Below are 72,089 nucleotides of genomic sequence, written 5' to 3'. Positions count from 1 at the left end.
GAAATAGATTCAGTGATTTTGGCAACTGGGTATTGCAGCAATGTTCCTTAATGGTTAAAGGTAACGGCTTTTTTCAAGAAATCTTGAGTGTGAAATACCATTTATACCCATGACCTAATGAGATGAATTTCACAGGAAAATGACTTGTTTTCGAAAGAAGGGATACGGATGACACCATTTCCATAGGGGTGGAAAGGGAAAGCGGGTGTGTATGCAGTTGGCTTTACAGGACGAGGTCTGTTGGGTGCATCTCTTGATGCCATAAGAGTTGCACAAGACATTGGCAAGACTTGGAATCAAGAAACCAAGCACCCCAATCATTATGTTACAATGTCTTGTGAACGAAGATGCAAGTATGCAACAAATAGAAAACATATAATAATATTATTGTCCTTTAAATTTTGTATTGTTTTTGCCTTCTTAAGTTTTGTAAGTTGACAGATAAAAAGATAGAACAAAAAAAGTACAAAAAAAAAGGTAGCCCTCTCCGGATTCAGTCTAGGCTACGACGTTGTGTACAAAACGGAAAGACGAGGCTTTTTCCTTTTTATGTATTTTTTTCTATTTTATTTTATTTCCCTTTTGGTAATATATGTTGTTACATAAATATTTACTCAGTTACACTTGTTTTCGCCTTGTTATAATGACTATTGTTTTATGGTACTATTTTCTTTTATAGAAACGGTTTCTACTTGTTTTTTTTTATTTCTGACATTTCCAATATAGAGGTTTATTTATTATCAAAGAAAATGAAGATATGGATGCTAGTAATGTTTATTTTAGCCGGTTCCAAAATCGAAAAACCGGTAAAAACCGGACCCGGAACCGGAACCGGTAGAACCGCCGGGCCGGTTCGGTTCTTCATTTTGGCCGAAGCCGGTTCCCCGGTCCGGTTCGGTTCGGGCCGGTTCCGACCGGTTCGGTTCTTTTGCTCATCCCTAAGATATCATATGGACTGAGAAATGGATTATAATCATTCTCTCTGTCCATTCGTTGTTTTCCGATTTCCGATTCAAGACAACCGACTAATTGAACAAATCAAATCAGTCCAGGCTTGGCCAAGCACTTCGGGGTGTCATCACTAAATCATCGAGGGGCCCACAGATATCGCTTTTATCCCTTCAAGGGTAAAGGGAATAGATAAACTTCGACTCATATGCTTGTCCTACTACTTGTTGAATCATACACAAAGGCATGGTTTATAACATCGAGTTACCAATGCGTTTTCATGAAATCAATGTATAACCAACTCATAGTTAACAACTCATATCTCTAGGTTTGAAGAATATAAGATATTATCGTCTCATGATCACTCGTGATAAAATCCATGAAGTGATTCAAATGAGTGTGGGTTTAATCCAATACTCAGAACTTATGAGCACTAATGAATGTTGTAGCAACTCTTGCTGTGTCCAACAACTTAGACATCTACAAACCAACTTCATGACAGTCTTGCCTTAATACCTACTTCCAACGTATTATCGACTGTGGATGGTTTGAATAACTTTGTCATTCAGGAAGAATGACCTAGTTATTCTGGAAGTCAACATGCAAAGTGAAACACAATAATAATCGAATCCAATATGGTCTCAGAACTTATGAATATAAATAGAACACCTTTTATTTATCACCATATTGATTACACATTATTCATTATATAATGTTTCAAAATTATCAACTTAATACTTGAATTAAAACAATAGTTATCCCATGCTCCAAGCATGTACACTATGTTTTTCTAAACACTAGCCATGCCATACACCAAGTATGCACACTATATTTGTCTATGATCTTTACTTTGTGAAATAGATCGATTGAACATAATTCCAATGATTCTCATTTCACAATCCCAAATCTTTATCGTAAATGTAAGAATTCCAAATTCCTACCATTTACCGAAATCTGTTAGATTTTAAACTTATATGCACTGATCCTCTTTTAATGATTATGCACAAAGTCACAAAGACTTGTCAACAATCATTATAGAGTATTCCAATGGAGATCAACTCTATGGAAATGAAGTCTACTTTGAATATCCTTCTTGCATTAAGTTTTCTAATCCTACACAGATTGAATAACTTCCACCTATGGAGACATCTCCATATTCCCATTTTGACTATCACTTCTAAACAAGAGTTTCCTCTTTTTCAAAATAGGTCAATATGGTCCTTCAAAAGTTAACACTATACTTCCAACTATCCCTATGCAACCAATCTTTGGTAAACCTTAGATTGTCCTCGATAATTGCTTAATCATTTTAGTCATATCCAATTCTAGACCTTTTCCCCTCTCAACGCCCCAAGGCATTTGGAAAATTTAGAAAGGATAAATATTATAGCACATGCAATCGATTCTATACCCGAAGCACATGGTACACGATTCATGATCTATCACATAAAGACATGATTCTAGACCAGTCTTTTGCTACAATATTTTTATTTGCCATGTTTTCATAATTTGACTATGAAGAGGGATTCCGTAATCATAATCGAATTTTGAGAACGCAATATATATAGAATTTCCTTAAGTTGAGTCATTCCAACATAATATATATATATATATATATATATATATATATATATCCTTGACTAAAGATGATTAAAATCTCAATCTAAGCTTTTCAGAATTGAAATGAAGTTCAATTTCCTCTCCCTTATATATAGCAAAACAACTTTTCCCAATTGAAACTTTTGTTTTCTATAATTAACATTGTTAAATTGTAACATTTATCATAATTATCATGCTCCCTCTAACATGATGATTATTAGCATAACACTTATGCTCCCAGTAGCTTTGACATGTATCCAGAAATCAGCCGAACTTCTAGAAATCAATATTTTATTGACTTTCTTACCAAAGTTCAGATTCCTGATACGAGATGCTTTGATAAAACTTTATAAAAATCATACACCTTTCTTTAGATAGCTCACATGTGTGTCTAAACAATTTTAGAACTATGAAAAGGGGTGATGTAATCATAGTCTCAATTTTTTAGACCTTTGTCATTCCTCACAAGTCCATGTTAGGGGCTGTTTGGCAGGATCTGAACTTTTAAGCTCTGAATTTTTAAGAGGTTTGAATTTCTAAGAGGGTCTGAATTTTTAAGATCTGAATTTTTAATAAGTTGTTTGGTTGGAACCTCTGAATTGCTATGCTGAATTACAAAAATGAACATTTTACCCTTTGTATTTTTTTGTTGAATTTAATGTTTATGTTTATAAAATACAACTCTTTAATAGGAAAAGGTGAAATTAATAATTCTATAATAGAGAAATCAATAAAAAAACATTTTTATTTCTTATATTTAACACCATACAAAATCCAAATTAAACATAAATCCAAAATACAACATAAATTCTTTCAAATCCATGAAAACATACAAAATACCTTGGTGTGATCAGCAAATCTATTAGAAAAAGAAAAGTGATTATGAAAAACAACAAATGTTCAAGCTAAACAAAATTATTCATACTCTTTCTCCATCATTACATGAAACATGCCCTTTGATAGCCTCTCAATTTTCTTTCCAACATTTCAACCTGCAACTGATAATTCAACAACAAAACAAATAAGCTCAATGGAAATATATACAATCATTAATGGAAGTATTTTCATCGACTTCAAAACTGAATTGATCATTATAAAACAAAAGGGATTAGAAAAAGAAATCCCTGAACTTTGTATAAGTCCAGTTAATTCACATTCCAAAAGTGACACCAACATCTTTACAATTGAAGTACATAAATGAAACACCCACATTCAAAACCTATGCACAACTCCAGAAAAAACCCCTCTAAACTCGATCAATCAACCAAAAACCCGGAGAAATCTAAAGGAAGAACACAACTTCAGAAAAAATATCTCCAGATTTAAAAATCGAGTTTTAGGGCTTCTGATTTCAGGAAAAAAAACTAAATAACAACCATCTATGAATAGATAATCGATTTTTAGGGCAAGAAAGAAAAAACCTTACCTAGAACCGGTGGGAGGGTGAAGGGGCGGTGGTATCGGAGTCGTTGTCGGGGTTGTCAACGTCAACGTCGGCGCCGACGTCGCTGGCGGGGCTGGTGTCGGCGGTGGAGGGAGACCGGCGAAGGTTGAAAATTGGAGATGGAGCGGAAGGGAGAAGGGTGGTGTCGTTGATGGAGTAGAGAGAAATGAAGATGGTTCCTGAAATGTTATAAGGGGCAAAAGGGAATACGCGTCGTTTTTTTTTAACTCAGACATGGTTTCACATCTGAAAAATTAAGAGGAATTTTATAAATTAAGAGGGTTTTATTCAGATGCTACCAAACACACTGAATCTGAAAAATTAAGAGATTGCCTCTTAATTTTCCAATTAAGAGGCAAACAAACAACCCCTTAGTGTGCCGGTTAAACACACACGCTCCACTAACGACTTTGACAATGCAATTATCACAATTACTATCTACTTAAAATCTACTTAGTGAAAGCGTTTCCTCACAATCATTTTCATGAATCGGAGAGAGACCTTATGACGCTTAGATTTTATGGTGTATATCTTCTTATCCATGTGAATTTGACAAATCCAAACTCATATGAACCGAACTTGTGCAACCCTAACTTTTTGCCACATGGTAGCATAAAGGCCTGCCATTGCTTCCAAGTAGTTATGCAAACAACTGAGAACTTTCAGAACTCATATGCAAAGCCAAATTTAATTGGAATGGGCACTGAAATAGGAATATGTCAACACGATAGGTTATAAACCTCAAGTCGTGAGCTAGTGATAAACTATAGGTTTTATTCTTGATTAGATCTTGAAATTCTTTCAGGATCTTTTAGACTCCCACTGTCCTCTTGACATATAAGACTCCAAATATTCAATAGATAGTGCGGATTCTTATCAAGACAAACACTTCACACAATTGGCCTTAGTTGGTCTTTGTTTTATCCAAAACATCACAGCTTACCAATTTCAAATGTACAAGAGTATAAAGCATTTTACTCTTACATTTGACAAGTGTTATAAACCTTCTTTAAGATGTGTCATGCAAGTTACAATCTTGGAGTATTACTCTAAGACTTGTTTTGGAACGAAGTATGAATCATCTTCTTGATTTAACTACTTCAACAATTCATGGCTCCTCTTCTTAGCCATAAGACTGCACTAAGATGTCCTTAGAGGATGAATTGTCATATGGTCTCACAATCATTAAGATGATCATAAAACATGATACTAAAGTACTCTCCCATCTTTTCAGATTTGAGAAACTTTTTATCTTTCTGCCAAATTTGATTCTTCTCATTCTCTTTTCCATACATCATAACTTTTCCAATGCTTCAGAGTTATACTTAAACTTGTAAGTATAACCATATTTACTAAACTTTAGTAAATCATGACGAATAGTCTTATCAATCTTTTGTGGTGGACTTGACCAGTGCACAAGAATGTGTACTCGATCCCTTAGTCCTTCACTTGACGCACATATACATGTAAACAAGGAATTAGTCTTAATTTTCCAAAAATTCTCATTCATCATATTATACAACTGGCATGATTCTAAGTTTCGGTCCAATTGAAACTTGGGTGATGAGAATCTTCCTTATTTTGGTAAATTTATACGCTACCACAGATGAAAGAATCAAATTCAATTCTAGTATTGCCAGAAACATACAAACATCAATTTTCCATAAATGTCATTGCAATGAGATATAAAATAAAACAGAATTTTATTTATTTATTAAAAATGCGGAAAAACTTTTTCCTTACAATGAAACTTTAAATGAAAAACTATGCTATTACATATTTCCTAGAAATCTATAATAACTCCTAAGTAGTAGCTCAAGAATCCGATCTTCGAACCATGCAATTGAAATTCATCTTCGCGATCAGATTCAACATACTCTTCTTTTAAGCTTCCTTCCCCTTGTTTGATCGTGCCACACAAAATGCAAAGTAGTCACATTATGTATTAAGAATCATCAATTAGGAACTTAACAGAGTTAGATAGGGGACTTACCTGAAGCGGAGTCAAACTTTTTGATTCTTCCTTCTCTCAGATCCTTCAGGTAGTTAGGGAACCTTCGCTTCCAATGTCCCTTCTCTCGACAATAAAGACATAAAGACTTATCCTTTCTCTTTACCTTTTGGTCAAGCGGGTTGACCAAGGTCGGTCCCTTTCCATTGGGAAGAGAAAGCTTTTCTGGACTTTCATTGTTACCATTTTCAATTTCCATGGAAGTTTGAGAAATAGATCTTCCACCAACATTTGCTTGACCAGTCCGCCAAATCATTTTTGATTCAGCAGCAACAAGCAAATATGTAAGTTTCATAAGGTTAATGTCGTGATCTGTCACATAGTAGTTCTTAATGAACTCACTATACGACTCCGAAAGTGAGTGAAGCACACAGTCAATAGCCAACTTCCTTGGAACGACACCCAACATTCTCAACCTGTCAATGTGTGACTTCATTCCCAAAATATGAGTTCACATAGGTCTTTTATCTTTATGTCTCATTGTAAGCAGGGCTTGAGTGAGCTTGAACTTTTCAAGTCTTCGAGCTTGTGGGCCAGGGAGAATAATTGGAGGAGGTGGAGGAACAGATGTATGATTTCCATGAACCAATCGTGAGAAATCATCTTCATTAGGTAAGCTTGTTCCAAGAGATTGGGAAGATCATTGTTTTCTGAACCAGACATCTACAATGGGAGAAATTCAAGTTAGTTGATTTAAATCCTTAAAAGAACACCCAATATGAAATATTAAGGCTAGGACCCAACACAATATTTTATAACTTGGAAGAGGGATGCCGTAATCCAAGCTATAAAATATTTGAAGGTAGGCGAATGACGATTCACCAATTTCCACCATGAAAAACGAAATAAAATATTAGGTTTTAATTGGAATTAAACTCCTACATCTTTTGAGATTTATTGAACTTTTCAATGGCATGTTTCAATCTCGATTGTGCCCTCTCAAGTTTGTGACTGGGATTCCGAGGATCACAAACAAGGTGTGAATAACCATGCAAATATAGTTGGTACCCTTAATAATTATCACTTAATCGACGTGCCGGTTAACCACACGCACTCCACCGATCCTATGATAAACATTAAGCCACCCTTTACATGCCTTGTTAAATCAAGTTAATGTGCCGGTTAACCACACGCACTCCACTAATCAACTTAAGCAAAGTGAAAAGTGTAATTTCATGGGTTAGCACCAAATTCACATTTTCCTAAGTAACTAAGATTGGGAATTCATAAGTGTTTAGTTACTTAGTATTTATCATTAATACTTTTAATGAAGGGAGAATTATAGTCATGTCAAACCCGTTCGGCTAACGACCCTCCACCAGTCAAGGAAGCGGTGAGTGAGAGTGGACACTCATTAAGCTGCCATTTTATAGGCAGCAACCTTATACCCCCATTATCGACCAGCTTCATGAATGAGGCCTACTAACGGTAAGACTGACTTTCTTATACATATATATATATATATATATATATATATATATATATATATATATATATATATATATATATATATATATATATATATTAATTTATAATACTATAAAGTATAAGGGTTGAATTTTAACTTTTAAAACTCTAGGGTGTGGAATTAAAGTGTATGTGAGACTTTACAAATTTCAAAACTTGAGGCCAAGTTTTGAACTATTCAAAACCTTTTCAATTCCATAATTTATGAGTTTAAAGTAGTTTTAATTAAAAAACACTTCAAGTTCCATAACTTGAGGACAAGTTATGGAAGACTTTAAAGCATTTAAATGAGACTCTTCATTTTTATAACTTATGGAATGAATTCAAAAAACCTTTGGATTTTCATAACTTATGAGTTCAATTAAGGTTTTAAAAGCTTTAATGAAGAGACTTTTGAACATCCATAACTTGAAGACAAGTTATGGAGTCCATAAAACTATTTTATGAGAAAGACTCTTCGACTTTGTAACTTATGCATTTTAATGGATTTTTAAAAGAAATGACTTTTGGTAATCCATAACTTGAGGACAAATTATGGACTCCATTAAAACACATTTATATCAAGAATTAACTAACAACAATTTGCAAATAATTCCTATGATCTACCAAAACTCATAAGTGTATGAACAATCATATCAACAATTTCAAGAATTACATAAACACACATAAAACTTGAAATTTTGATAATAACTTTAAAATTGGTTTACCATAATCATTACCGCATAAAAAAAAACAAGTTTTATAAGTTCAAAACAGTTTAAGGTAATGACTCTAGACCAATTCCAGCCATAAAACTCGAAGATATGCTGTCAGGGGGTCCAACTCGACGAGTGCAAGAACCAACTCGACGAGTTGGATGAATTTAGGCATGGACTCGTCGAGTCCCTTACTGGACTCATCAAGTCAACTGTGCAGACAACATACAAACTTCAATTTTCAGCCACTTGCATCAAGTACAAATGAAAACAAGCCTAGGCTCTGATACCACTGATGGGTTTTGAGCATTCTAACACTCCTATGGTGTACATGCAACCCTATATACCTTGGATCTATGTTTTCTCTATTATACATGCAAATATTCAATATTCCAAGGTTTCATCCTAACTAGCATACTATGAAGCAACTATACTACAAGAATCTAGTAAAATGGCATACCTTTTGATGGAGCTTGAAGTCTTGAACCTTTAAGAGCTTAGCCCCAATAGTGTGGAAGCCTCAAGTGGAATCAAAAATCACCAAAACCACCTCGGAAACTTCAGAGAATAGTAAGCACACTAGAAATGACCCAATCTTGATTACACACACACACACTCTAGTGCAATTCATGTGCCAAGGACTCCTTTATATAGTGTGGTGGATTAGGGTTATATTCATGTAAACCCTAATACCCATGACCTTTCATTTCCATAGGATCCATGGGTTAAAAACTCCATGGACTATCCATGCAAGCTTAGCCCAACCTAAATGAACTTGGCCCACTCTATATAAATATAAGAGTCCATATTTAATTAGTTACATTTTGATCACTAAATTAATTCTAAACTAATTCTTGACCAATACTAATTAAATAATATGATTCCATATTAATATATTAGAACTTATAATATATTAATATAAATCATAAACATACTATTCTCAAAAAACTATCCATATAAATTGTTCCGGTGAAGTGCAACCCAAATGGACCACGCCAAGTCAGGTCGTATACATACCAATAATAATTATGGACTTAGACATCTAATCCAATATCTAGACCATAACAACATAGCAACATCCTATCTATCAGGATACCGATCTCACATATCATAACAACATAGCAACATCCTATCTACCAGGATACCGATCTAACATATCATAACAACATAGCAACATCCTATCTACCAGGATACCGATCTAACAAATCATAACAGCATAGCAACATCCTATCTACTAGGATATCGATCTAACAGATCATAATAGCATAGCAAGATCCTATCAACCAGGATATCAATCAAACAGATCATAACAATACAATAGCATGCATAACAGGATATCAATCCAATGGGCCAGCATTGGTGCCTTCGAACCACAAGTACATTGTGGACAACTCACCTCGAATGCAAAAACTCCCCGAAAGAAATCCCTAGTTGTTGCCTTGTCGGCTTCCTGAGCTATCAAAACCAATAATACACCCAATTAGCAATTGGGTTCCACGCTATAATCCATAATCCTTACTTGGGTAAAATGACCATTTTACCCCTGACCGAACATGAACCAAAATTGAGGCCCAAAACCAAAAGCGCGACAAAAGCCCACTATATGGGTCTTATCCTAAGCCTATAAATTTCCTTATTACAATTCAGATTACCTTCTAGTACCCCTTGGGATAAACTTGTTCAAAGACATAAATCGAAGGTTAAAGTTAATGGTCCAAGTTGACCCAACTCGCCGAGTTGTCCTTCAACTCGTCGTGTTTCTCCATCAACTGCACAGATCAGGGAAAACCAAGCTAACTTGCCGAGTTTACCAACAAACTCTCCGAGTTCCTCTATTAATATGAAAATATCAGGGAAAACCGAGCCAACTCGACGAGTTTATCCAACAAACTCGCCAAGTTCTCCAGAAACCCACCTTTTAATACATTAAGCACTTAATCCATAAGGAGATGACTCCAAAACATAGATCTGACTTCCTTGAGCTGGAAAACCATGTAAAGTTTCAAACTTTACATTCATGAATGTCTAAATGAAGCTCTTAAGCTTGGAATGGACTTAATAATTGACTTAATGCATGCATGACTCCAAAACCCTCATAAAGTTTGCACCTTTAAGCTCAAGGGTACCAAAACCGACTCATATATGAAAGAACAACCCCTAAAATGACTTTACTCCATCATCATCCCCCAAAAGAGGCCAAAACACAACAAAACCCAAAATAAGAATATCAAATCATCTATAAGTCAAGGTATGAACTTGATAACTTAAAATAACTGCAAGAAATGGAGTGCTTCTGGATCCAAGACTTCCTTCTCCAAGCTAGAAACTTCAAGATCTTCTAATTCCTTCACAATGCACAAAATGAACACCGAACTTCCTTCTAAGGCTCTAAAAACTTGAAAATGGAGGCTACAACTTGTTTTAGGGTTTGGACAACAATGTAGGCTGATAAGGAGGCTAGAAAAAGGACTTAAGGACTTTAAATAGTGTGCAAGACCCTAAAAATTAGGGTTTCCTTCTTAGCTACCAATTCGTCGAGTTGAGGCTCCCCAACTCATCGAGCTGGTTCATTAAACCTTCACGATCCATCCATCTTCAACACGATGATTTGGTCCCTCCAACTCGTCGAGTTGACCTAGAAATAGGGTTATTCTCAATAATTTCTCTTCAAGAATTCGGATGTTACAACTCTCTCCCAATTGAATTAGATTTCGTCTTCGAAATCGCTCCTTACTAACACTCATAACCAAAAAAATCACTTGAGGAACACACCCAAAAATTTTGCACATAAACGACTTTCTCAAAAACAATCAATCCCAAATAGAAATTGCCCACCTGAAGAAGAACAACCCATAATCCTATGCACAGACCCAACCTTATATATCCGAACTTGGGCATCGACTTAGTCTGACTCCCTGACAAACCTCCCAAACTGAACCAATTGCTAAAACCATGACACTTATCCATCGAACAATCTATTCATCCTTTGATGATAACAATTCCATAAACACACAAGAGATACAAATTATAGAATTCCTCGACTGTTGGGCCGATACACTACTGCTAAGAGCCTGAAACCTCATCATATGCCCTTCATTCACAAGATGAAGTCATCCTGGACTGCAGACACATAAGCTAAATCCTGAATCCTCCAACTGATGCCTTTGATATACAGAATTTTTAACCCCCTCTACACTGTATACAGACCTTGCACGGACCGACTCGCGATTTCCAACATGAGTTCCCACCGAAAACCTACTCGAGAATGGCTACCCATGATACCTCCTCATGGAAAATTCCCTTAAACTGATGAATATCCTTTTAAATCTACCCCCAATCCCTAACTATGGCATTACCAAAACCATGAAGAATGATCCTCGAAACACACCGACTATGCACTTAACCCAAAACCGAACCATATGATGAACCCAAAATCTTAACAATCCTTGACTCTTTGCTATGCCATTAACTACCACTGATTTGACGAGCAACGACGGTCAAACCTTGAACTTTAGCAATACATCCAACCCTTACTGGTTCCGATGCATCCCCCCATTTGGGCATCCACTCTATACCAACACCAATAACTTTATGACTTATGATTGCATAAGAAATTTCCAACTTGAGAATCACAATCTAGCAACAGCTTGTGAACAACTGGAATTATAATGCATAGAACCTACCAAGACTTTTTATTACCTGAATGATACTTTCCTTAATCCTTACTGCTTCCCTTATCCAACCAACTGATTTACGACTTGCCTGACCCCTATCAACACGTCTACACCAGAAGCACTACAAGTAGAAGAAATGAACCATTAAGATCACTAGGCCCAATGCCAATGGCTGGAATGCTCCCGATAACCAACCGACATTGTCGTCATCGCATCATTAGCCCAAAACTTCGGGCCTGAAGATACCCACTTCATTCCATTACCTTGAAAGGACCTAAACAGCTCCCTTACAAAGCCAACTAAGCACCATAAAGCTGCTACCAATCAGAACCTTATGAAAAAAAAAAGTGACATACGATTCGCGGATAGGATAACGGTTTCACTCTTGATCCAAATTAGAAGCTGAAACCCAAGAGAACCATGCACATAATTTGAACCAAGAGCCCTAATGCCCTCTAGCCCAGATCACAAGGAGCACACCCATACACATACTTAAGAACCCATAATCTCATACGAAAAGAAAAGAAACACTAGAGATAATCAAAAGGGCAGTTAATCAAAATAGAAAACATCCTCATGATCAGTCAAACAAGACCCCATACTTGATGGAGGCTGAACGGATTCCATCACTACACCACTAGCTTGAGAAGACCTCCAAGATAATCTTATAAGTTACCAAAACATGAGTTTGCTACGAATTTAGAATTCCACTTCACCATTGAGGATAAACATACCAGGGACCAAGAGAACATAAACACAATGCACAGGATCGTAGGTGACACATTCCTTGCTCTAAAATGTCACCACTTGAATCCTTTAGAGAATTCCCACTGAAAGACGAACTCAAAAATCAATGGTTGTTGGAACCTGAAAGTGAACCTCTAGCAATCCTATGTCCAAATTCCGAAGTACTTGCATTCAGGAGTAAATGTTCTGGAGTAAATAATGGAGAAGTGGTCTGGAACCTGCCCTGACCAGGAAAGAAATCAAAACGAAGATGAAGGAATTCTAGAATAACTCTCATGTCCAGAATGGATGCTGATCCAGAACAACTTAATTTTGTCTTATTGCATTTATTGTATTTGTCTTTGTATTGATGTAATGTTTTATATGACTTAGTCTGTTGTTGTATTTGGACAATTAGAATGTCAAAATCACCTCTATTCTCTATTCCTATGTAAACACTCTAGTTAATTCGGTGTATCCTTCGCTCCTATTTAAAGGAGCATTCAATACAAGTCAAAAACAAATCATTCACTCTACTTTTGGCCTTTACTAAGTTGTTTTAAAACTTCTTTCAAACATTCTTCTTGTTCTTTATTTATTAGCTTTACTTTGATCATTTATTCTCATTCTTCATTTAATGACTTGATCATTTCCTGAACACATTATCTAAGACTTGACTGGTCTTTCCAGGCTTGACTTGAACATTTATTAGCAAGCAGACATTGATCTTAAGCATTCACTCAAGGTTTGAATTCTCAAACATTGACCCTGGGCATTAGATCGTTCTTGTTCTCTCAATTGGTATCAGAGCTTGAGTGTTGTCCTTTGAATCCATAAGATCAAACTATCATTGATTTGAAATTACCTTGGTATGTCAATCATTTCTGTGTTCAGGATAAAAGTTATTCTATATACCACTTTTGCTCAAGATATGTTAACTTCAATGGCTGCTTCTAATCCTCAGCAAATGATTTCCATGCAAATTGCAAATAGTGTGGGTGACCCTACATGTTCCCCATTACTAGTTGTGGAAGAATATGAGCATTGGAAAGTTAGAATGGAAAGATTTCTATTGGCCAAAGATAAAGGTGAAGAAATCTGGAGATCTGTCAAAGAAGGTGCTCATGTTCTTGTAAGAACCACTATAAGAGATGATGCTGCTCAGCTTATGGGTCAAGATGAAATTCGTCCAGCTCCTCTAACTGCAGATAATATTGAGAAGTTGCATGCTGATCGAGTTGCTTTCTCATAAATGGTGTTTGGTGTTCCTCCTTCACTATTTGAGCACATTAAGCTATGCAAATTAGCCAAAGAGATTTGGGACACTCTTCAGGACCTAATTGAAGGCTCGGAAAATATGAAATATAATCGCCTTACCTCAGTCGTTAATGACTTTGACACCTTTGCAACCACTCCTGGCAAATCAGTGGCCTCAGCATCTAACTGTTACCGAATCGTGGTCAACAACATGACTGCTCATGGGATTGTCAGAACTCCATTGGAGTACAGTCTCAAATTTATAAACAGACTGGTAAAGGATGGGGAAATTTGAAATCTTGTCTACAAAGAAATGGTTCCTTAAAGAAGTTGAAACTATATCAACTATTTGATGAACTTCAAGGGCATGAATCTAATGTTGCTCAAACCATAAGGGAACTCTCCAGAGGTCCTCTTTCCCTTGTCAGTTCTTTTGAATCAATCATTCCGAACTCATCTACTTCGGATCCTTTCAAACCCACTATTCAGTCAGTTCAAACATCTACATCTACCATACCCGCACAAATCTATCCTATTGATGATTACGAAGCCATGGACTCTAAACTCCATTTCCAACAGGTATTTTCTCTACTCTCAATGAAGTACAAACACCCTTTCAATTCCTCTTACAAACCATACCAAAACCGATTCCATGCTCCTCACTAGAATAACCCTCAACCATACTCAGCTCCAGAACCTAAACCCTCTTCTGAAAATCCTCCTGCATACAAACCAAACCTTTCTAAGACAAACTCTACTTCTGAACCCTCTCAGAGTTCCAAATCAGACAAACCAAAAATTTTGTGTCATGAGTGTGGACATGCAAACCATTTTGCTATAGATTGTCTGGCTGATGCTCCGCAACAACCAAAAATTAAGGATTCTACCTACTACGTCTGAAAGACACAAGAGATGGTTGAAAGTGAAAATGCTTTTGTAACAACGGTTTCAAGAGATGTTGAGTTATATTGGTCTTCCGGAGATGATGATGACATGGTAACTGGAAGAAATATGCGGTTGATGGCAAGACAAACGGTTGAATGTGATGAAGGGTATTAGTCTTCAGGGTCAGAAGATGAAGATGATGTTGCTGAACCTCACTATTGCTACATGGCAACCAACGATCCACCAGGTCGAAGCATCATTCAGCAGGTAAAATCTATGATCTCTGATAATAATTTTGATTTGTCTGTTTGTGAACCATATATAACTCAGATCCACTCGGACATGAACATCATTTTCAAAGCCTATGAGTCAGCCATAGAAGCCAGTGAGAAGAAGGAAATCGAGTTAAATAGTCTTAGGTTACATTTCATGGATAAAAAGTTGTAAATCGAGTCTTTAGAGCATGAACTTGTAATGTCAAACGATGAATGTATCATTTTGAAAGATAAATGTGAAATCACCAATTCCGAACGAAATGTTTTGATCTATGATAGCAAATGTCTTAATGCTAAGATAGATTCATTACATAATTCCTTACACATGCTTGAAGCAGATATTCGGATGACTCATAATTTTCGTCATCCATGGTCTAAAGCACCTGGTCTCGGAAGCGAGTTTACAAAACCAATTACTAGTCCCCTGAAGGAATTGCAAAATTTGACATTCATGGGATAGGTTTCGAACATTAAACATTCGGATACCCCTATTTCTCCCTTGTCACCACTTCCGGAGACAATAGACCATTTTGAGTCCTTAATTCTTGAGTTCAAACAAATTGTTGTCAAGTGTCCTAATTCCACACCACTTCCGCCTCTGACAAACCTAGACCTAAATCGGACCACGGAATTTCATCAAAGTCTTTCAAATTGTGCATATTATGTTCCAAGACATAATCCTCCTCACAACTGTATTGTTGATGAAATCATTCCGATGACAACTAAAACTGCTACCTCTAAGGTTATATGGGTATCCTTAGATGATAAAACTGAAACTTCAAGTTATGTCTCATCTGATTCTTGTGAATCAGAATCCTTAGTTTCTTCAAAAACAAAGTTGGTTCCCATTGATTCGAAGTTTAGTAATCCATCTATAGGACAAACCTCAAAATCTACATTTCAACCCAAGAAAAAACCAATGCTCAATAGGAAGGATATAGTAGAATCCAAAGTGGAAGCTCGAAATGCTTACAAAACAGAGGTTAAGTCTAGACAAAATGCTAGGTTCCTTGATAACTCCAAAAAGAGTGAACCTCGGAATTCTCAATCCTCAGTCCGTAGTCAAAACCACTTCACTCCCACTAAGATCCTCAAGTGACCTTCCACTGGTCCTATAGAACTAAAGGATGTAGTCAATTCCACCAAGTTAAAAAATCGTTTGGACACCACTTCGGTCCAAAAGGTCTCTCCTCAGACCATCTCATCTGTGTTCATTGCTAAATATGATAGCACAATTTTCAAACCAAAGTCTTCAAAAACCTCTGTGTCATCAAGAAAACAAAAAGAATCACAAAAAAACATTTTCTTCAAAATCCTCAAAGCAAAATCTTGTGCGGAAGATTAAAAATCATGTTGATAAATCTGTAGCTTCAAAAGTGACAGTTGAAGAATCCACTCTGGAAGTTCATGATCCGAAGCAAACCACCATTCCGAAAATAAGAGTTATTAAGTATGATTACTAGATAGATGAAAGAACCCTATCATTCTGTTTGTTTCCCAAGGAATCTCATAATAAGCCTTTAAAACCCTTAGTTGCTCATAAGTCACCTCACAAGCCCAAGACTCGTAACCCTGTCCCTAAATCTAACTCGGGGCCTAAAAACTCAACTATTCACTAATTTTGCAGGCACTCTGTGCTTCGGAGCAAGATATAATATGGTATATTGATAGTGCTTGCTCCATGCACATGACTGGGCAGAAGGACTTTCTACGTGATCTAAAACTTGCACCAAAAGCTAGATATGTAACTTATGGAAACGACTCCAATTCCCAAATCCAAGGTTATGGCATTCTTACAAATGGAAATTTATCGATTTCAAACATGGCATCTGTAGCTGATCTGAAACATAAGTTGATAAGTGTTGCTCAACTCACTGATGCAAATCATCGAGTTGAATTCTGCAAAAAAAAAAAAAAAAAAAAAAAAAAAAAAAAAAAAAACATAGCTACATCATGACTGAAGATAGAAAAGAATGCTTGATCAAGTCCAACCGCAACAAAAACATTTATCATCTTGATATCAACATGATTATTATGGCAAACCACAACTCTGCTTTCTGTAACGCCCAAAATACGACCCAAAAATTTTGTTTTAATATTACTAAAAATCACAACATCTACTATTATATCATAAAACCATGAATCGTATGTCTCAAAATGCCATAGTAAATGTATCAATTCAAAACTGAAGTTAATATCATATCAAAATATCTAAATAAAACTCCCAGGAATAAACTGCAACTGTGGTGTGTGCCATGCCATCAACCCGAGTTCTTCCCCTTGCTAGCGGAAGTACCTGAAACCAAAACTGAAACTGTAAGCACAAAGCTTAGTGAGCTACCCCAAACTACCATATACCATACAATAACATATAAACAACTATTGGGCCTTTCCCACTACATCGGACCGAAGTCCGGAAACCGCATCGGACCGAACTCCGGAAGTAACCAGGGCCTTGCCCTCTGCATCATACCGAAGTCTGGAAACTGCATCGGACCGAAGTCCGGAACTAACCAGGGCCTTGCCATCTGCATCTGACCAAAGTCCGGAAACTACATCGGACCGAAGTCCGGAACTGACTGGGACCTTGTCCCTTGCATCGGACCGAAGTCCGTAAACTGACTGAAAATAGCATAGCATAAACATATCAACTAGCACGAACACATATATTGCATACTACATTGGACCAGAGTCTGGAACACATAACACAAAACATGCTTGAATCACAAAGACATCAAGCACTATAACTACTGCATTGGACCGAGGTCCGAAACTACTGCTAACTAAACGGGTCGGCATTGTTGTCGTAGACCCGTTCCTACTGGAAGGAAAAACTCACCTCGTAATGCTGCATGCTGAGATACTAACTCTAAAACAGGCTGACTACTACTACGAAACTCTCCGGCTACAAATTCCAAAAACACTAGTTCAGGTACTGATAAATGCCCTCAGGATAAAATAACAATTTTACCCCTGGTCAAAATCAAGTTTCAGTTGACCGGACTCGCCAAGTCAGGGCGTAGACTCGCCGAGTCCCTCCATCATTAGATCTGAACTCTAACTCACCGAGTCCATTCCCACTCACTGATTCACCCTAAACTCTCAAATCGGGGAAAACGGGATGTCGCGACTCGACTCGTCGAGTCTGAAGAACAACTCGCCGAGCCCCAAGCATGCAGATTCCATACAGTCAATTTTAATCCACTTCAGTGCATCTAACCCGTAGATCTAAGCTCCTAGGACTATCTGAACACGTAAAGTTGCTAACTTTACGTGTAACCAAGATGTAATGAAGCAAAAACACTCCAATATTACAATTATGGGGTTGATAAGCCAAAACAAAGCCATGGCTGCCAAAAAGGTGATCTCCATAAGCTTCTGGAGCTCAAGAGAGGCTAGATCTGAGGTATGACTCGGTCATAAGGCTTTATCACAAAGGATTTGGGGTTTTTGAGCTTAAAACCAACAATTTGGGGAGAAACTAGATCTATTAGCACAATAAGCAAGATGGAAACTTTATTACCAGAAAAGATGACCAAAAAGGAGTGTATTCTGGATCTACTTCTTCTTCCTTGAGCTCTTCAACCTTCTCCTTCTTCTTCTTGCTCCAAAATGCACCAAAACTTCCTTCACAAGGCAAAAAATCACTCACACACACTTCAAGGAGGCTAGGGTTTGATAAGGAACACTCTGAGGGTGATGGAGGCTGGGTTGGGGCGAAAAAGTAGTTTAAATAGGGTGCAAACCCTTGAAATTAGGGTTTCATCTAGACAGGCAGACTCGCCGAGTAGCAACATAAATCGTGTGAACATCCCGTATGTACTCGACGAGTCGGGCTACTGACTCGTCGAGTACCCCTTAAGAAATGAAAAATACTTTATTTAAATCACATACCAGAAATTGGGCGTTACAACTCACCCCCACTTATCTTAGACTTCGTCCTCAAAGTCTGCTGCTGCTGAATTTGAAAATAACTCTGGATAATGCTCCCTCATCTCCCCCTTGGTCTACCACGTCCACTCTGAACCCTTTCGGTGCTGCCACTGCACCTTCACTAACTGAACCACCTTGTTCCTCAAGGTCTGCGTCTTCCGATCTAAGATCGCAACTGGTCTCTCGATATAATTCAGGTTGCTATCAACCTGAATATCCTCCAAGGGTACAACTGCTGACTCTTCCACCAAACACTTCCTCAATTGAGAAACATGGAAAGTGTTGTGAATCTGGCTAAGCTCTGCTGGGAGATCCAATCGGTAAGCAACCCGACCCACCCGGGCCAAAACCCTAAAGGGACCAATAAACCTGGGGCCCAGCTTGCCCCGCTTCCGGAACCTAATAACACCCTTCCATTGTGATACCTTCAGGAGAACCATGTCGCCCACCTAAAATTCCAAGTCTGAACGCCTTCTATCGGATTAACTCTGTTGTCGACTCTGTGCAGTCTGTAGTCTGCTACGGACCTGCTGGATCAACTATGTGGTCTTGAGCACCACCTCAGTGCTCCCTATGACTCGCTGACCGACCTCGCCCCAACAAATCAGGGTCCTACACTTCCTCCCGTAGAGCATCTCGAAAGGAGGGCGGGCAGTACTAGCGTGCTAACCGTTGTTATACGAAAACTCCGCCAATGGAAGATACGTATCCCAACAGCCACCGAAATCTAGGACACATTCCCGAAGCATGTCCTCGAGAGTCTGAATTGTCCTCTTGCTCTGCCCATCTGTATGAGGGTGGAAAGCGGTGCTAAAATGAAGACGAGTCCCCATCTCATCATGAAACCGCTTCCAAAACCTGGAAGTGAACCAGACGTCTCGATCAGATACTACTAATATAGGCACTCCATGTCGTGCTACTATCTCGCACACATAAATATCGGCTAGCTTCTCAGCCGATATACTCTCCTGGATCGGTATGAAAGGTGCACTCTTGGTCAGCCGATCCACCAAAACCCAAATCAAATCGACTCCACGTGCGGTCCTGGGAAGCTTAGTGATGAAGTCCATAGTGATATCCTCCCATTTCCACACGGGGATGTCTAATGGCTGGATCTTGCCGTGCGGCCTCTGGTGCTCCGCCTTGACCTTCCTGCAGGTCAGGCATCTCTCCACATACCAGGCTACATCCCGCTTCTTGCAGGGCCACCAATAATCAGGTCGAAGATCTCTATACATCTTCTTCATCCCTGGGTGGATGGAGAAACGAGACTTATGAGCCTCATCCATCAACACCTGCCATACTCCGCCCCAGTATGGTACCCATACTCTCCCATGAAGGGTCAACAATCCTCGACAGTCATAGTCGAAAGAAGCTACTCGGCTCACAATTCTCTCACATGTCTGCCTCTCCTCCTTCAGGCCCTCAACCTGAGTCTCTCTAATTTTCTCCAACAAGGGAGTAATCACCGTCATCCTTAAACAAATATCTATAATTGGGGCTGCAACCGCCTTGTGGCTCAGGGCATCGGCCACTACATTGGCCTTACTTGGATGATAAAGGATCTCACAATCATAATCCTTTACCACATCTAACCATCTGCGCTGCTTCATGTTCAAATTTGGCTGATCCATGAGGTACCTCAAACTTTTGTGATCCATGTAAATGGTACAACAGACCCCATAGAGGTAATGACTCCAAATCTTGAGGGCAAACACCACCGCCCCCCAGCTCTAAATCGTGCGTCGGATAGTTCGCCTCGTGAGGCTTCAACTGTCTGGAGACATACGATATCACATGCCCTCTTCACATCAACACTGCTCCCATCCCTGTGATAGAAGCGTCACAATAGACTACAAAGTCATCCACTCCCTCTGGAAGGGTAAGAATCGGTGTCTCACACAATCGCTTTCTGAGGGTCTCAAATGTTGCCTACTTCTCAGGCCCCCAGCGAAACACTACCGACTTCCTAGTCAGTCGGGGGAGCGGAATTGTTATCTTGGAGAAATCCTGAATGAATCTCCGGTAGTACCCTGCCAAACCTAGGAAGCTCCGAATCTCAGATGGAGACCTCGGGACCTCCCACTGCATCACTGCCTCTATCTTGGCCGGATCTACTAGTATACCCTTCTGGTTGACGAGGTGCCCAAGAAACTGCACTTCGCGCAACCAAAAACTCACACTTGGAGAACTTCGTGAAAGTCTCTCCCTCCTCAAGGTCTCTAGCACCTCCCTCAAGTGCTCCTCGTGCTGCTCCTGAGTCTTGGAATAGACCAAGATGTCGTCGATAAACACTATCACAGACCGATCCATCATCGGCCTGCACACGCGGTTCATGAGATCCATGAATGCGGCTGGGGCGTTGGTGAGCCCAAACAACATTACCACAAACTCATAATGACCATAGCGGGTCCTAAAAGCAGAATTATGCACATCTTTACCTCTGACCCGCATCTGATGATACCTGGAGCACAAATCAATCTTTGAGAACCAAGATGCTCCCTGAAGCTGATCAAATAAGTTGTCTATCCTCGGAAGTGGGTAACGATTCTTCACCGTCACCATATTCAACTCCCAGTAATCTATGCACATACGGTGCGACCCATCCTTCTTCTTCACAAACAGGATCGGGGCCCCCCAAGGTGAACTGCTTGGCCTGATAAAACCCTTGTCTAGCAGATCCTGCAGCTGCATAGACAACTCCTACATCTCTGGAAGAGCTAACTGATATGGTGCCTTGTCTATCGGAGCCGCACCAGGAACCAGGTCAATCCTGAACTCAACCTGTCTCTCCGGAGGTATCCCAGGCAAATCCTCCAGGAATACGTCTGGGTAGTCTCGCACTACCGGCACATCTTTGACTGTCTCCTTGACCTTCTCCCAGGCATCTAAAACATAGGCGACGACCCCGCGCAACCTTGCTGAAAGTAGCGTCTCGCTCTCGCTGCTGAACAAAGAATCGGTCCGCGCTGTGGCCTCTCGGCCTGAATCACTAACTCTCCCCCACTTGGAGTGAAAACCCTCACTAACTTCAGTTCACAATCAATCACTGCCCATTGGGGTTCATCCAATCCATGCCTACTATAACCTTGTTCCCTCACAGAGGAATAGGAACTAGGTCTACCGAAAAACTGCTCATCAAATAACCGAAGCGAACACCCTTTATGCATTCTCGTGACCCTGATGGTCTTGTTATCAGCTATCTCGACCTTAAGTGGACAATCCAGCTCCCCCGGAGCTCTGCTAAACCTCTTGCTAAGCGCAAGCGAAACAAATGATCGGGTAGCCCCTGAATCAAACAAGACTGTAGCTGAAATAGCATTCACTAAGAACGACCCCGTCACCACATTAGGATTTGCTCGCGCCTCCTCTGTCGTCATCTGAAATGCCCTACTCTTTGCCACTGGCACCTCACCCCAGCCCTGACGGTCGTCTGTAATTCTCAATGTTGCAGGGGCAGGTGCTACCACCTTCCTTGCTGCTTTCAAACTCGGACACTGGGACTTTTTATGTCCCCTCTGATTGCAATGGAAGCAAATTAGATCATATGTTGTGGTGGTGGTGGTGGTAGCTGTACAATCTCTGCTCATATGCCCGATCCGGCCACACTTGTAGCAACCGAGACTCCCTGCCTTGCACGCCCCATCGTACAATCTCCCACACATGCCACACCGACTGTGACCCTGCTGTCCTCTAGATCTGTGATCTGATACCTTGGGATTTTTTCCCAAACTCCCAGTGCCAGATGCCGCCCCTGGCTTCCTCTTCTTCTCTATCTCTAAATCAATCTCTCTCTCACGAGCCCTAGCAATCATGTCATCCAGCGTTTTACAGCTGGAACGGCTCACAAACTGGCGGATGTCACTTCGCAACATCTCATGGTAACGAGCCTTCTTCATTTCCTCATCTGTTGCGTATTGAGAAACAAGAAGAGCCCTCTCCCTAAACTTGGCGGTAATCTCCGCCACTGTCTCTGTAGTCTGAGTAAGGTCCTGAAACTCCCTGGCTAACTGTTGCACCTCAATAACCGGTGCAAACTCAGCTCTGAACCTGGTAGTAAAATCAGCCCAAGTCATCGCATCAAGTGCTACATCATCCCCGATGACATGCCCAATCTCCTCCCACCAATCGCGTGCCCTGTCCTTTAGAAGACAGGATGCTAGTCTAACCTTGTCCCCCTCAGGACATTTGCTAGTGCAGAATGCATTGGCGACATCTACCAACTATCTAGTACTCGCAATGGGATCTCGCGCCCCATGGTAGTCAAGAGCTCCACAAGCTCTGAACTCCCTTAAAGTGAGGGTGTGCGACCCCATCATGGTCGCCACCTCAGCACGAAATGTGCTCAACCTCTCATCCACCAGCTCCAAAATACCCTCCTTGATCGAACCAAAGATCACAAGAGTCTGCTCAAGTATGATACGAGTAATCTCTGAAGAGAAAAACTCCCTCGTCAACTCATCCAAATGCTCGGCCCCCGAGCTTGATCATGATCCCTCACCGGAACCTGAACTGCTGCCTGCTAGTCTAGGGCATAAAACCACCATTCTGAAAACACACCATATCAAACGTCAGAAACACTGATATATCACGAGGGATCGCTACTACTACAGATTTCCTGGTCTCGCCTCGGCCTTCCTTGTTCAAGTACGGATCATCTGCTTTCAGTAGTACGGGCCCATACTACCTTCAACATTTATCTGTAGTTTCCTCAAGAACTGCCTCGACTCCACCACGTCACTACTACTGCTACTGATCTCTGCTACTCTCGTCCTAGGCTTACCCTAGGGGAAATCTCCGACTCAACCCAGTCCTTAGCTGTTGAAGACCTCCTTGTAATGCCAATTAGCCATCACCTGAATACCATCACATGTGATGAGGCTCAGATAATCCTTCGAGTAAAAGACTCGTCCCCACAATGGTTAGACTCAGACAATAGCTGCGCAATAGGGCCAAATCCAGAACTGTGAGATTATTTAACCCTGATCACATGTGACGTGACGTATTCACCTAATGGCTAACTCCCATCACTCAGAGTACCACAAAGCACAAAGCAAGAAGCATTCGAACACAGGAACTACTCAGCAAATCTATTCTCATAACCAGAAACTGTACTAGCATATAATGCTAAGCTCATACTATCAGGCATAACCTAAACAGGCTATCCTACTACTGTCTACTCAATACTAGCATGCAATTTTCATAAAGCTGAAACACATGAAGCAGGCACATAAGGCATCATCCTAGATCCTTAGTCCTATTCTAGCATGCTGTTCTACTGAAACCGAAACTGATAATCATAACATAAAAGTGCATGGGTAATTTGGAAGTACTTACTTGAGCTCGGCTGATCGCATGCACCACACCCTTTTTTCTTTTTAAGAAAACTCTTTTTCTTTCTAAATTCTTTTTAAAATTCTTTTCAAAAATGTTCCTCTTTTGAAAATCTTTTACCATTTCCTCAGTTTGAGTTCAGACACACTCAAAAGCGTGCCCAAATCCCTCAAACCACGGCTCTGATACCAACTTGTAACGACCCAAAATACGACCCAAAAATTTTGTTTTAATATTACTAAAAATCACAACATCTACTATTATATAATAAAACCATGAATCGTATGTCTCAAAATGCCATAGTAAATGTATTGATTCAAAACTGAAGTTAATATCATATCAAAATATCTAAATAAAACTCCAAGGAATAAACTACAACTGTGGTGTGTGCCATGCCATCAACCCGAGCTCTTCCCCTTGCTAGCGGAAGTACCTGAAACCAAAACTGAAACTGTAAGCACAAAGCTTAGTGAGCTCCCCCAAACTACCACATACCATACAATAACATATAAACAACTATTGGGCCTTACCCAATGCATCAGAACGAAGTCCAGAAACTGCATCTGACAGAAGTCCGAAACTAACCAGGGCCTTGCCCTCTGCATCGGACCGAAGTCCGGAACTGACTGGGACCTTGTCCCCTGCATCGGACCGAAGTCCGGAAACTAACTGCACATAGCATAGCATAAACATATAAACTAGCATGAACACATATACTGCATACTGCATTGGACCAGAGTCTGGAACACATAACACAAAACATGCTTGAATCACAAACACATCAAGCACTCTAAATACTGCATCGGACTGAGGTTCGGAACTACTGCTAACTAAACGTGTCGGCATTGTGTCCGTAGACCCATTCCTACTAGAAGGAAAAACTCACCTCGTAATGTTGGTTGCTGAGATACTAACTCTAAAACTGGCTGACTGCTACTCTGGAACTCTCCAGGTACAAATTCCAAAAACACTAGATCAGGTACTGATAAATGCCCTCAGGATAAAATAACGATTTTACCCCTGGTCAAAATCAAGTTTCAGTTGACCGGACTCGCCAAGTCAGGGCATAGACTCGCCGAGTCCCTCCATCACTAGATCTGAACTCTAACTCACCGAGTCCATTCCCACTCACTGATTCACCCTAAACTCTCAAATCGGGGAAAAACGGGGACTCCCGACTCAACTCGTCGAGTCTGAAGAACAACTCGTCGAGTCCCAAGCATGCAGATTCCATATAGTCGATTTTAATCCACTTCAGTGCATCTAACCCGTAGATCTAAGCTCCTGGGACTATCTGAACACGTAAAGTTGCTAACTTTACGTGTAACCAAGATGTAATGAAGCAAAAACACTCCAACATTACAATTATGGGGTTGATAAGCCAAAACAAAGCCATGGCTGCCAAAAAGGTGATCTCCATAAGCTTCTGGAGCTCAAGAGAGGCTAGATCTGAGGTATGACTCGGTCATAAGGCTTTATCACAAAGGATTTGGGGGTTTTGAGCTTAAAACCAACAATTTGGGGAGAAACTAGATCTATTAGCACAATAAGCAAGATGGAAACTTTATTACCAGAAAAGATGACCAAAAAGGAGTGTATTCTGGATCTACTTCTTCTTCCTTGAGCTCTTCAACCTTCTCCTTCTTCTTCTTGCTCCAAAATGCACCAAAACTTCCTTCACAAGGCAAAAAATCACTCACACACACTTCAAGGAGGCTAGGGTTTGATAAGGAACACTCTGAGGGTGATGGAGGCTGGGTTGGGGCGAAAAAGTAGTTTAAATAGGGTGCAAACCCTTGAAATTAGGGTTTCATCCAGACAGGCAGACTCGCCGAGTCCCAGCATGTGGACTCGTCGAGAAGCCAACTTAAATCGCGTGAACATCCCGTCTCTACTTGACGAGTCGGGCTACTGACTCGTCGAGTACCCCTTAAGAAATGAAAAATACGTTATTTAAATCACATACCAGAAATGGGGCGTTACACTTTCTCACCAAATCTGTTCTTGACGTCAGTTGGTTATGGCACCGAAGGCTCGCTCATCTAATTATCGGTACATGAATGATCTCGTATCTGGTGAAATGGTGAGAGGTTTACCTCTCCTCAAATTCGAAAATGAGCATTTGTGTGCTGCTTGTGAGTATGGTAAGCAATCGAAGAAGGGTCATCATGTTATTATCAAAAAAATCCATTTCTGAACCATTGGAGCATCTACACATCGATCTTTGTGGACCATCCATGGTAGAAAGTCTTCATCATAAGAAATACATTCTTGTGATTGTTGATAACTTTACACGGTTCACTTGGGTCTTCTTACTAAGGCTGAAATCCAAAACAGCCTCTGAAATCATCAATTTTATCAAAGGAATAGAAGTTCTTATCAAACTCCCAGTTAGGAGAATCCAAAGTGATAATGGTTCGGAATTCACCAACTCCACCATTGAGAACTTTCTTATTGAGAAAGGAATTGACCACAACTTTTCTGCTCCTTACACTCCTCAACAGAATGGTGTAGTTGAACAGAGGAACATAACTTTAGTTGAACCAGCTCGATCAATGCTCAATTTTGCAAATCTTCCACTCTATTTTTAGGTTGAAGCCGTTTCTAGTGCACGCTTCACTCAGAATAGGAGTATCATCAATCAACGCCTCAACAAAACTCCGTACGAAGCCATGAATGGACGAAAGCCAACAATCTCCTTTCTTCATGTGTTCGGATGCAGATGCTTCATCAAAAATAAGTGCGATCAGCTTACCAAGTTCCAACCCAATGCCGACGAAGCTATTTTCCTTGGTTATTCCTCAAAATCAAAGGCTTATCGAGTCCTCAATCGACGTACTCGAGCTATTGAAGAAAGTTTTGATGTTACCTTTGATGACAACCTTGTTCAAAGTTCCGGTCCCACTCACATCACCACCCACATCTTGGAATCTGGTGCTCCTCCTCTGGAATGTCCAAACATTCAAGTAATTCATGAAGTAGACTTTGAAACTCTCTTTGGTCCTTCCGAAACTGCCCTTGATTCGGAATCTCGAACGAGGCCTACTCCAATTACAAATTCTCCTTCGGAAGCTCCTGTCTCGCACAACATCTCTGGTCCAATTCCGAGTCTCCCTCCATTTGATTCTGAACCATTTCAACCTTCTCAGGTTGAGGGGGAGAATCATCCCTCTCTTGAATCAAATGTGGACGGCTTCCAAGATGCAGTTGCTGATTTTGATGACTCAAATCCGATCAACATCAATGACAATGAAAATTTCTTTAAGTTCCCTTCTAATGATGATGCTAACCTCTCCGGTTCAGAAGTTCAGGGGGAGCATCATCCTCAAATTCAAACCATTCAGGGGGAGCAACTCAATCCTATTGCTGATATCGGATCGCCTGCTGTTCAAGAACTTCCAAGATTGCATGTCACCAAGTGATTGGAAACCTCAATGACGGTGTACAAACTCGTTCTGCTGCAAGTATCCAAAATGAATGTCATTTCTCAGCATTCATATCCATGGTTGCACCCAAATCCATCAAGGAAGCATTAGAGCATGTTGATTGGATTACAACCATGCAAGAAGAACTGGCAAAATTTAACCAAAATGAAGTATGGACTCTTGTACCTCCTCCTCCAAACCATCCCATTGTTGGTACAAGATGGGTGTTTCGCAACAAGCTAGATGATGCAGGAGTCATTATCCGAAATAAAGCAAGACTGGTAGCCAAAGGTTTTACTTAGATTTAAGGGCTCGACTACGATGAGACCTTTGCTCCTATTGCAAGACTTGAAGCTATCAGAATCTTCCTTGCTTATGCTGCTCATAAAGGCTTCAAATTTTACCAAATGGACGTCAATAGTGCTTTTCTAAATGTTGAACTTGACACTGAAGTATACCTTCAACAACCACCCGGTTTTGTGAATCTCTCATTTCCTAATTACTGTTACAAACTTCGGAAGGCTGTCTACGGACTCAAATAGGCTCCTCGCACATGGTACAGGACCCTCACAGATTTTCTCAAGCGCTTCGGTTTCCAAAGAGGAATTCTAGATCCTACTCTGTTTCGAAGATCAAATGGAAAACATCTCATGCTGGTAAAAATTTATGTGGATGACATTATTTTTGGATTTACGGATTCATCTATGGTTGCTGACTTCACTAAACTGATGATCAATAGATTCCAAATGAGCATGAATCGGGAGTTAAGCTTCTTTCTTGGCCTTTAAGTCAAACAGACTAACAGAGGAATCTTCATTCACCAAGAGAAGTACATTTCGGAACTCCTCAAGAAATACTCAATGGACACCTGCGCCTCAGCCAAGGTACCAATGGGATTCGGACACAAGATCTTTGCCGACTCTTCAGGTGTTTCAGTTGACGAAAATAAATATCACGGAATGATTGGATCCCTACTCTATCTCACAGCAAGTCGTCCGGATATCATGTTCTCAACATGTTTATGTGCCAGATTTCAAGTCAATCCAAAAATGTCTCATCTCTTGGTTGTAAAACTAGTCTTCAGATATCTTAAAGGCACAAAGAGTCTCGGAATCTAGTATCCAGCAAATGAAAGCTTCCTTCTTCAAGCATATTCAGATTCGAACTTCGGTGGTCTTCAACTTGATAGAAAAAGCACTTTAGGTGGCTGTCAATTCTTAGGTGGTCGTTTGGTCAGTTGGTCATACAAGAAACAGAACTGCATTGCACTCTCTACAGCCGAAGCCGAATACATTGTTGCTGCCAGCTGTACATCTCAGGTTCGGTAGATGAAATCTCAACTCTTGGATTATGGTTACCGCTTTCAACGGATTCCTATCTATTGTGATTCTCAAAGTGCCATTGTGATTTCCCACAATCCAATTCAACACTCAATGACTAAGCACATTGATATAAGGTATCATTTCATAAAAGAACATGTACTTAATGGTAACATTGAACTCATTTTTGTTCCATCTGACGATGAGATTGCTAATGTCTTTACCAAGACATTAGACGAAACCAAATTCAATGGTTTTCTAAACAAGATAGGTATGATGATTCAAGATCCTCAGTTCTTTCAAGAGACTTGTTCTCTTTGATAGACGTATTTGAAAGAAACTTAGTTTCGATCTCAAAATCTTTTCATCTTGGAACTACTTTCTTTCAAAATACATGGGATCAATTTACTTGTCTTTATTTCTAAGAATGTTCATTTTGGAATTATATTATTAGTTACTAAAAAGGTTTTTGTTTTCTTTTAATGGTGAATGACTTATATTAACTTAATTTTCTTGGAGTTCAAGGTATTGTATATTTGTATTTGTGTCTACTAGCAACTCGAATAATTACTTGTTGAATGTTAATGTACTTCTAATTTGGTAAGCTGTGGTTTTTGTTGATCTTATCTACTCTCATGTTTTAAGGTATGGTTCATGGTTGGACTTGATTTGGTTATATGGTGACGTAACTTTGTCTTAATAATATGTCTTAACATATTATATGACGTAAGTTATCATTATGCAATCTACCATCACTTAAATTTTAACAATTGTATACTTCAGTAAGTTATAACTTACTATTCTGTACTTTAAGACACAATAAGAAAATCACGATTTTAATTATACTAAGGTTTTCGTGAATAAACGCTACTTCCAATTTTCATAAACAATCTAGATAATTACACCACCATTCCTATCCCAAAACAACTCCAAAAGACACCCAAAAGAACCCCAAAACAAATACAACCTAAACCATGAACACCACTAAACAGATAAAAGATGAAAAACGGCCAACTAACATCAAACATGATTTTGTATTCTCTTTACTTGAGTTCAGCTTTGTTCTTAGCCCTCAACAACCCATGACTAATGTTTAGGAGTCAAAGATGAAGACGAAAGTTTAAGTGGACAAAAAATGTAGATATATGCATACCTCAAAGATCATTCATGTAATTTACTCTACAATTAATGATTTTAAGAATCTAAGATCGAACATTTGTTTTTTGTGCATGAGACTTGACAAGTAACATAACTCTTAACAGTTATTAGCAAATAATGTGTGTGCTCATTTAGGACGGACATCTATGTCTTTGTTGTTCATAATATAATTTCGTACAACTTTTTTCTATCTTAACGAAAGCAACATTTGCAGTTTATAAAATTAAGAAGAAGACATCATACCAACAATTCGACATCAAGAATTAGATTAAATGTTACCTCTTGGGAGACATTTGGATTATGGCTCTTGAGATATTTCTTCTTTTTTCGTTCATACTTAAGATTCCTTGACTTTTTGTTAGAGTGCCCAACTTGGACAAGTCAGTGGTGTGACTTGATGTTCGATACTCACCCACCTATATTTACTTTTATAACGAATTAGTTATTGTGTTTCTATTTTTGTTTTCTTAGCTACACCTTATGTTATTATGTTTCCATTTTTGTTTTCGTAGTTGCACTTCACAAATTATGTTTACACTTAAATGTGTGTATATGATATCGTTATTATATTTCTTTGTAGATATTAACAAACGAATCTCCTGCACTTTTAATAATTTATTAAGTTGCTATCTTACTAGATAGTTGTCACGAATTGCTATTTGGCAGATTTGACCTTTTAAAATCTTAAGTTTTAAATGGTCCGACTTTTTAATAGCTCTAAATTTTTAAAAGGTTAGAACAAATACAACGCATTCTTTTAAAAATTGAAAGTTTGTTGAAAAACCATCAAACACAATCATCCATTAATTGAAACCCGATAATTAAAACTCTACCTCTTAAGTGAAAAATTAATAGGCTACCAAAAAGACCTAAGATAAACAAATTCTCCCTAAATAATATGCGAATTTGGAGTCATCAAAATCATCCATTAAGGCATTAACAACAATCACATCCATATCATATCATCTTTCTAACATGATTCTTTCAACTCGTATTAACAAAGTCCAATACAAGGGCAAATCACAACACGTTACAACCCAAACACAACATAAAGAAATATGTACAACAAAACAAACTCTACCTAAATTAAAAGAGTCTCCAACTCTCAACAAAGAGCAACAACTTCTCTTGCTCTCAACTTTACAACTAAAAACAGCAACCAAACATAACCATATCATCTATTTTTACATGTAAACCAACCCTCAATCACCCATCACTCAAAAGCAAGAACATTAACGGATTGTTCAGAAACCGAAGCCAATCCCTTCATCAATCTAGCAATCTCAACAGTGTCATCAAGATAATACTTAGCTTTACTCGGTTTATTCCCAACTGTGCATGCAAATACTTCTGCCTTTGAAGATATCAATTCACCAGAAGCCACAGAACTTGTAATCACTTCAAACATATCTTCATCCGATCGATCATCTCCTATGCACACCACAAAATCCGGTGTCATTCCCCTCTCTTGCATTGTTGTAAGCATCCGTTTCGCCACCAATCCTTTACTTACACCCTACACAATTAACACAATTTTAAATTCAAAAAATACTTGCTTTATTTTACCAAAAATTTGGTAATTTTTGTGATTATGGAAATAATTTACCTGTGGTTTGACCTCGACACTACTCTGGCCTCTTTTGACTGTAACAGGTTCGTTAGCAAGCACGCTTTCAAGATGATCTAAAAGCTCTTTAGCTTGACAAGATCCAAAATCAGGATCCGCATCTTCATAAGACCACACTAAAGCTGTTTCTTTATCTTCAATTGTTGATCCATCCGTTGTTTCTGTATAAAGCATCATAACTGGTTCAGCATTTTGCTTCCACCCACATTCTTCAAATTGTACACATGTTTCCCATTCCTCATCTCTCTTCGACCTATACATAAACACTCACTTATGGATTCTAAATTTAATCACAAAAATGATAAAATAAAATGTTATATTATTATATGTACCTCAAAAAACAACCATGTTCGGCTGCAAGCCCGAGTTTCTCACAATCCGCAAACCATTCCTCAAGTGTATTTCTACTTTTAGCACTTACAACAAAAACCATATTATTCTTATCTCTACACAAAGTATTAAGCATTTCGATGGTTTTTAAACTCGGACTCTTGTCAATCGAAGATTGTGGCATCAAAGTCCCATCATAATCCAACAAAATCGCGCGTGTTGTAGTCCGTTTATAAGCCGAAACAATATGTTCCATTGAAAGCTTCCGAAATTCCAAATCCAAAGCAACAACCCGAAAACTCAACCCGAATCCAATCCCCCAACACCTCCTCCTCACATGATCTTTACATGTCCTTTCCAAATCTTGATAAAAAGATCGTGCCCAATATCCAACATCATGACTACTCACATACTTATAATGTTTCTCATGTCTCATTTGTTTTTCACCTTCGCTTAACTCCAATGCACAATCCATTGCATCGGAAACCGCGTCTATGTTCCACGGGTTGACCCGAACCGCTCCACTTAAAGAAGGCGAACACCCGATGAATTCAGACACAACTAACATCGATTTCTTCGGGGTTGACGGCTCTAAACCTAGGACTTTATCGAGGTTGTTCGTTCCTTGACGGCTGATGATGTATTCGTAAGGGATTAGATTCATTCCGTCGCGTACAGCTGTCACTAAACAGCATTCGGCGGTTACATAGTACGCGATCCGTTCGTAGAATTTTAACGGTTCGTCGATTAAGATAACCGGGTCGTAACCGGGTCGCCCGAATGACTCGTTGATTCGTTTTACGGTTGAGTAAGTTTCGGTTTTTACTTCTTTTACGTCTTTTCCTGTTCCTCTTGCGGGATTTGCTATTTGGACTAAAACGACTTTTCCTTGCCATTCTGGGTGTTGGATTAGGAGTTGTTCCATTGCTAATAGTTTTAAGGAAATGCCTTTGAATATGTCGAGATCATCGACTCCTAGTAACATTGTTTTCCCTTGTTGTTGGAACTGTTTAATGAGGGAGGAAACTTTGGATTCGGTTTCCGGAAGGTTTAATACGGATTGAAGTTGTTTCATGTGGATTCCAACTGGGAGGATTTTGATGCTGACTGTACGTCCGTAGTATTCTAAACTTATGTAACCTCGTTTTGATTCGTATGAAATTCCGAGTAATCGACTGCAACATGAGAGAAAATGTCGGGCGTAGTCAAAAGTATGGAATCCGATTAGATCTGAATTTAAAAGGGCGCGAAGAAGTTCTTCGCGAACTGGTAATGTTTTGTAGATTTCAGAAGAAGGGAAGGGGCTGTGTAGGAAAAACCCGAGTTTGACCCGGTTGAATCGTTTTCTCAAGAACGTTGGTAAGACCATGAGATGATAATCATGGATCCAGACGAAATCGTCTTCTGGGTTTATTACCTCCATGATTCTATCGGCGAAGATCTTGTTGACAGAGACGTAAGCTTGCCATAAAGAACGATTGAATCTACCTCCAAGATCAGGGGATAATGGTAGCATGTAATGGAACAACGGCCATAGTTGTTGCTTACAGAATCCATGGTAGAATCGAGTGAAGAGTTCCAGTGGTATAAAAGTCGGGACGCATTTGAATGTTTCTAAGAGGGTTTGAGAAACTTCGTCTTGTTCGTTTGGGTGGATTTCTTCTTTGAGACAACCGACGTAGATGACATCGATTTCATCGTCTCCGAGGCCATCTTTTAGTTGAAGAAGAAGGGAATTTTCATCCCAACTGAAAGTCCAACCTCTTGAACCATCGGTTTTCCGGTGAGCTTTAATGGGAAGCTGATTAGCTACTATGATTAAACGATCATGCTGGACTGATGAAGATGATATATCGGAGCATACACTTTCTGAAGGGTCGTCGTCTAGATCGGAAATTATGCCGGCGACCGTCATAATACGGGGCATTTGCCGTGACATACGAGTAAAAGACGGCGAGGGAAGCTCACCGGAGGCGAGATCTAACAAGTTTGAGTATGATCTTGACACCATTTTCAGCTACACACAACACTGAGAAACAAAATCAAAAATTATGATAAAATAAGTTCTTATCAGCTCAATTACATCAAGAAATCGATATTCCCTACCTAAAATCATCACTAGAAAAAAGCATGAAAAGGGGGGAAACAGAAACACAAAACTACAGTTAATAAAGTAAAAGGGGATTCAAGAAATTACCTCGAGGAGAGCATAAACAGCAGCAAACTTCAAAAATATAATTATGAAAGATAGTTGATTATCTATGGAACAGTTAGGTAAAAGTGAAGTTCAACTGGGAATATCTGATACGTAATGAAAATGAAAGAAACCCTAGACGGATTTGTAGATCAGAAAAACCGAACTAACCTACCCACATGGTAAAGATGGGAGGAAGGGTAATAATATCTCTAGAAGGAATCATTAATTACACCAAATAAAAACAAAACACAGATGAGGAATTTTCTTGAAAAATCAGAAGAAATTTTACCAGTTCTCTTTTGACCTTTCTCTATCCCGGAGAAGTGAAAGACGAGAGTGTTCTTTTTAGTGAGCTTTATCATATAATACAATTTCTTTTTGCATAGTGGAATCAGGAAACTTAGGGTTAATCTTAATCATATGAAAATATAATAAATTTTTTATTTTAATATTTTAATCAATTTAAAGACAATGCTTAAGGTGACACTTGTTATGATTTGTATTAAAATAACCGATAACCTGTTATCAGATGATTGGCAGAATTTCACTGACTTTCTTTCAAAATAATTTGAGTCAAAATAGGAAAAAGTATAAGGAAAAAAAAATTTGTTTTCTTAGAGAAAAAAAACATATAAGTTGAATAAGAAGTTATCAAAGTTTACTTTTTTTTGTAATTTGACTTTATATGTAGATAATTAATTAAAAAAAATGAAAGCTGATTAAATTAGAAGAAAAACAATTAAAGTGCTTTACTCTTTTTTAATGTAATTTGACTTTATACTAAAATAGTTACGAGTGTAACCAAATGTTCCTCCAATATTCATAATCTACACTCTAGTCTCTAGGTCATTCAATTCGAGTTTCAATATTTGTTTGTTTTTTTTGGAAAAAAAATTGAGCATTTATATACACGGGTAGAAAGACATTCTTGCAAATTGATTGTTATTTTAGAAGGGCTAAAACCATCTACTCATTCTCTCATCCTCCTCCTCCCAAAAAAAAAAAAAAAAAAAAAAAAACATGGATTAAAATATACAAACGAAAATACATTTTTTCACAGACATCTTACAGGCAAAAGAATAATAATATACTTGTATTACTTAAAACAAACACATATACACAAATAAACATATGTTTTTTTCGGTTTCTTTTTCACAAACACATACACTTCCTTTTTCTTTTTTCTTTTTCTTATTAATTTAATATATTAAAATAATAATTAACTTTATTTATTTAGCATCATAAAACCGAGGTTTTAATATTATCTAAATCATTTAAATAATCAGCTAATTTACTTAAAGCTTAAATGTTGAATTTTTGATAGACAAAATTGCAAAAATGGTCTCTGTGGTGTGCATTTTTTTGGGGTTTTAATCCAAACTCCGACTTTTTTGGATTAGTGGTCCTTTTGAGCTAGTTTCCTTGCGTTTTTTGTCCCTCTAAATAGTGAAATGATTGTAATACCCTTGGGGTATTTAATTTCCATTTTTCTTTCAATTCTTTTTAAATCTAATAATAATATATTTATGTTAATAATTAAAAAAATAAGAAAGGGCCCACATTCTCTCTCTCTCCCCACTACTCTTCACTGTTTAGGTTCATAGCAGCTTCTTCCTCTTTCAACTTCTTCTTTTTCTGAATCCAAATGGGGTTTTCTTCGATGCATATGGTGTACAAAACCGATGGAATCCCAAAATCTCTCAGGGAACAAAACTCGATGTCGGTGTCCCTTCCCCCATTTGATTTTCAGGAACGCCATTTGCAATCCTGAATACAGAAAAAAAAAATACAGAGTATAAATGAAACGAGGATATCATAAAGTAGATTCAATGTGATACATACGTGAAGTTAGCAACGGGAAATCCAGCGAAGAACGCATTGCCTCTCAACTCGTTTCGATTTCCATTAGTCTCCGTGGATGTCAATTCATTGCCTCTCAACTCGGTCCGATTTCCATTAAACCTCAATCACCCATAAATATACTCTGATTCAATCTCCTTGCTTTTAAACCACACTTTTGCTTATCCTATAGGGTTTTGAGGAAGCAGGAAAAGCATGAGGCGAGGTGTTGTTAGGAAGAACGCTGCATAAATCTTGCCCGCCAACTGTTCGACCAAATGTATGTGTTTCTGATTGAGTTATGATCGACCAAAGGGAAGGGGCTGTGAAGATCGACCGAAGGAGATAGAGAGGTCTTTTGGTGGTTACTTCCTTGTCTGATTAGAAGAAAACACAAAGGGAGGGAGAGGGTGGAGCAAATCGGAGGCAACACAGCAGGTAGTGGATGGAGACAATGGGGCTACTACCTTCGATCCATAGTGATAGCGGGGGGCATGGCGTTGATTGGGGTGGTTTTGTGCGGCCGATCGTGAAGAAATAGGAGGGGTCCGTCGAGACCGGTGCTCCTTTGTTGGTCGAATCTCGTCACTGGCTCTCACGAATATACTGGAGCAAAGCAGCTGCAATGGGTGGTTGGGCAGTGGTTGAAGCAGGAAGAATGTCCATTGTTGCTTTGGCTGAGAGAGAGAGAGAGAGATGTGGGCCCCATAATTTTTATTAATAAAACTTTAAATTAAATAGCAAATACCATAAAAAATGTATTAGAAGGGCATTTTAGTCTTTTTAGTTTTCTAAGGGACCAAAAACGCAATGAAACTAGCTCAAAAGGATCACCAATCCAAAAAAGTCATGGTTTTGACCAAAACCCCATAAATGCATACCACAGGGACCATTTTTGCAATTTTGTCTTTTTGATATTTAGCCCATAGTTTCCTTTATTTAACTATTCAATACAAGTAAAGAATTCCAATTAAATTCTTTAAAAATTTTACATGTTTGAAAGACATGGTAGTGCAGAAGACTAGAAATATATAGCTCAATTAATGAATGAAATTGCTTTGTAACTAATTCAAAAAATAGAATGAACAATTATATATATATATATATATATATATATATATATATATAATATTATAGTTGTATGAATTATATTTCAGTGTTGAAAAACTATTTTATATTTAAAAAACCATTTTATTTATATTTAAATTTATTTTAGCAGCACGTAGATATTAAAAAACAAACAGTCTTCTTCTTGCAGTCTACAGATGTATGTAGACTGCATACATTTTGTCACTTAAAAAGTAAACAGCACCTTACATTATGTAGTTGTTAACGAATGCTTATTCTAACTCTTCTGAAAATGACATATATTATCCATGTTATTGGTGTAGTAATGAACCCAAATCTAGTTTGTCTAAGGTTATATGCTATACTTTTTCCACGAAGGAGCATAGTCTATGTGGACATCAGTTACGATTAGGTATATCTCCCCAAAAATGACGACACCCGTAAATGTTAACCATGTCTTCAAGCCATGTGTTGTCTTTCTCATCTTCCTTCCCATCTTCTCCCTTCCATTTTCTTTTTCAACTAATATATTATGCTTTAGGATTTGAACATTGCTAAGATAATAGTATAACATGGTTTCAAAAAATTAACAAAAGATTGATGAGTAAATGAGACGGCTCTAATGTGGTCCGATATGGGTAAAGAAGAAAAAAAACAACATAAAGAGTGTTTTGCTAAAATGAATATATTTATAATGCTTTGAAGAATAATTATATTTAAGGATATTAACAAAACTAACCCTTATAGACAAGGTAATTAACAAAAATAACATCTTTTCTGTATTTGAAAAATACTCACTTTTTTCGAAAAAACGGGAATTCCATACCACTTATGATTGTTTCCGAGTTTGTGATATTTGACATACAAGTATTCTGAAATCTAATGTACAGTACATGAACTAGATACATTCTAAAAGCAACATTGTACATTCCATGTATTATATTGCTCCATATTATATATGTTTTTGTGTCAATTCAAACAATGATATCAACTTTGATGGGTTGATTAACTTGTTGGCTTCCAAGTCTAGGTTAAATATTAAACATAGGTATGCAAATTATTGACAACAATGATGTCAAATATCTTGCATTGTAGTTAGTATGCCTCTTAACACATGACAGTTGTTTGTTGTTAATCATTATATGGAAAGAGGTATGAATTGATTTATAAGGGAAAATCGTTCTTGTGGCAGTGGGTTGTTTGGTACTGGGAGTAACCAAATATGTAATTTTTTACATACGATATTGATTCGTTATGTGCTTATACAATGGGTGTTGTTAGGTATAAAGCTAAGAAAGTTTCTCATGATGTTGATAAAGCAGCAAACGATTAGGCAAAGTTGATGATGTAGGTTAATAATGAAAACCTACGTGAACCCCGGAAATCCATGGAAAAGTTCAAGAGTTTATTACATTTTGATGATACTTAATCTAATAATGAAGAAACTTAACATTATGACATACTGTTTCAGATAGATTCTATTATATTGTTTTGAACTCAATCTTGGAGTTTTCAGATTAGATCTTTATATTCTAGACCACCTTAAATATTTTGGATACACCTTGTACCCATCATTTAGCATTCCTAATATCAATTTATATTGAAAACAAACCTAATAGTACATGTGAGTTTGATCCCAAACGCAACAAATATGGGGCTCAAGGGGTAGAGTCAATGTCGGTTCACTCATGAGTTTGGGGCAATACTGTAAAAGGTCTACGGATTTGCAGATTTGGAATGTAGTCGAAAACCATGTCTCGAAGCAAATAGATTAGTATAGAAAGTAATAAATTTACTAAGGTTGATACCATAACCATGTTTATTACACAACAAAGTTGATTCCACGATAAAGTTTATTCCTCAACCAAGTTGATTTCCATGACCAAGGTTGTGTTGATGTCTTTGCAAATCCAGAAAAACAGTTACACCCTCTAGATAGACAGCTATAATTTTCCAAAAACTTATTTTGTCAACCTTACCGACATTATGTTTATAAATAGAAATGAAACTTTGGATTTTTTTTGTCTCACTAAAAACAACCCATATGATCTAATTATAGTGTGTCTTCAATTTTTACTTAAAACTGAAAGTGACTTGATTAGTTATCCTAGATTGAATTTTAAGAATTCATGTGTCTAGGATCGAAATATTAATCAAAGTAAATGATTTTATAAAATCAATCAAAAATCAAGATTCAAATGTGTTAGTATAATAACAAGTTTATTGGACTCTTTTAGTAATGAGCCTTTTATTTAGCCATTCAACTATATTAACCCTAAATAGTCTTTCTATTTATACTCTTATTTATCTTTCTTTATATTACATCTTTTACTGAATAATGAAACTCTAGATGTTTTCACTCAAATTTATTATTTGTTTGTCGCCTCTTGTGATGCGAATTGTTATGTATCGTTGCTTTAATGCATATTATTTTGTGGCTGCTTCAATGCAGATTGTTTGGTTTCTTGCAGTTGCGGATATAAGTGTTGGCATACCTGCTTCTTATTTTCGTTTCTTGCAAGACAAAATCCCAATGTTTGTTTCTATGGTATTGTGAGTTTGGGGGGGGGGGGGGGGGGGGGGGGAAGGGTATCTTATTGGGTTATTGTAGTTATTGACCTTTTATTTAGCTATTTAACTAAATTAATACTAGATGGTTTTTATAGTCTTGTTTATCTTTTTTTGTATATTATACATTTCTTCATCAATAAAACTCTAACTGTTTTCTTTCACTAAATCTTTACTAGTTTACAAAATTATAATACGCCACAATTTGATACCCAAATTCAAATAGTCATACGACCGACTTTGATACCCAAATTCTAACATAAAACACTTATGTGGGGACTAACTACTGAGGAAGAAGATATCGAAAACTCATAAGGCTATGGAGAGTAGAGTGCGATAAGAATGACATGGCGCCTATATGGTATAGGGAACACCGCCCCCCTATGCGGTTTGGGGAGTGCAGTTTGAGGTGTGCGGCTATTCTTGGGAGCGCTCCTCTCTCTCACTCTTCCTCCCTCTCTCTATCTCTCTCTTCTTTCTTTTTCCTCTCTTCATGGTGTACCACTCCTTGAGTGTGGTAAGGGATTGTGGCAAAATCTCCAGCCTAAGAAATAGAAAAGGGGAAACATCCTTATTTTAGTTTTACTCTTATCTATATGACACAGGCAACTTTTGGATACTCGTGAGATTAGGAATAAGGGACAACACTAATACATTTCCTATTTTAGTGACGAAAAATAAAATAAAATAGAAAGTTAAATCGACTACGTGTAAGTTTAACACGTTTAAAGATTCTACATCGATATCCCACTCAAAACAAGGTTGCATTTTCAGCACTAGTATAGGATAATTCATTGTTGTTTACGGATGGGAGTTTTGAAATTTCTTGTTGGAGCAATGTACCAAGAAAGGTTAGCTTTTTTTTTTAATAATCTAATACTCGTTATATTATTAAACATTGTAACGAATATTTTATGAAATAATGTCTAAACGTCAAAACAAACTTTTTGTTTTTGGTAGGACATTGATGGTATGGTTTTAGATAAGGCTTTTACCAAAAAAAAAAAAGGACATATATAAATGAAAATTTCATATGCGTTTATGACAACATAAAATTGTTGCCACTATAATGCATTTCTATAAGAGGCTATATTGAGAAAATCATATTCTCGTTTCTTTGATTCAAAAGTTGTGTTTATTATCCCCACCGATACCGCGAGTGTCGCAAAGGGAATGGAATTGAGAGCTGTCTTATTCTCAACTATTGTTACATTGAAATGTATGGATGTCACAACTCACAAGATGTTGATTTTTAATATGATTGTGAAAGTAATTAAATCTAAAAAAGACATTATAATTTTTTTCTAAGAACAAATAGACCCAAAGAAAACGCACAAAGTGATCGTGAACGATAATGTAATATGTATTGCCAATAGCACTTTAAATGGTAGAAGTACATACATCCTAATGATAATTTTGAAATGTAAAACTATCTACATAATTGGATTAACTAAATAGTAAACGAACGTATTTTTTCACTTTAAATGGTAGAAGTACATACATCCTAATGATAATTTGGAAATGTAAAACTATCAACATAATTGGATTAACTAAACAGTAAACGAACATATTTTTTCAATTGTCATGTAGGACAAAAACTACAATTATTATATTTTGTAAGAGGAAATTGATTACTAAAAATTAAATGTTGAAAATCATTATGTCTAAGGTGACTAAGACGTTGATGTCAATGAGATGAACCAACGAAAGAAAAGCTTGAGGTGTTGGATGAGTGACTGGATAGAGGCCGCCCTCTCTATTACATCACATAAGGATTTGTTTGGTACAAACACTACTAAAAATAAGCCTTTAATAAAAGCATTCTGACGATTTCGGAATTAGAGGTCGGCACAACAGACTCGGACGTCAGTGAAGGTTTTTCTTAATCGTTTTTTCTACCTCGTCCAACGAAAGAAAATGATTGGACTACGGTTCAAGGTAAGAAATGCTAGTATGTATTTCAAAGATTAGCTAGAGCATTTATACAAGATGGATTCAAAAGAAGATCAATCGGAGAAAATTGTAATCACAATTTATGACTCTAATTTTCCTTCTCGTCTATCTATACGTTAATATATGTGGACGAGTAGGTGTTGTCGTTGATGTTTTTATTGGAAAGAAGAAGAACAAGTTGGGCCAAACTTTTGCGCTTGTTAGATTCATTAACATTAAGAACCAAAAAATTTTATCGGAATCTTTATGTAACATTCAGATAGGAAACTTACACATGCATGCTAACATGGCTAGGTGATATTGTTATATTTATACATATATTTATGCATTATTTCAATACAGTTGAGTTATATTTTGGTTAAATACAAAGATATTCGGTACTTATATAGTTTAAATTCTATTTTTTTAGCCAAACTAGCATTCTCAAGGAAAAAGGATTGAAACTAAAGAAGTTGGAAACTTGGAGGTTGGCACATGCGAATAAAGGAAAAGAAGAGAAGAAATTGACCATATAGAGAATCCCACGTCGTGGTCGCTTATATGTCACAACGTCGCCACGTGTCCAACATAGAAGTTTCTCAGGATATGCATGGAAGCCTTGGCGTATATGGGATCAAGATGGTTCGCACGTCGTGGCAGACTATTGGCCACGACGTGGAGACGAATATGTCGAATTTCAGAGGATGCCTGGAGAGCGATTCTACAAAGCTGCAATTTTCTTAGACCAAAAGCAACCTAAAACCTTCTTGGAGGCTGAATTCGATCGGAGAGAAAGTTTTAGAGAGGCTAAAGCAAGGAATCTACATTAGTCTGCCACGACGTGGACACCAATATGTCGAATTTCAGAGGATGCCTGGAGAGCGATTTTACAAAGCTGCAATTTTCTTAGACCAAAAAGCAACCTAAAACCTTCTTGGAGGCTGAATTCGATCGGAGAGAAAGTTTTAGAGAGATTAAAGCAAGGAATCTACATTAATCATTCGGTTTTACTAGATTTTACAATGTTTAACCTAGTTTGCTATTTGATTATGTGTTTTTCTGATGTAATCACATGCTAATAACCCTTTGCTTTCATTTAGATTAGAAGAACCCTAATATTATGTGTTAATTTCTACTTTTATGGATTAATGAAGTTGGTTTTAGCTTGTGTTTAGTAGATCGGATCCTAGCATGTTAAAGTTTCTATCTTTATTGCTTTCCCCCTCAAGTTTTGTGTAGTTAAACAGTCGTTTATTGCATGAACTTGTTTACCTAGTTTTTTATGATCATTAAATTTATAGAGTTAGAGATTGACCATATTCTAGTATAAGTGGTAAAGTTAGTTACTTAACTGTGTTAGAGAGCATTATTACATCATAATATGAGCTTGATGGTTTAACTTGATCATAGATAGATACTCCTTATATCTATTCACGCATACTCCAAATATATCTTAAAATCAATTTTGTGTACTTAAATTTCATGATCATTAGGGTTAAAGTTCATAGATTGATATATGCTACTTTGTCTAATAATGATAACTAGTAACTTCTAATTCGGTAACAAATAGAATTAATACATTGCTTGAAATTAAACATAGGAAAAAAGGAGGAGGAAGGGGGGAGGGGGATTCTAGTTGTTTTCTTTAACTAAAAGTGTTTTTCGTAGACTATTTTACTTAAGTTTTTATGAACTTGAAAAATTAGATAAAAACATCCATTTTAAAGTTTGTTTCTTAGGTTAGTTTTTAGCATTAATTTTTCTAACTATAATTTATTTCCATGTAATCAACTCCTTAGTTACTCTACTTTACTATTATGTGACTAGGTACACTGTCTATTTGTGTTTTAGTTGAGTTGGATAATTAGGATTATAAATTTTAAAAACTTTGTTTCATAAACACATCAAGTTTTTGGTGTCGTTATCGGTGATCGACTTATTTTAGTTGAAAGTTAATTTTCTAGTAGTTAATTATCCTTTTTGAGGGGTAAAATCCACAAAAAAAAATATTTTTCTTCTTTATTTTAATTTTTTGTTGAACCAACTTCCACGATGTGGCAATCTACTTGCCACGACATGGAATTTGATGTTTTCAGTTTTTTGTTTTTATTTCATTTTTGTTCATTTTACACGTTTATTTCCTTTTTGTTTCAGTTAGAACGTAAAAAGTGAACCCGACAACACAATGGGGGACATAACAACAATGACGATGGAAGAAAACAATCGTCATATGAGACGATAATGGGTCGAGTCTAGTACCACCCGAAATTCCAGCCGCGACGAACTTTGAGCTCAATGGTCACATCCTTAATATGCTCAAGGACATATCATTCTTTGGGAAGGACCACAAGGACGCATACAGGCATATTGACGAGGTGTTAGAAATTGTAAATTACTTCAATATACCAAATGTTACATGCGATGCGGTGTTTCTAAGGATGCTTCCAGTTACGTTTAAAGGAGCAGTAAAAGATTGGTTGAAATCACTTGAACCTAGAGCTATCACTACATGGGAAAAAGATTAAAAAAAAGAGTTTATTCAATAATTTAGTTCACCTTCAAAGATTTCCAAATTGAAGAAAAATATATAAAATTTTCAACAATCTGATGGTGAGTTATTATATGAAGCATGGGACCGTTACAAGGGATTGCTTCGAAATTGTCCACAACACGACTTGAATGTGCAACAAGAGATCTCCATTTTCTACAATGGGATCAACATGTGCACTCATTAACTTTGAGATTCGTCAAGGCTAATAACAAAGAAAGCTCCAGCTACTAACAAAACTCTTATTGATGAATTTGCCAAGCACTAAAGGGAATATCACAACCCATGGGAGGATATCACCAGAAGGAAATCAAATGGAGATGGAGGTCAAGATAGTATTATGTCTATAATTACAAACCTTGAAACCATGGATAAAAGAATCACAGATATGGGGCAATCAATTCACATGATACAAGTTAGGTGTGACAATTGTAGCGGACCACATCTTACAAAGGATCATGATTTGGATGAAAATGGATACATGAAGGCTTTAGTTTGTTATTCAAGTGGTGATAGGTTTGTTGAATATTGGATAAAGCCAATGAAAGAATGGAAGCCCTATGACGAATACAAGAAATAAAAGGAGGAGAAATTGCAACAACAAAGTCGAGGCTTCTACCATAAAAAACAAGCCCAACCCGATTGGTCTTAAGTCGGGGTTTGCTAGATTCATGGAAGCAAGCGAGAAAAGACATGATACCACAAATGCAGTGCTTAGAGATCCGCAAGCTTCTCTCTGTAATCAACAAGCATGTATTTTAGACATAGAAAAAAAGTCGGCCAATTAGCAAGGCTTTTGCAAGAAAGATTACCGGGAACACTTCCAACCAACACCGAGCCATACCTAAAATCTCATGTCATGGATATATATGCAGAAGAAGGGAATAATTTTGAGCCTCTGGTGATCCTTAAACCAGCCAAGAAGCAACCCAATCAACAGCCGAAAGAAGCAGAAGAAGAAAAAGAAAAGTGAAGTTACCTAGTTTCCACGACATGGAGGCTACATTGCCACGTTGTGGGATGTGAAAGAAAATTCTAAAAAGTTTCTAGTTAAGCCTTATCATCCACCTCTAGAGTACCCATATCGAACCAAACAAGATCTATTAGAGCAGGAGTATAGACGATTTCTAGAACAAGAGAAGGATCTCTCGATTAATACTCCATTCATTGAGTCCATTGCTAAGATGCCTACATATAAGAAATTTTTAACAAATCATAATAATAACTGAAAGGAGTTGGAGAAAGTATCAAATGTGGTTTTAAATGAAAAGTTTTTAGTGGTAGTCATGGAAGGGATACCAACAAAGATGGGAGAGCTGGGACGCCTTACCTTGCCTTGTGAATTTGGAAATTCAACAAAAACAAATGCTCTAGCATATTCGGGAGCTAGCTTCAATTTAATGCCATTTTCATTTTACCAAAAGATCAATTTACCGGAGTTGAAAAATACTAGAATGGCAATACACATGGCGGACCAATTAGGCACTTACCCTCATGGTATTATTGAGGACTTATTCATAAAAATTGGAAAATTTGTTTTATCCAGTTGATTTCGTAGTCCTGGACATGAACGAAGGCGAAGAGGTGCCAATCATCCTTGGAAGACCGCTACTTAATACCTTAAGAGCCTTAGTTGATATTTGTGAGTCCAAACTTACAATACGGGTTGGACATGAAGAAATTACATTTGGAGTAACAGGAGCTAATAAATCCTCGCGAGTGAGCAAAGATGAATTATGTTTCATGAATATGCTAGTTGAGGAATTTTATGAAGAAGTAGAAGAAGAAATAAAGGAATTAGAAGAGCAGGAAGGAGTTAATGGATCTCTAGAAATGGAAATTTTGATGAGGAGGAGTTGAAATTTGGGACAAGCTAAAAAAAGCAAGAAGAGTTGACTCGTATAAAACCATGAGCATTGGTCCAACTAATTTTTGAAGTATTTGCATTTAAAACTTCGCCTCAAAAGCTACATGAGACAAATGAAGATAAAGAGCTCGGAGATGAAAAAGAAGATGTGATGATGAAGGAAATTGATGAAGATAAAAATAAGGACGAGATAAATGAGAAGCCTAAAGGAATAAAGTGTAAGAACGAACAACATGCAAACCCGAAAAAGAAGGAGAATTCGAAAAAGGCGTACAAGAGAAGGGTTGCGGCATACAAACGAAAGAGGCTCAAATTGAAGGGGAATAGGGAGATTCTGCTCCCTACCGACACAGTGTAGAATGGAAGGAGTCCAACTCACGACTCCTACAAAAGATGTGCTTCTAGGAGGCAACCTGTGTTTGGTTTGCATTTTCTTTTCCTTACATTTTAGTTTACTTTTTGCTTTTTGGTTAAGTTGTTTTTAGGATAGTTTGTTCTCTCGTCCTTATTTTCTAATTTTATTCAAGTGTAGGGTGATAAGAGCATAATGATGGTTTTTTAATAAGTTTTTGATATAATTTGATTTTTTGAAAATTAATCAACCTCACAACGTGGACATCCTTTACCCACGACATGGGATTTGAAAAACCTTGATCTGGTATACGTATTTTTCATCACGATGTGACCAACAAACTGTCATGACCTGACGAAATGGGGGGACCAGAAAGAGATAGTTCATAACTAAAACATGTTTATTTTCTATTTTCTAAACTAAATGCACAACATGAACACTCCTTCTTGCCCCCACACTTCGAATTTTCTACAAAATGTCCAATTTCTTCTATTGTCGTGTGTAGTCCACTTGGAGGTATGGTTTTATTATTCTATTACACTTAGTTTTTCTAGGTTTCATTTGTTTTTTTAGAAATAGGTCCGATTTTAGGTTAGAGGTTGTCAAAATTTTCAAATTTAAATGTGAAATCGAAAATGCATGTTTGATAAATGTTTTTTTAGAAAGGTGTTTAGACAAAACCCCTTTGCATATTTTGGAAGGAATTTTGTCAAAACAGACTCCGTTTAGCAGAACTAATCCTAGACTGTCGTCACGACTGGGATGGTTGCACAACATGGATTTTGCTATTACACCTGTCATAGACTAGGCAAGGTTGAGAAATATTGGGATTATGGATCGGTTGGATCAACATTTGAACAAACTATATGTCGGGGAAGGATTTTCATTTTCGTGTAACGGGTAGAGAAACTTGTTTGCTATTTAAGAACCTGTTTATCAGGAATTTTCTGTTGAGTTCTTTTCCACCATCAACTTTCAAGAGAACACGGAGGACCCACACTTTGGACAAGCACTCACATTCCAACTTGGTAGGGAATATCGGGAGTGTAGCTTGGTGGAATTTGCATGGAGGATGGGGTTATATGAGAGAAATGAAGTTATGTCTCCTTGATTTGTTATGTTCTTGCAAGCTTATTCTCGGGATTTTTCAGCGGGAATCCAAGATCTCGTGTTATGGAAAAGAATTATGAATATGTTGTATGATTCAAAGTCTTCTAAAGAAATCTATATTCGTTCTCCCATTCACCATTTTATCCATCACCTTATCACCTTTATCATTAACTACAAAAGGCATAGAGACAAGGTTCCAACCCATAATCTTTTCTATTTATGGAGAATCATCACTCCCGGGGTTTTCTGTAACATTCATTACATGTTGGCCCGGTTTTTAGGAGAAAATTTTGTTAGTTCAAGAGAAGGTAGCCTATTACTGGAGGACATTTCATGACCCGAATTGCGAGATGATATGGAATTTTGACCCTGCACATGGTTTATTCTCTAACTCTTATTCCAAGGAATAATCTCACAATACTTAATTTAGAAACAACAAGAATCATAGTTAATCTTGAATTTGGGTATACTACTTTGGCTAATGACCCGGAAATTATAATTAGAGGTGATGAAGAGCGAAGACCATGAAGGCGTCAAAATGTATGTCAAAGGGGTGTAGAACAAGGTTAACCACCAACCAATGTACCCATGGGTGTCGGGCCTTCTCAAGGTGATATGATGGCGGCTTATTTGGATAGGATGCATTTTAACATGAATTGGATTGGTGAAACTATGGAAAATATGGTGCAACACTTTAACATTACACAGCCACCACCTTTAGGAAACCAATATCCTTATTGTCCATCTTGGAGCAAAATGTAGGTGACACATGGTGGAGTTGGAATGAGTGGAGCACACGACAAGGAGGATGACGAGTGAATGACTATCCTTTTTAAAAAGGGTTTAGAAAGAGTCTAATGCAGAATAGAAGTGAAGTGAAGAAATATCATAAGCTGCATTTTTGGCAGCAGCTGTTTTTGAAGACTATCAGTTCACATGATGTGGGGGACATATTTCCACATCGTGGAGATTCACCAGATCACGATACTGACTTTCTCAAACTCGATGCCACTATGTGTCACCTACTTTCCCATGTCGTATCTAATGCACATTGCATTATTACGCAATCTTTTGCACCGCCTTTTTGAAGTCAAAATTCATCATCTTATTTGTTTGGAAAATTAAGAAGTAGAGGTCTAGTTTCTAGCTACAATTTGAGATATCAAAGCTTACCCACCACAATCGTTGAAGCTTACGAGTATTTTCCAAGGCGATTCCGTTCCTTTTAAGTGTGGGTATGGGGAACCAAACTAGGATATCAAGCATTAATTGATTTTTGGTATTATTACTAGAAAATGGCTAGATTTAAATTTTTTTCCAGCATATATACTTGAAAAATGGTCTAACTGATTAAAAATCTAGAACATTTTATAAAAATTGGAACTAATTTGCTATGTGTTATGTGGGATAATTTGAGAGTTCTACGATTTAGTTATGCTTTTGTGTTATAATGTATTTGTGGCTTCCCAGTCCTAGTGAAATCATGAGAAGAAAACGACACCTTGTGTAGTTTGAGGGACATAATATGTTTCAGAATAGATATATGTTTAGATCCCAATAAAATTCTACCAGTCGACGATTTATCTCCTGTGTCCCGAGTTAAAATAAAGCGGTTTAGGTTTCCAAGTATTATATGTTTAATTTCTGTATTTTGAGTCTTGTTATACATGATAAATAATTAACAATTCAAGAGTGGGACCAATTTTTGGCCTTTGAGACTCGGTGAGTATTCCCCTCGTGGATATTTATATCTATCCACCTATTTGTAAAATCTTAGATGGATGGAAAGAAAATCGCTACATGAGTTTCATCTAATGTCATGGGTTCCATTAGTGACCTAAAAAATTCTGAGTATTCCAATGAATCTCTAAGAAAGCTACAAATTTATTATTAGTGAAATAAAGTTAAAGTCACTTGTTTTCTTATTTATGTGAAAGTTAAAGTTATGAGAAAAGTGGAAAAGCTAAAAATTTAGGAAAAATAAAAAAAAAAGTGAAAAAAGAGAAAAGAGTTCTACAAAAATATGAAGTTGAAATAAAGTATAGTTATATTTTTAGGAAAATTATATTGTATATTATTTTTCTTTTTAAATCGTGTCGCTTGGAAACGTGGCAATAACTTTTGAAACGAAGGGGGTAATAAAAAAGGTGTGAATCGAAGGAATGTGAAAATGAATGTTCTTCAAAATTAGAGGGGAAACATTTATGAGGAAAGTGGGTATTTAGGATTTTGGAAGTACTTGGGTAATATTAGACACAAATATATGCATTGAAGTAAAACATAGTTGGTGAATTTTACTTAGGTTATTCTATGTGATATTGGTAAATGAAGTTTTAATATTACAATAAGTTTTGTTTGAGGATAAGAAAAAGGCAAGTGTGAGGTATTTTGATGTTGCGATACTTATACATAGATTTATGCATTATTTTCAATACAATTGAGCTATATTTTGAATATAAAGATATTTGCTACTTATAAATTATGAATTCTATATTGTAGCCAAAAGGACATTCTCAAGGAGAAAGGACTGAAACCAAAGAAGCTAGAAACTTGGAGGTTGGCGCATGCTAATAAAGGAAAAGATGAGATGAAAACGAGCATATAGAGAATCCCACATTATGGTTGCTTATATGCTACGACGAGGCCACGTGTCCAGCATAGAGGCTTCTACAGATTAGCATGGAAGCCTTGGCGTATACAGGATTAAGAAGAAAACAAGCTTGCGACTGATACTTAGACTAGTGATGGTATTGATGATGTTAAAAGTTTTGTTGCTTTTAAAAATAAGAGTCAAAATTGAAAGAAGGTAATATGGAATGGGAATTCTTCTACCTGAATCATTCATAAGGAGAAAAAAGATAAGGTTTCCTCATATATTGCAACTATTGATTTATTAGTTCATCGAGGCGGTGCTTTTAAAGAAGATTTGACGTTGAGAAACGAGTCGGTAAAACAACTAACTGAGTTACATATCTGAGATGCAAAAGATTTAACGAAAAAATCTAAAGTTAAATGGGTTGTAGAATAGGATGAAAACACTAGCTTTTTTCATGGTATTCTAAATAAAAATGCAGATATTTGGCAATTAAAGGTATTATGAAAGATGGTAGTTGGATTAAAGAACCAAGTTTAATCAAATTAGAATTTTATAATCATTTTAGGCTTCGGATTACTCCTTCTGAGGGTTCTCGGTTTTGGTGTGGTGTTGATTTTCCTAATCATTTGTCTTCCATGCAAGCTAATAGTATGGAAGTTCATTTCACTCAGGAGGAGATTAAACATGTGGTTCGAGACTGTGGTAGGGATCATGCTCTAGTCCAGTTGGTTTTTCTTTTGCCCTTTTTAAGGCTTTCTGGCCTCTAATTAATATATATGTTGTTCGTTTTGTTGAATATTTTTTTGTATCATCTCATTTTCCTAATGGGTGTAATTCCTCATTTCTAGCTTTGAATCCCAAAATCAATTCCCCAAAGTTTTTTTTTTCCGATTTCAGACCGATTAGCTTGATTGGGTGCTAATATAAAATTGTTCGAAAGTTGTTGGCAAACCAACTTAGTTCGGTTATAGGATGTTTTATCTTCTCTATGCAATCAGCTTTCATTAAAGGTAGGAATATTATGGAGGATTCAATGGTTCTTAGTGACGTGATGGAGTGGTATAGAATATGGAAGAACAGTCTTTTAGTGTTTAAAGTGGACTTCTAGATGGCATATGATTCTTTGAGATAGGATTTTCTTGATTTGGTTATGGTTGAGATGGGTTTCAGGTGTAAATGGATGAGGTGGATAGAGGGATGTCTTATGAACGTTCATTCCTCCATTTTGGTCAATGGAACTCCGACATATGAGTTCGATATTTGTAGAGGTCTTCTTCAAGGTGAACCTATGTCTCCTTTTTGTTCTTCATTGTTATGGAAGGCTTACATGTTGTTATTCAGAAGGTGTTATGTATTCATTTGTATATGGGATCTCATATTGGTCATAATGTCTTTATGACATCTCATCTGATGTATGCAAATGACATGATATTTGTAGGGGAATGGTCTTTTCGCAATGCTTGTAACTTGATTAGCATTATGTGTTGCTTCTTTCTTTCTTCAAGTCTCAAAATTAATGTCCTGGAAAAGTAAGATGTTGGGTATTGGTGTTTCTCGGGGGGGGGGGGGGGGGGTATGGAAGAGATTTTAGGTTGTTGGGATACAACTTTCCCTTTGACATATCTTGGTGTTCTTGTAGGATGTAGTATGACCAATTGTAGCATTTCGAATAGATTAATATTCAGGAAGTAAAACATACAAAGTGAAACACAAGAATAAAACAATTGAAGATGGTAGTTAGATCTCATAAATAACTCTCTATTATTTAATCACCAAAAACAATTACAATTTTATTTGTTAAATATTTTCAAAACCTATCAACTAACTTCTAAAGCTTAATATCATCTCTTAATCCAATGCTCATAGCATTTTTGAAGTGTTTGGTCTTGCTTAACCCCTTTGTGAGAGGATCGACAAGATGATCCTATGATGATACACGATTCACCACGAGCATGCCCTATTCAACTTGATGTCGGATATAATTGAATTTTCTTTCGATGTGCCTTGATCTCCCATGATCTTTTGGTTCTTTTGTCAAAGAAATCGCACCTTCGTTATCAGAGAAAATCTCTATGGCTTCTTGGATTGATGGAACAACCCCATTGTATAGACCCGAACTTTTCCATTTTGTCACCAAGGTAAGTTCTGTTATGTCTTTCCGTTAATTTACATTTTATGTTGGGCTAAAGTTAACTTCTAGGGGAAAATGTGCAAGAAAATGATGCTTGATCATATAAAGGGGTCAGGGATCATTTTCTCACAATCTAAGGAGCTAAAATGAAAGTTAACTCATATTTAATCATCAGTAAACCATAAATCTGGGAATAATTCCATATTACAGCCATCAAAACCAAAATTGTAGCATCCATGCCCCTTTTAAGTCAGTTCTAGGCGTGGTTTCCCTGCTTGAAGTGATTGTGAAGATCTAGTGTAGGAGTGAAGAGTTTTTGGTGCTAGTTTGAAGGGAGATCACCAAAAGAAGTCCAAGTCCTCTTCTTTCATCATCTCTCCTAGAAATATACCATATTTCGAAGAGGTATATATCGCTTTCTTGCCATCCATATCTATTTTCAATTCCTTGTATTAATCCTTGATGTATTTGGTGATCTTTGTCAAAAGTTTGAAATCTTGACAGATTCACTAACCTTTCTTGTGGGGGCTATAGAGGCCATTATGCTATGAATTGGAGAAAATCACCACAATTTTTTTTGAGGAAAGTGAGTCTAATCAATAGAAAGTCGATAACATCCTATTTGGACTTGAATATTTTTTTTATGATCAAAACGCTAAACATGGGTTTGGCTGTAAAACTTCAAAATATGAAACCTAGACTTCTTTTTTTTGTTTTGATTGCTTGTTTCTAATTGGGATTTTGTGAACCCTCTTAGGGCTCCTAACGGTCTCTTGGTGAGTGTCTTCTTCAAATCATTTCTTACCATAACTTGGATTTGAGGTGAGTAAATTATTATGGCTTACTAAGTACATGATTTGAATGCTTGTATGTTTTGCTACAAATTCATAACCTTGGCTTGTGTGTGAGATGTTGTAATATGAATTTTTTATAATGTTTGGCTTCTAAAAATATGTCATATGGCAATAAATAATAATCTAGGAGAAGTGTGATATTCCAGATATAATAAAATGATGAATTTATGCATCAAATGAGTAGCAGGCTAATGCTACTGGTGAGGACTTGAGAATGTGGTTGAAATGTGATATTATGCATGTTAAAGTTTTGTTTTCACATGATAATATAAAACTAGGGAATGCATGCTACTAGGTATATTGTTGAAATGAATATTACCCCCCCCCCCCCCCCCCACACACACACACACACTTATATGTGAGTTCATGTGGTAAATTTGTAAACATGCCTCGTTGTAATAATTGATAAGTTTTGTTATGTTTATGCTATTTGGTGAATTTTGCTATGTAAAATGCTTAATTGTTATATTACTAAAGTATAATTCTATAAATGATGTGGTAAAAATGTTTAATGTATAACTCATAGGCGAGACTCATTAATTGTAACAATTGATAAAATAAGTCAAAGATTTGTCGCCCAACCACCGTGAACATTTCTATAAATTGGACTCATTGTACAATACATCAATACTGATTAAGCAAGCTAAGAAGTATTATATTTCATTGCTCAAAAATTTATCTATTTTGAACTTAAGATTTAAGATTTTCATCCGAGTTCATCTAAAAAAAACAAAAAGTTATTTTATTCTAATGAGGAACCAGTTTCGTAAAAATCATAGAATCACAATGAAATGAGCATGAAACCTCAATTTATTAATGTTAACATAATTTATATTATTGGAAATTCATTCCGAGTATAAATTAGCAATCCAATCCAGCAGATATGCAATTTCTAATGATAGAAATAACCCTGTATTTCTAAATGTGTGTGCAACTATATATATATATATATATATATATATATATATATATATATATATATATATATATATATATATGAAACATAATTTATAATCAATTATAAGTGTTTTAGTATAGTTTTTATAAAATATACAACATATTTGACTTGGACATCAAAAAAATCACAATATATATGTTAAATAACAAAAGCACTAAATTATTTACATGTATAGGTGTATGTACCCGAGACGAATTTAAGTCAGTTCTAGGTGTTGTTTCCCTGCTTGAAGTGATTGTGAAGATCTAGTGTAGGAGTGAAGAGTTTTTGGTGCTAGTTTGAAGGGAGATCACCAAAAGAAGTCCAAGTCCTCTTCTTTCATCATCTCTCCTAGAAATATATCATATTTCGAAGAGGTATATATCGCTTTCTTGCCATCCATATCTATTTTCAATTCCTTGTGTTAATCATTGATGTATTTGGTGATCTTTGTCAAAAGTTTGAAATCTTGATAGATTCACTAACCTTTCTTTCGGGGGCTATAGAGGCCATTATGCTCTGAATTGGAGAAAATCACCACAAAAACAAAATTGTGGGCAAGTGAGTCTAATGATTAGAAAGTCTGATAACATCCTCTTTGGAGTTAAATATTTTTTTATGATCAAAACACTAAACTTGGGTTTGGCTGTAAAACTTCAAAATATGAAACTTAGACTTCTTTTTTTTGTTTTGATTGCTTATTTCTAATTGGGATTTTGTGCACTCCTTTAGGGCTCCTAATGGTCTCTTGGTGAGTGTTTTCCTAAATTTATTTCTTACCATAACTTGGATTTGAGGTGAGTAAATTCTTGTGGCTTACTAAGTACATGATTTGAATGCTTGTATGTTTTGCTACAAATTCATAACCTTGGCTTGTGTTTGAGATGTTGTAATATGAATTTTGTATAATGTTTGGCTTCTGAAAATATGTCATATGGCAGTAAATAATAATTTAGGAGAAGTGTGATATTCCAGATATAATAAAATGATGAATTTATGCATCAAATGAGTGGTAGGATAATGCTACTGGTGAGGACTTGAGAATGTGGTTGAAATGTGATATTATGCATGTTAAAGTTTTGTTTTCACAAGATAATATAAAACTAAGGAATGCATACTACTAGGTATATTGTTGAAATGAATATTAACCCCCCCCCCCCCCCCCACACACACACACACTTATATGTGAGTTCATGTGGTAAATTTGTAAACATGCCTCGCTGTAATAATTGATGCGTTTTGTTATGTTTATGCTATTTGGTGACTTTTGCTATGTAAAATGCTTAATGGTGATATTATTAAAGTATAATTCTATAAATGATGTGGTAAAAATGTTTAATGTATAACTCATAGGTGAGACTTATTAATTGTAACAATTGGTAAAATACGTCAACGATTTGTCGGCCAACCACCGTGAACATTTCTATAAATTGGACTCATTGTACAGTACATCAATATTGATTAAGAAACCTAAGAAGTATTATATTTCATTGCTCAAAAATTTATTTATTTTGAACTTAAGATTTAAGATTATCAACCGAGTTCATTTAAAAAAAAAACAAAAGGTTAATTTATTCTAATGAGGATCCAGTATCATAAAAATCATAGAATCACAATGAAATGAGCATGAAACCTCAATTTATTAATGTTAACATAATTTCTATTATTGGAAATTCATTCCGAGTATAAATTAGAAATCCAATCCGGCATATATGCAATTTCTAATGTTAGAAATAACCCTGTATTTCTAAATGTGTGTGGAACTATATATATATATATATATATATATGTGTGTGTGTGTGTGTGTGTATGAAACATAATTTATAATCAATTATAAGTGTTTTAGTATAGTTATTATAAAATATACAACATATTTGACTTGGACATCAAAAAATCACAATATATATGTTAAATAACAAAAACACTAAGTTATTTACATGTATAGGTGTATGTGCCCAAGACAACTTTAAGTCGGTTCTAGGTGTGGTTTCCCTGCTTAAAGTGATTGTGAAGATCTAGTGTAGGAGTGAAGAGTTTTTGGTGCTAGTTTGAAGGGAGATCACCAAATGAAGTCCAATTCCTCTTCTTTCATCATCTCTCCTAGAAATATACCATATTTCAAAGAGGTATATATCGCTTTCTTTCCATCCATATCTATTTTCAATTCCTTGTCTTAATCCTTGATGTATTTGGTGATCTTTGTCAAAAGTTTGAAATCTTGTCAGATTCACTAACCTTTCTTGCGGGGGCTATATAGGCCATTATGCTCTGAATTGGAGAAAATCACCACAAAAACAAAATTGAGGGCAAGTGATTCTAATCATTAGAAAGTCTGATAACATCTTATTTGGAGTTGAATATTTTTTTGATGTGAATAAATCTCTAGATCGTTTAGATCTTTCACAAGTATATTGATAAAGAACAAACAATTCAATCACACTACGATTAATAACACAATATAGAATCAATAAGAAGCTTATGATTCAAATATAGTCACGCCTCACTAGAGCTCGATAAAGAACTTCCACTCTAGAGGCGAGCTAGGGTTTACAATACTTTGATAAGAAAATAATAAAAGTGTTTCCGACTAAGGATTCATGCATGCACCTTAAATACCAAAACCCTAGGATAAAAATAATCACGGTTGGACAGGCCCAGACCGGATACCAAAACTGGGCTAAGAACCGAGCCCATGACGCAACACTATACAACCCAACAATCTCCCCCTTTGCGTCAAATGAGGCGAGAGATTATTTATGTTGAGTAGCCTTCACTATCTTCACAACTTTGAATATACCATCGCAGCATGTCAGTAAACAACTTCTTGTCAGCTACAGAATTCTGATTACACCTATGAATGATCTCCAAAATATGCTCCAAGCAAGCAGTTAAGAACAGGTGCTTATCACAAAGAGCAAAAAGACATTTGTGATTTTCACCCCTAAGATAACATCACTGTATGAAATTGGGGATCGATTTTACCCTTGACCATAACATTCACATTGCCAGTCTTCCCAATTGGTTTGATCGTCGGTCTCTTGTAAATGGAAGATGCGATTTCTTGATCCATTTTCGCTACTTCATGAATGTAGCAAACAAGCATTCGCTTGATATGGTCTATAATCGGCTGATACTCCTGAGGATTGGACACAAGAATGTTGTTGGGGAGTATCCAGTCGTGAGGGTTAAGGTGATGCGTTTTGGTCAAAAGAACATCCTATGTGCTCATACAAACCCTAATGCTTGGATCTAGGTTTCTCTATTGTACATGCAATTCATCCAAGACTATAAACCCTAGATCTAGCAAATGATAATCAATATAACATACAATTAGGGTTTAGATCATACCTTGATTGTTATGTAGCAATAACAATCTCAAATCCTCCTTGTATTGACTTTAGAAAGCTTAGAGTCACAAATGTCACTCCTCTAATGGTTCACAAACACCAAGAGCAAGAGGATGAAGAGGAGAAGAGAAGGAGGTTGCCCAAAATGTGTGGAAACCCTAAAGAACAAGCTCACCACGTTTTTGGAGCATAAGGGTTCTATATATAGTGAGGCTATTAGGGTTATCTAACAAGGAAACCCTAATTTGGATGCTTAAGCCCTAAGCAACCCATGGACTCCTTTCCTTAAAGGCCTTGGACGATTTCTAATGGGTTTCCCCATAGAATTCGTCCAACCTTATAATATAAGGCAATCCATGGCCCAATTGCAATTATCTTATAATTACAATTCCAGTCCCTTAAGTTTAATTAATCTCTTTTAGTCACAAACTTAATTCTTATTAATTCTTGACTAATATTAATTAAACAATATGATTTCTCCTTTAATATATTATTCTCATAATATATTAATAAATCATAGTTAATCCTTTATCTCCATAATTCATCCTATCAAGTTGCTTTGGTGAAGGCAACCCAAAAGGACCATGCACCATCAGGTCAAGTACATATCAAAATAGTTATGGACTTAGACACTAATCCAACAGTCTCCCACTTGGATAAGTCTAATAACTATTCTGCATATGACTTCAGATCCTGATCTGCAATCGTAGCTTTCCAAAGCTGCTGTCAATTCTGATCCTATCAGATACGCGTGTCCTTTAGATAAGGGATCATATATTCCTCCATTCTAGATATCGTATGAGACATGATTTCTAATCATTCTCTCTGTACTATTTCTCGACTTCCGATTTATGACGACTGACTAATTGAACAAATCAAATTAGCCCTAGCTTGGCCGAGCATTTATGTTTGTCATCACTAAATCATCGAGGGGACCAAAGATATCGCTTTTATCCTACTTTGGATAAAAGGAACGGATAAACTTTGATTCAATGCTCGCTTGCACTCACTCACCGAATCACACACAACAATATGTTTTATGACACCAAGTTACTGGTGCGTTTACATATTATCAATGTGCAACCGATTTGCAAGACACAACTCACACATCTCGGTTTCAAGAATATAAGATGTGATCGTCTCACCAATCACTTGTGATACAATTCATGGAGTGATCCAAGTGAGCGTGGGTTTAATCCAATGCTCAAACCATATTCATAAGCACTTATGAACATTGCAGCAAACATTTGCTTATGTCTAATACTCTTTAGACAATCCACACACCAATTCACGACAGTCTTTATTCGTACCTACTTCCAACATAAGAACGACTGTGGCCCGTTCGAATAATTTGACTGTTCTCAACCAATTAAATTATTCAGGAAGTCAAAACATGCAAAGTGGAACACAAGGATAATACTAATCCCATATGGCCTCAAACCTTTGAGTATAAATAAAACACCTTTTATTTATCACCATATCGATTACTCATTATTTGTTGTTTCGGGTAATCAACTTCTTACTTGAATTATTACAACACTTGTCCCATGTTCTTAGCATGCACACAATGTTTACCTATGGTTCTTACTTTGTGAAATAGATCAAATGAACACATTTCCAATCATACTCATTTCACAACTCCCAATCCTTTTCACAAGTGAAAGAACATCAAATTCTTGCCACTTATGGAATATGCTAGATTCTAACATTTTATGCAGTGATCCTTTCGTAATGTCATAGCACAAAAGTCACAATGACTATTGCCAATGATATTACAAAGTCCTCCATCGGAGATTGTTACAATACAATTCCTTAGATATGATGTCTCTCACTCAAAGTACATTCCTTTGAAAATCCTTTTGCATAAAAATTTCTAATCTAGACATAGATTTTCAATATTCAATTCCCAATATGGACACGTTTCCATATTTTCCATATGACAACTCATTCTTAATAGAATCTATAATAATGTCGATATGGTCCATCCAATACTATACTTCCAACTACTCACAAGCGACCAATCCTCGACGAACTTTGGATTGTCCTTTGATAGTTGTTTAATTATCTTAGTCAAAACTGATTCTTGTCCTTTATCCCTCTAAATGCACTAGACATTTGGAAAATTTTAGAATGGTCAAATATTATAGCATTTGCAATCGATCCTATACCCGAAGCGTATGGGACACGATGCATAATGTCTTACATAAAGATTTGATACTTTGTCAACCTTCTGTCGTAATATTTTATGTGCTACGTTCTCAAAATTCGAACTATGAAGAGGAATGCCATAATCATAATCGAAATTTGAGAACACACTATGTTTCCTTGACTAAATTATTAACATACCACAACCTAAGCCTTTAGATTTGAAATGAAGCATAATATTCTCTCCCTTAATTATAGCAAAACAACTATTCAACCTTTACAACTTTGCAAAGTATGACTTTTGTTTTTCTATAATTAATATTGCTAACTTGCAATACTTTCCATAATAATCATGCAATCATAACATTTATGCTCCCACTATCATGATAATTATTATAAAAATAACACCTATGCTTCCACTAGCTTTGACATGTATTTAGAAACCAGCTTAACTTCCAGAAAAAACAATACTTATTGAATTTCTTAAGTTCATGTTTCTAATACCTCATGCTTTGATAATCCTTTATCAAAGCTTATACACCTGTGCCTTAGTTCATATGTGTGTCTAAACAATTCAGACTAATTGCCAAATCTCACAATTCGAATAATGGAAAGGGATACCGTAACCATAATCGAATTCGAGAATCCAATTTTTCAGTCACTATCTTTTTAAAATCTCTCTTAGTGAAAGCATTTCCTCACAGTCATTTCATGAAGGAAGGAATCTTATGACACTTAGATCTTAATGGTGTATGTGTTCCTATCCATGTGAATTTGTCAAAACCAAAGTTTATGACAAATTCAAACTCATTTGGACCGAACTTTCTTAATCTTGATTTCTTGCCTTATGGTAGCACAGCTGCCCACCATGTCTTCCAAGTAGTTAAGCAGCTCACCTTTTCCTGTACTTTTCATTGATCAAGGTCCTTGTCTTTTATGCATTCAAATGAGAACTCATAGAACTCACATGCATAATTAACTCAATTGGAATGGCATAGAAACAAAATAGTGTCAACACGATAGGTTGTAAACCTCAACTCGTGCGCTAGTGATGATCGATAAGGTATATTTTGATTTGTTCTTGAAACCTTTCAAGACCATTAAGACTCCCACTGACTCCTTGACATATAGGATTGTCTTGTCAATAAACATTTCTTGACAAACAAATATTCAAGAGTTAGTGTAGTTTTTATCAAAACACTTCATAAATTGGTCCTAGCTGGTCTTTGTCTTATCCAAGACATCACAACTTTCCACATTTGATGAATGTTATAAACCTTCTTAATACTTTTTACTCAATGTCACAATCTTAGCTCTAAGACTTGTTTTGGAACGAAGTATGATTGACTTCTTGATTTAACCATTTCTTCAATTCTTGATTCCTCTTCTTAGACATACAATTGTACTAAGTCTCACTTAGAGGATCAATTGAGATATGGTTCTTAATCATTAAGACCTATCATAAAGCATAAAAGGTACTCTACCTTCTTCTTAGAATGGAGAAACTTTTATCTTTCTGCCTACTTGATTCTTCTTATTCGTTCTGCTATTGATTTAAACCTTTTCAATCAATTCAGAATTACACTTAATCTTATAAGTATAATCATATTTACTAAACCTTTAGTAAATCATGACGAATATCTTTGTTACTCTTATGGTGGACTTGATCAACACGCAACTTTGTGTACTCGATCTCCTAGTCCTTCACTTGACACTTTGTCAATGAATTAGTCTAATTTCCAAATATGAAATTTCTCATTCATCGTGCAACCAAGTTGCATGATTCCAAGTTTCTGTCCAATTGAAACTTGGGTGATGAGAAACTCTCCCTATTTGGTAAATTCTCGACATTTCCACAAATAATATAATTAAGAATCAAATCCATTACTGTTAATGATAGAAACATTCAAACATCAATTTTTCATGTACACCATTGCAACGATAAATAAATAATATAAAATCAAAATTTATTTTACTGCGGAAAAATTTGTCCTTACAATGTAATTCATTGAAAACTATGTTAATACATCTTTCTTAGAAATCTAATTCTAACTCTAGGTAGCAGCTCGAGAATCTAATCTTCAAGTAATGCGACCAAAATCCATTCCTTCTCAGTTAGATTCTGCTCACTTCTTTCCTTTAAGCTTCCTCTCTTTTCTTTGATCCTACAAAACATCAATTGTAATCTTATCACATTATGTATTAAGAATCTAGAATAGGAGCTTAAAAGAGTTAGTCAATGGATTTTACCTAAAGCAGAGCCATACGTTCTGACTCTCCCATCTCTTAGTTCTCTGAGGTAAATAGGGCAGCTTCGTCTCCAATGCCCCTTCTCTTGGCAATAAAAGCAAATTGACTCTTTTGGAACAGAACATGGAACTACTTCAGACATTGCCTTTCTCTTATGATCAAACTTTTCGATCATAGCATGTATTTCGTTGCCATTGTCTATATCCATAGAGGTCTTGAAGGCAAATTCACCAATTAACTTTGCTTTTCTATTGCGCCAAACCATTGCTGATTCAGCAGCAATAAGCATATAGGTGGGATCTATAAGGGTCACGTCGCAGTTCATCATGTAGTACTCTCTTACAAACTCACTATATGAGTTAGGAAGTGATTGAAGAACCCAATCAACAGCCATCTCCTCAAAGACAAAGGATCCCAACATTCTTAACCTATCAATGTGTGACTTCATCCCTAGGACGTGTGCACACACTGACTTTCCTTCTTTATGTTTACTTGCCAAAAGGGCTTGAGTGAGTTTGAACTTTTCAAGCCTTCGAACTTGTGGGTTAGGGAGAATAATTGGAGGAGGTGGAGGAAGTGAAGCATGATCTCTTGTTCCTCAATCGAATCGTGGAATATCATCTTCATGTGGAAAGCTTGTTCCACAGGATTTGGGAAGACCATAGTTGTCGAACTTTGACATCTACAAAACGGGAGAAAACGAATTCAAGTTAGTTGATTAATTGAGTCCTTAGTAAATCACCCAAATGAGATATTAAGGCTAGGACCCAACACTATACGCTACAACCTAGAAAAGGGATGTCGTAATCTAGTTGCAGAATATTTGAAGGTAAGTGAATGACGATTCACTAATTTCCACCATGAAAAAAACGAAAAAGAAATTTAAGTTTTAAATCTATGAAAACTCCTAGATCCTTTGAGATTCATTGAACATTTCAACGACATGTTTAAATCTCGATATGCCCCTCTAGTTTGTGACTGGGATGCCGAGGATCACAAAGCGGGTGTGAATAACGATGCAAACTTACATGGTGCCCCCAAATGTTACAGTCACCTATTCGATGTGCCGGTAAACCACACACGCTCCACCGAACTATGACAAACATTGAGTCACCCTTAGCTACCTTTGCTTAGAACCATTTAGTGTGCCGGTAAACCACACACGCTCCACTAACGTCTTCGCAAGGGCACAAAGTGTAATTTCATGGAATTGCATCAATTCACTTTTGTCTAAAGTAACTAAGATTGGGAATTTGTAAAACATTTAGTTACCTTTTGTACTTCATTATACTTCTAATGGAAAGTTCTGTCCTATCCTACCCGTTCGGCTAACGACCCTCCACTAGTCAAGAGGGCGGTGGGTAAGAGTGGATACCCATTCAATCGCCATTTTATAGGCAATTTCCTTAAACACCTCTTATAGATCAACTTCGTGAATGAGGCCTACTAATGGTAAGACTGACTTTTACTCGTACATATATATAATGTTAGACTTTTAATGTTATATATAGTATAGGGTGTATTTTACACTTTTAAAATACTAGGTGGTAAAATTTAACAATTATACTTTTAATTCAATTAAATTGTGAACCAAAACTTTTATGGATTTATTAAACCTCTTTTAATTATACACCTTAATTAATTAATAAAACCATAAGGGTGTGATTTGAACTTTTCAAAACAATACTAGGGTTTTAGAATTTAACATTCCTAAATTAAACCTTTTAATCAACTTTTAAATACCAAAACTTGAGGGCAAGTTTTGAAACATTTCAAAACATTAGGGTTTCAACTATTTAAATTTCAAAACTAAACTTTTGAGTTCAAATTTAAACTATAAAACCTAAAGGGGAAAATTGAAACTTTTCATAACACAAGGATCAAATAACAAATAATATAAATTAAACAATTAATTTCATCATTATCTATATTTGACCTAATTTCAATTTCTTGCAAAATAAGTTACCCAATTAATACAAATAATCCAATCTTTATCATATAAGGAAGTTATTATCTAATCAATTGGTAATTATCTTGTGTTTTGGCAAGGATATTCTTTAAGAAACAATAAAATTCGTATTTTATAGGTTTGAAACGAATATGGTAATTATCCTTAAGCAAAACAGCAACAAAATCCGAAATTTCCTCTGTCTGACGCTCCGACTCGCCGAGTCACACTTTGGAACTCGCCGAGTAGGGCTGACTCGCCGAGTCAGGTCGAACAGTAAGCCAGAATTCAATTTCCAGCTACATAATGCATCAATACAATAGAAACCAATCAAGGCTCTGATACCACTGATGGGTTTTGGTCAAAAGAACATCCTATGTGCTCATACAAACCCTAATGCCTGTATCTAGGTTTCTCTATTGTACATGCAATTCATCCAAGACTATAAACCCTAGATCTAGCATATGATAATTAATATAACATACAATTAGGGTTTAGATCATACCTTGATTGTTATGTAGCAATAACAATCTCAAATCCTCCTTGTATTGACTTTAGAAAGCTTAGAGTCACAAATGTCACTCCTCTAATGGTTCACAAACACCAAGAGCAAGAGGATGAAGAGGAGAAGAGAAGGAGGTTGCCCAAAACGTGTGGAAACCCTAGAGAACAAGTTCACCACATTTTTGGAGCATAAGGGTTCTATATATAGTGAAGCTATTAGGGTTATCTAACAAGGAAACCCTAATTTGGATGCTTAAGCCCTAAGCAACCCATGGACTCCTTTCCTTAAAGGCCTTGGACGATTTCTAATGGGTTTCCCCATAGAATTCGTCCAACCTTATAATATAAGGCAATCCATGGCCCAATTGCAATTATCTTATAATTACAATTCCAGTCCCTTAAGTTTAATTAATCTCTTTTAGTCACAAACTTAATTCTTATTAATTCTTGACTAATATTAATTAAACAATATGATTTCTCCTTTAATATATTATTCTCATAATATATTAATAAATCATATTTAATCCTTTCTCTCCATAATTCATCCTATCAAGTTGCTTTGGTGAAGGCAACCCAAAAGGACCATGCACCATCAGGTCAAGTACATATCAAAATAGTTATGGACTTAGACACTAATCCAACAGTCTCCCACTTGGATAAGTCTAATAACTATTCTGTGTATGACTTCAGATCCTGATCTGCAATCGTAGCTTTCCAAAGCTGTTGTCAATTCTGATCCTATCAGATACGCGTGTCCTTTAGATAAGGGATCATATATTCCTTCATTCTAGATATCGTATGAGACATGATTTTTAATCATTCTCTCTGTACTATTTTTCGACTTCCGATTTATGACGACTGACTAATTGAACAAATCAAATTAGCCCTAGCTTGGCCGAGCATTTATGTTTGTCATCACTAAATCATCGAGGGGACCAAAGATATCGCTTTTATCCTACTTTGGATAAAAGGAACGGATAAACTTTGATTCAATGCTCGCTTGCACTCACTCACCGAATCACACACAACAATATGTTTTATGACACCAAGTTACTGGTGCGTTTACATATTATCAATGTGCAACCGATTTGCAAGACACAACTCACACATCTCGGTTTCAAGAATATAAGATGTGATCGTCTCACCAATCACTCGTGGCTGAGCGAATTCCAGATAAAACTCCAACAGATCCCGATCCACCTCCGGGTCCGGAGAGGGAATGACAGCAGTTGAGTTGAAGCAATGAAAGATAAATGCATTTCGAGTGATTGGCAAATCAAATTGAGCGTCCTTCGATTTTTCATGGCCGAACGGCATGACAGGTTCGAGCCAATGAGTACTCGGTTCATCTATAGCTTCTCTCTGGAGTGAATCAATGATCCATTATGGAAAGATGGATTTCTTTTTCTCCAAGAGCTCTTTTTCTCTTAGCTTTTTCTCGAGCTCAGCTGTTTCCTTTGCAATCTTTTCTGTAAGCGCCTTGTCAGAGAGTTTTGTTTTCTAAAAAGGCTTAGAGGGATTTTCACCCAAGATATCTTCAAAATCATCATCATCTTCATCATCTTCTCCAATCTTCTTTTTCTTCTTATCCCATTCGCTGCCCGAAGCTACATTATCCTTGGGTGCAACTGTTGATTTGGGTTCGGGAGGAGGTTGAGTATTAGCCTTTTCCTTTTCCTTTTCTTTTTCTCCCCCTTGTTTCGGCTGGACAGAAGTCACCGAAACACCCTCTATCCGACTAAGGATATCCAACGCAGGTCTGAGTTTTTCAGCTAAATGGCGTCTGATGGATATAGTCAGAATAGAGTCATGAGCGTCAAGAAGATGTAACAGAATGGAATGAACGTCACCCACGGAGCTTCTAATTACTTCTCTTTCAGACTTTAAATCATTAAGCTCAGTTGTGGCATAACGAAGCTTAAGATTTTGAATTTTGAGCTGAGAAGTACATTTGTCAAGCTCATCCATAATTCGATTTTCAACAGCCAGTTCGGCTTCCAGCTGAGTCAAACGATCATTGACATTAGCATGAAGATTTTCATTGGCTGCTTCAATAGCCTTTTGAGCGACTTCAAGATGAGTCCTTTCTGTTTCAAGACAACGCTGGAGATTATCAACCGAAGCATTCACTGTCTGAGAGTTCTTATGAGCAGCAACTTGCAAAGAATCGAGGAATATCTGAGCCTCATAAATTAGTTTTTCGACTTTTGCGGTCGCATCTTTGCATTCTTTCGTGGAAGCCTCAACAGCCAGCGAGGCCTTCTGACATTGAGATGTAGAGGCATCGATAGCCTTTGCTGTGGTAGAGAGAGAGAGAGAGGCATCATGCTCTTGAACAACCAAAGAGAACAAGGCTTTGAGAGCAGCTTCGGAGTAAGCACCATTAGAGGAGGAAGAAAGTAGTTGATCAAGCTTATCAGTAATAGATTTGAGGTGGCGCTTGGTAACTGGAGCATCGTTATCATCATCACTTTGGACACGGTAGGGACTGAAATAAGTGGAATCGAACTCCAACGCCTCACCTCCAAGAATAGTGTTGGTTTCAGTGGATTGGGTATGAGATGGTGGAGTGGTGGTAACTGGAGGTTCGGTAGTGACTGGGGGTTCGGCTGCTGAAGAAGGAACCCCTGTATCAGATACGTTGGTTCGAACTCCAGTAGTGGTGGTAGTAGTAGCCTCAGTAAAGATGGGTGTAGAAATGGGAATGGTAGAGGATGGTAGAGATGTAGTGATAGGAAAAATAGGAGGGATGGAGACAGGTATAGAAGCAGGTGGAGGAGAAGGTGCTTGGGACCGAACAGGTACCTCAGGTGTAGGCGAGCGAGGTGGTGTATCACCACGAACCGAACCTTCATCCTCTGAGCTTTCGTTGTCAGGTTCACTGGGAGGAATTGTTGGTTGATTAGGCGGCACATATTCTGAGTCAGAATCACTTGAGGATTGAAGAATTAGCCGGAGAGCAGGTTTCATGGCTTTCTTCAGCTTAGGTTGAGCCGGTGCTGCCTTTTCTGACTTTCACGTCCTAGGGGTTTGAACTTTTGAGACTTGGCCTCCCTTATCCTCCTTTTTCAGTTCTGTCTTTTTGCCTCTTTTGGCAGGTTTGTCTGCGTCTTCAACTGATTTCACCATGTCGACAGTGAGTTCCCTTGGACCAGAGGAGGGAAGCTTCTTGTATTACTGAATAATCTTGCTCGAAGGAGGCACAAAGGCAGACATTGACTCAGGAATGTAACCAACAAAAACAAATTTTGAAGGATGAGTCACAATCATGTTGGTAGTGTGAAACGTAGCAATGGAAGAAAGCATGGAGTCGGCCATGATAGGAACATGAAAACGATCCATTTTCCACTGAGTGATAACAGTCCAGAAGCGAGCACAAGAGATTTCGGTGTGGCGAGAAGAAGATGATAAACTCTGAATAAGTTGGAGCCATAAAACCATTCCATAATCCATATTAAGACCGTGGTACACGCCATAAAGTATAGTCATGAAGGACTTACTCGCACCGTCAGATCCAGCACTTCGTTCAGAAAGCCCTTTGAAGAGTAGAGTGAAGAGGCCATTCCATTGAGGAGGAAGGCAGGAATTCTTGAACCTTGTCACAGTGGTTAGGGCTTCAGTATAACCCATGTTATAGAACATTGAGAAGAGTTGACCTGTGGCAATAAAATCGGGAATAACCATGGAGTCTTCATATGCAAGCCCTAGAAGATAGGAAAAACGATTCTTGGAGATTGAAGCATTTTGGTTAAGAATATCGAAGAAAATTTTATCTGCCCCTTTGTCATACGTTGCAGTGGAGTAGATTTGAGAGAGACATGACATTGGAACAACTTCAATTGTGGTTAGGGCTTTGACGAGTGAGGAATATTTCAGACATTCCACCACTTGATACATGTACGTATCATAGAAGAAAGGGGAGAGATTGATCATCAGGTTTTGATTAGGTTTGATTGCAAGAAGAGTGGAGCGAGCAGTAGTTTCTTCAACTGAGGAAGATTATGCCATTAATGAAGCTTGTTGAGGAAGAAGATGAACAGTGAGACATTGATCGCCTGCTTTTGCTCTAGTGAATAGAAGTGTGGTAAGGAACAGTCACACTGAAATTAACCCTTATATACGATCTTGGAGGGAGAAAAAGCTTAAGTGATGATTGCTGAAATCTTGGAAACGACTCTTGAAAAAGCATGATTTGACATCTTGTAACTCCGATAAAGTAGAGATGATGCATGCTGACCAATTCAAATTTTGGCGCCTTTAAATTTTATCCATAATTCGAATCATCACTCATTTAAACTTCCTACTGAGTCATCAGATGATTCTTCAATAAAATTGCGATTTCCATAATAGCTCAAAAACGTTACATCAACCCATCGCTTTTAATTTGGAAACTGTCTGCATGAACTCACAAAGAACCGAACAGAACCTTTTTGGGAATTTAGAAAGTGTGTTCATAAGAGTTTAAATAATAAAGAAATAAAGCAAACGTTTTGTGGGAACTTGTGATGTCTGTTAACACATAAAGCGATTGATCCCGGGCACGAATCTCTTCCTTCAAAGTCAAGAGACACTTCAAAGTGCTTGTGCGGCTTCCCGTTAAATAACAATCAAGTACTTGTTAAGAAGCATTGAAAGGCGTCTTTTTAATTAAAGCTATAAAGGGTGGCTTTCGCTTCAATTCATGATTTCGGTACTTGATATAAGACCGAAACAGAATGAAGTACTTGTGAGACCAATGCGGTCTGTTAAACAAGTAGGTAGGAAACATATTCAGTGACTTGTTGACAACTGAGAAATCTCAATATATATATATATATATATATATATATATATATATATATATATATAACTGGATCCTTGGGGAAGAAAAGTCTAGGTGATAGACATTTTTAGAAGGATCGCTCAAAATAAAAGGATTTTTCATTTGTGAGAGCGAGATCATGGTAATGGTTCACCGTCAATGCATTAAGGGTGTTGAATGGTGGGTTTCACTTAGTACGTAGTGACACGAGACTAAGATCAGTAACACGGATTTTTGTGTAACCATAAACCTCAGTGGTAAGGCTGAGAGTCTCAAGGGTTACACTAGTGAGATGAAGTGTAATGAAGAGAAATGATTTAGATGGTGTAAGAAGCGAATGATTAGAGTGAATGTAACATCCTAGTTTGGGAAAACATGATTTATATATATCACATTATTAAGGCTTCACTCAAAATCTGTAGAGGCTTTGGTTAACGTGCAGCAACATGTATCTAAGGAAACGTAACTAATTCATAGAAAAGAATTTATACTTGCTTGAGCTTCACCATTGAAAGTAGCATTTATACAAAAAAAAGCACGAGAAAATTGAAATAAAAGGAAATATATTTTTGTATTTTGTGGAAAATTTTTAATAAAAACAAAAAATGCAAAATATTTCTGTATTTTATGAAAAGAATTAAAAAAATGAAAAGAAAAACATAAAAATGAGTATGGAGAAGAGTATACAAAAGAATACAATCAAAGTCCCTTTTCATGAAAAAGAAGCGAACGAGTTCAGAAGGACCAAACCCGAAATAGACTGAGCGTTCGGTTCATTTCGGTTCTTGGGTGAACCGAACCTGAAATAGACCGAGCGTTCGCTCTATTTCGCTTCTTACCTTTAGTGAAGCGAAGGCGATTTTGGTACTGATTCTGCTTCCATCATTCTTAGGCCTTGTAAGATCTTGTTGAAACTTGCTTCAGGTAAAGCCTTAGTGAATATATCTGCTAGTTGATCAGTGGTTCTAACGAAATAAATTTCGACGTTACCATCTTCCACATGATCTTTGATGAAGTGATACCGCAGTGCTATGTGCTTTGTCTTTGAGTGTTGCACTGGGTTATGAGCAATCCTAATTGCACTTTCAGAGTCGCAATATAGTGGGATTTTCTTCATGTTCAGCCCATAGTCCCTAAGTTGACTCTGTATCCAAACAACTTGAGATGTGTATGAGGTGGAGGCTATGTATTCAGCTTCGGCCGTGGAGAGAAACACAGGTTTGTTTCTTTGATTGCCAGCTAACCAATTTACCATCAAGAAATTGGCATCCTCCAGTAGTGCTTTTACGATCCAATCCATAACCACCTAAGACATCATCTGAAAATGCTTGGACAAAGAAACCTTAGTTGGCTGGATACCATAGACCGAGAGAGGAAGTTCACTTCAAATAGCGAAAGATGTTTTTCACGGCTAGCATGTGAGGTTCGCGTGGGTTAGCTTGGAATCGGGCATAATAACAGACTGAGAACATGATGTCTGGCCTGCTGGCTGTGAGATACATTAGTGACCCAATCATCTGACGATAAAGCGTCATGTCAGCAGCTGGCTTTTCCAAAGATGATGTAAGCTTAGTCCCAAAAGCCATAAGAACTTTTACTTCGGAGTCTCCCATCATGCCAAACTTGGCAAGCAATGTCTTTGTATATGCCTCCTGATTGATAAAAATGCCTTCGGGTCCCTATCTAATATTTAAGCCAAGGAAAAAGTTAATTGGACCCATTGAGCTCATCTCAAATTTAGTTTCCATCAACTTCCTGAATTCAGTTGTTAAGCTGGGATTCGTAGAGCCGAAGATGATGTCATCAACATAAATTTGGACTATCATAAGGTGGTTACCCTCTCTCTTATGAAAGAAGGTTGGGTCAACCGAACCTTGTTTAAATTTAGACATTTTTAAGAATCGAGTGAGAGTTTCATACCATGCTCTGGGAGCCTGCTTCAGGCCATATACTGCTTTGTCAAGAATGTAGCAGTGATCTGGATGCTTCTCGTTCACGAAGCCTGGCGGTTGCTCAACGTACATAGTTTCTTCAAGTTCTCCATTGAGAAAGGCACACTTTACATCCATTTGATAGACTTCAAAGTTTTTGTGTGCAGCATAAGCAAGAAAGATTCAAACCGACTCCAATCTTGCAACTAGAGTGAAGGTCTCTTCATAATCTATACCTTCCTCTTGGCAGTATCCTTTTACGAACAACCGCGCCTTGTTACAAATCACATTCCCTTCCTTATCCATATTTTTTCTGAATACCCATTTGAGACCGACAACCGAAGCATCCCTTGAAGTTGGAATAAGACGCCATACTTTGTTTCTTTCAAACTCGTTCAGCTCGTCTTGCATGGCATGAACCCAATCAAAATGGTCAAGAGCTAAATTCACGGTCTTCGGTTCAACTTTGGAGACAAAAGAGTTGAACATGCAAAATTCTACTTGAGAGAATAGTGCAGCTTGTTTCGCTTTGATCTGTGATCGAGTTAATACCTTTTCTGAAGATTCCCCAATAATTTGACTTTGAGGATGGCCTTTGTTCCATTTAATGAGAGGAGGGTAATTTGGATCATAAGAGGGATCCAGTTCTGCATTGACTTCTTCTTCCAATTATGATTGTGTATCATCATCATTGACATTTGTATTCTCCTCCTCGAATGATGACACGAGTTCAATTTCTGGATCAAAACGCTCCCCTTCGTTAGGACTTTCAGTTGAGCTAGATGATTGTGACGATGAATTCTCCCCCTGAAATGAAGAACCTTGATCATTTGGTAGAGACAAACCCTCCTCCTGGATAGAAGAACAGTCACCAGAAGGTTCGCTTGAGTCAGGCCTTTTGCTTGCCTTTGGTTGATCAGCTGCCATCTTCTGTGCAACATCGTCAATAATTTGCTTCAATCTGTCGACTTTGTTATCTTCAGCCTTGGATTCAGAATCAATAGCTTTTTCAGGTTCATCGAAGAGAAGCATATATTGCTCAAAACGATTTTGAGAT

At 37.0% G+C, this 72,089-nt stretch overlaps 2 protein-coding genes and 1 non-coding gene across 5 annotated transcripts; all 3 read right to left on the bottom strand.

Moving 5' to 3' along the window:
• Positions 1–31,115: 31,115 nt before the first annotated feature.
• Positions 31,116–34,682, bottom strand: LOC111917721 (alpha,alpha-trehalose-phosphate synthase [UDP-forming] 6). Of its 3 annotated transcripts, none has more exons than XM_023913386.2 (4): positions 34,594–34,682; positions 32,110–34,136; positions 31,757–32,030; positions 31,116–31,666 (listed from the first exon to the last, which is right to left on the bottom strand). In XM_023913386.2, the coding sequence occupies exons 2-4, from the start codon at positions 34,116–34,118 to the stop codon at positions 31,364–31,366; spliced, it is 2,586 nt and encodes an 861-aa protein (XP_023769154.1). In that variant the 5' UTR covers positions 34,119–34,136; positions 34,594–34,682; the 3' UTR covers positions 31,116–31,363. The 3 variants fall into 3 exon arrangements, with proteins under 3 accessions (XP_023769154.1, XP_023769153.1, XP_023769155.1); XM_023913385.3 differs by lacking the exon at positions 34,594–34,682 and adding an exon at positions 34,305–34,581; XM_023913387.3 differs by lacking the exon at positions 34,594–34,682 and adding an exon at positions 34,305–34,581 and having other exon boundaries at positions 32,110–34,124.
• A 9,599-nt stretch (positions 34,683–44,281) lies between these two features.
• Positions 44,282–44,388, bottom strand: LOC111917772 (small nucleolar RNA R71). Its single transcript, XR_002859004.1, has one exon. It is a non-coding gene; the product is annotated as a small nucleolar RNA R71 (small nucleolar RNA).
• A 21,295-nt stretch (positions 44,389–65,683) lies between these two features.
• LOC128133409 (uncharacterized) lies at positions 65,684–67,270 on the bottom strand. The gene is made up of 2 exons (XM_052770832.1): positions 65,912–67,270; positions 65,684–65,800 (listed from the first exon to the last, which is right to left on the bottom strand). Exons 1-2 carry the CDS (start codon positions 67,268–67,270, stop codon positions 65,684–65,686), a joined length of 1,476 nt encoding a protein of 491 aa, XP_052626792.1.
• Positions 67,271–72,089: the final 4,819 nt, after the last annotated feature.

This window comes from Lactuca sativa, chromosome 4 (genome assembly GCF_002870075.4).
Source record: "Lactuca sativa cultivar Salinas chromosome 4, Lsat_Salinas_v11, whole genome shotgun sequence".
NCBI lineage: Eukaryota > Viridiplantae > Streptophyta > Magnoliopsida > Asterales > Asteraceae > Lactuca > Lactuca sativa.
This window is presented reverse-complemented; position numbering and strand designations above follow the sequence as displayed.

Bases quoted from the DNA above. Each gene is read 5' to 3' on its own strand.
- LOC111917721 (XM_023913386.2), bottom strand. From the start codon at position 34,118: ATGGTGTCAAGATCATACTCAAACTTGTTAGATCTCGCCTCCGGTGAG. The intron at 32,031-32,109 runs GTACATATAATA...GTTTATGTATAG, and splicing joins GAACATGGTTGTTTTTTGAG to GTCGAAGAGAGATGAGGAAT. The intron at 31,667-31,756 runs GTAAATTATTTC...TTAATTGTGTAG, and splicing joins GTGTCGAGGTCAAACCACAG to GGTGTAAGTAAAGGATTGGT.
- LOC128133409 (XM_052770832.1), bottom strand. From the start codon at position 67,270: ATGAAACCTGCTCTCCGGCTAATTCTTCAATCCTCAAGTGATTCTGAC. The intron at 65,801-65,911 runs GTAGCTTCGGGC...AAGCCTTTTTAG, and splicing joins CAGTTGCACCCAAGGATAAT to AAAACAAAACTCTCTGACAA.